General features: G+C 37.4%; 1 protein-coding gene and 1 pseudogene across 1 annotated transcript; both read right to left on the reverse strand.

Moving 5' to 3' along the window:
* Positions 1-15,091: 15,091 nt before the first annotated feature.
* Positions 15,092-35,149, reverse strand: LOC127163127 (transmembrane protein 235). The gene is made up of 4 exons (XM_051106187.1): positions 34,704-35,149; positions 33,830-33,907; positions 27,934-28,071; positions 15,092-15,852 (listed from the first exon to the last, which is right to left on the reverse strand). Exons 1-4 carry the CDS (start codon positions 34,873-34,875, stop codon positions 15,515-15,517), a joined length of 726 nt encoding a protein of 241 aa, XP_050962144.1. The 5' UTR covers positions 34,876-35,149; the 3' UTR covers positions 15,092-15,514.
* A 2,638-nt stretch (positions 35,150-37,787) lies between these two features.
* On the reverse strand, positions 37,788-60,405 carry LOC127162949 (NACHT, LRR and PYD domains-containing protein 3-like; annotated as a pseudogene).
* Between the last annotated feature and the right edge of the window lie 9,047 nt (positions 60,406-69,452).

Below are 69,452 nucleotides of genomic sequence, written 5' to 3' on the forward strand. Positions count from 1 at the left end.
AGGAGTCATTTACGAGCCACTACATTCTGCTGGATAAAAATACATGTTGTGCATCATTTCATGTAGCCATATTTTTTCATTTGCGAGGTTCAGATGATAAATATGATGACAGGCATTCAAGGTCGAAGATGAAAAGCTACATATATAATGTGCCTTATATTAGGAGCATTCAGTTTTGTGTAAAACGGAAATGGAAAACACAGTCAGTCCAAGCAGCTACGCAGATGATAGTGAAGAACAACACAGCAGGAATAATAGATCACTTTGATTCTGTAAACCATGCTATGTGTGAATGATGAAATGAGAATCCATCAGTGGGTGGTTATATATTTTGTGATTAAAGCGACAGGAAAAATCCACCCACCTGAGTTCTGGCCGTAAGAAAAAGCTTTCAGATTTTGTAGATTCTCAGATGCGTGGGGGGGGGAGCTAAATTGCACCAATCAGTCAAAGCCAACAGGAAAAAGAGCGATGTGTTTACCCCAAGCTATGCAGCAAGTGAGAGAAGAAATATTATGTACCATAAAAGTTTAATGCGTTTGGTCCAGGTTTAATCTATAGCAGTGGTCCTATCGAGCTCCTCCGTCATTCACTCTCAACCAGCCAGAATCCAGTGAAAGCATGCATTACTGTATTTCACCTGGAGCTATTTTGTTTTTACAGAGACAAGACAAAGCTCACTTATTGCTAATCATCAAAATGTGGTAATTACAAAACTGTTAAGCATGATCAGCAGATTCATACTCGTTTTCACACAAATTACAGCTCTTAAACCTTTTGTGTAGAACTCTAAACACAAATCTATTAATAACACCTCGTATAGAAAGCACTGACAATAATTTATTATGGAAACACAAATGAACACGCATGAATAACAAACATTAATTAACAGAATTACTGGGCCTGTTTACACCTGGCCACTTAATGTGATCGGGTAGCTATCCAATCGTGAAGAGACCAGGTGTAAGTCCTCCGAAACGCTGCCGGGACGCATTTAAATTCGGTCGCTCAAACCACTTGAGGAGGTGGACTGGGATTCCAGATGAAACTGGACAAATGTAAATCCATCTGGTTGTTGAAACCAGATATGCAATCTGGTTATCTTACTCCTCCCAAAATATTAAAACAATAAAGCCGTGAGAGCGTTTTATAGGCTATATGTCATGTTATAGTCAGATATGACAGTGCTAATGCAACGCGCATCGCCGCGGATAAGTAGCTGAGTATCTCTTCAGCAAGCCGACACGCAAACTGCCACAAATGAAACTTAAAGTAAGTTGCAGACGCTAAACACACAATCATCTACATTAAAAGTAATGAGACTAACCTATATTCCCAGTGCTAATGCTGCGTTCTCTCCTGTTGCGGTCCTTGATCTTGAAATTAGCTGATAATGAATAAAAGCTCATATCTGTTGCTTTTGACGTAAACTCTGTTAAATTTGCATATAGCGCGGGAATTGAAGAACGGATTTATATCCATTTTTCGAGGACACTTGTGGCCAAGTGTAAATGGAAACGTTTTAATAAATCAGACAGATATCCGATCAGAGAAAACGCATAAAGTGACCAGGTGTAAACAGGCATTCACACACCAATAGTAACTGTAAGATGCATAGCGTCACGCTAAAGTTTATTTAAAGTACATTCAAACTAGACTAGACCAGTCCAATGCAAAGAGGCATTACAAGTGTGTCTTGAGATGCACAAACAAACATAGGAGTCTCCATAGACTCCCTTCAATCTAAACCGCTGAGGACACTGTGGTTAAATTTCATTTTCAAAGGAAATGTCCTGGTAAAATGGGTAAAGTCCCCTTATGTTTAGGGATCAGCTCCAGACAAAGTATCACACATTTGTTTTCCAAATTGCCTTTCTGAAAGATCTTCTTGGCACTCTGTGAGGCTAATGTTGCTAAAGCTACCATTGTCATGTTTTTAGTGATGCTGCCTTCACATGCTACCAGAATGATGATAAATAGGACTGTGGTAGTTAAAAACTGCATATGCTTGAGTTTGTCTTGTTTTGTTTTTGCCCGCTCTTGAAGCTTCCTCTTTTGAACAGGGGACTGGGAGCACCAGCTTATTTGCACTTAAAGGGACAAACACAAAAACGGCATGTTTGGCTCATACCCTAAAAGTGGCAATTTTAAAGGTCCCATATTGTCAAAATTGAAATTTCCTGTCTTTTTTCATGATAACTGAGGTCTAGAGGATATGTAACTACACTCAAAAAAATATTTCAGCCCTTAACTTAATTCAGTTACGTACAAAATTTCCATGCATTTAGATTACGTAGTTTTAACTTAAACAAATCAATTAAACTTAATGTGATTCAAATGCATCAGTCTTACGTAAATGAAACAGGTAAAGTTGATGTAATAGTTCCCAGTGTCAATGTTTCATTTGACCTCACCATCATGGCGAACAGGGTTTACTTTAGTTGGGCTCTTGACCCTTGACTTTCTTAGTATAGTTTTTTTTTTTGTTCTTTGGTTGCTGTAATTGTGTTCGTAGAGCACATTTGTATAGCGCAAAAAAAAAGGGGTCCTTAGTAAGTGTTCTTGGTTAATTATTATTGATGTTGTAATCATTGTCAAGAGGCCTGATTTGCTGATATTGTTCAGTGGTTTACCTCTTAGTTTCATTATATTTACAGTAGTTGTATGAACTGTTACTATTATTACTTTAAGATCTGCAGTATTACTTAGACACACACAGACATCAAGAATCAGCATATGAATCTCAACAATGGTGACATTCAACAGCTGCATGCTGGGAGTCATGGGTGAGATTTGTACTCTGCTGCTACCCAGCATGCAGCTGTTGAATGTCACCATTGTTGAGATTCAAATGCTGATTCTTGATGTCTGTGTGTGTCAAACTGATGCTGTAGATTTCAAGATTTAGTGTATAAAATAAACATCCATAATAGTTCATACACCTGTTGTAAACATTATGAAAATAATAGACTAACCACTGCATGAGATCAGTGCATCATGCCACTGGATGATAATGATTTAACAAACAATAAAAATTAACCAAAAACACCTAATCAGACTTCTTTTTGTTTTTTTTATTTTGTTGTAATAAATGTGCTTCATACACATAATTACAACAGCCAAAAAAATTAACATAAAAAAATCAAAAGTAAAGCCTGTTCGCCATGATGGTGAGGTCAATTGAAACTTTAAAAAAAAAAAAAAAAAATAAAACATCTAAACCTCTGTTTAGATGTTCTGAAATAATATTTATAGATATATGACAGAAATCAAGTCAATCTGTAATGTTGTTTGTGGAGTTGTTTAATCAGAGATTTAATGTCCTCATTTATTTAAGTTAATTTTCTCTTTGGCTGTGTCTGATTCTTGTGTTTCTCTTTCCTTCTGTGATTCTGCTTGTAAACAACAGGTGTTCATCATCATTGGTCAATCATGACATAATGATCTCCTTAACTCCAACACTGTGTCAATGCTACTTGAACACTCTGTAGTGTGGAAACACATGAACACTGAGCAGGATTTGTTTAACACTGGGTACTATTACATCAACTTTACCTGTTTCATTTACGTAAGACTGATGCATTTGAATCACATTAAGTTTAATTGATTTGTTTAAATTAAAACTACGTAATCTAAATGCATGGAAATTTTGTACGTAATTGAATTAAGTTAAGGGCTGAAATATTTTTTTGAGTGTACCATATAAGTTTAAAAACAGTCAGTCCACAGCAAAACAGCCTTTACAGCATCGTTTCTGGCTTTTGTTTACACAGTGCTCGTTACAGGACTGATCCCGACCGGCAATGTTTGCTAGGTTCCAAACCCAGGATCGTTCCCGGAATTAACCCCGGGACACGTGTTTGTGTTCACACAAAAGGCACTCTGGCAATTTTCCGGAATTAAAGCTTAGTTTGAAATGAGCTTTACTGCATCAGTAGGAAAGCAATAGTTACGTAGCTTACTGCATTCGGTGTTTAAAAAAAAACCTTCCTGTAGTAAGCGCGTTTGAGGAGGTGGTTGATTGTCACCTGTCGTCACCGATTCGGCTCAGACATGTGAGGCCGGACAACATTTCCCTCAGCACTGACCATCATTACTGATGTTTCTATTGACATTACTTGTGAGTAACAGCAGGCTACGGCATATATGACCCTAGTTACCAGTGGTTGCCCTGGCCGTGCGTCACTAAAAACAACAGGCCAATCAGAAGAGAGGCTCATGAATGTTAATTAGACAGACCAAAGTCGAGCTGTTCTTAGCAGAGCTCCTCAGAAAGGAGCTGTAAAATTATATTAAGATGGTTTTTGGTACTTATACTGCACATATATACTCTTAAGGACATCAAGACCTAAAATAAAACTCCAGAAAGGTGTAAAATATGTGACCTTTAACAAGCTATAAAACATGATCTGTCTGGTATTTTGAGTTAAAACTTAACCTACACATTCTGGGGACATCAGAGACTTATTTTACATCTTGTGAAAAGGGGCATAATAGGTCACCGTAAAAAAAAACGGAAATAAGGAAGCATTATTTTAAATTTCACGAGTTCACCCTTACATCTAATCTGGTTGAGTAAACAGTAAGCATATTTTGGCGTGCTGTCCTGGGGGAGGCTGGAATATGGCCCAAACCCAGAGAACTCCCCCCATCCCAAGTATACGATGAGGATAGATTAAGAGTGAGCAGTTGGGGTGGAGGGGGATGCCAAAAAACAGTCGAATGTCGGAGGTAAGTCAGCTGTGTGCATATATATGGCTAGTTTGGATGATTAGCTAGACGAGTTGCACCTGTGCCGAATTAGTTGATTATCTGATCGCTCTCCTCCCGAACTGTGTTATCAAACATCATATTGAGAAGCACACAAAAGTCCTGCCTTGCAAATAAAAGAGTCAATCACCAATCAGCAAAGTCATCTTTTTCAGTCTTCAGCTGTTGCTGTTTCAGTTCTTCAGTTCTTACTGTTTGATGGCAGCGAGTTGCTGTAAGAAGTGCTGAGTGAACTGACTTGCCATAAATGGAGCCTTAAACTCATTCCACTGCAGTTCTGGACATTAATGATCTGTCAAATCAAGTGGTTTGTTGAGAAGAGGTACTGCTTCTTTTCTAAGCAATCAAAAAATCCATAGGCTTCTCCTACAATGACCATCATATCAAGAACCATTAGTAGCACAGAACCTGATTATGCTCTCTCTCTCAGCATTCTGGGAATTTGCACGTGCGAGAGTGGTGGGGGTGAAGACTGAATAGTGGAAATTCACCTGTCCTTGTTTTCTCTTTATGCTTTTCTTATTTCATCTTGATTCTGCATGGTTTGGTAAGTGTCTGTTTTTGTTAACTGTTGTTGTTAAAGCAACTTTTTACACGGAGGGATGGCGTCTCAGGTCGAGGCTCTGTCCTTGCGCAATGGATTCAGGTGTGTACCTGCTGATGGGGTAATGGTAGAGGATGTGCTTGTTGCGACGGGAGAGGCGGTAGGCCATGAAAATATTTCTTCTGCCTCTCGTATGAATAAGGCTGTTGTGGTCTTTTTGAAAGTGCAGGATCTCGTTAATCAAATAATTGAAAGGGGTCTTATTGTAAATGACAGTTTAGTGCAAGTTACTCCACTCTACACAGCTTCTTTTAAAATTACGATTTCAAATGTACCGCCATTCATAACCAATGAGGCATTGGAGCGTGAGTTTGTTTTGTTTTGTTTTTTTCAGAAAAATTGCTAGTCCAGATCTCTCTGGGGTGTAAACACCCAGCCCAAAAACATGTGATGTCTTTTAAGAGACAAGTAAACACGATTCTCCGGAGCGAATGCTGGATATATCCTTTCGTGTTAAACATGAAGGGAAGACATACATGGTTTACAACCGGTAGCATGAAGTGTTTTGAATGCGGTGATGTTGGGCATAAACGGCATGCTTGTCCACATAAAGAATGGGAAAATGAAGGCAGTGTTTCGAGAGTCGAGACTGGTGATACTCCTGCTTCCGTGCCTACCCAAGGAGTTCGGATTAGTAACGAAGCAAAAGCATCAACAATGATAGTTTCTGATTTCAGAAATATTGCGGTTAATGATATGAATAGAGATATTGCTGGCTCAGTGAATGTTGAAAGCACTGATATCTATGGTTTGCACTCTCTACCAGGTACTAGTGGTATTTAGTCTAGAAATTATAGTGCAGCTTGTGGGGTGGAGAAGAGCAGCTGATGGAGTTGAAATGTAACAAAGAATGTAATGAGGGTGGCATGGATGAAACAGTATTGGATGAGACTGCATGTACACATGACTTTGATTTATGTTCACAGGGAGATTCTCTGTGTAGTGGTGAGGTGAACCACAAGATGATTTCTCATTGTATACTTTAGAAGAGATCAATGCTTTTCTGGATGATACTTTCGGAAAGCAAGTTAATGTTATAGATTTTTTTTCCCAGATATTGAGGAGTTTGAGAAGTCTGTTTCAGTACATCAGAAGAATGTGGGTTTTGAGATCTTGAATGAAAAGAAAAGGTTTCGTTTGAAGAAACATGTAACGGCAATTACAAAGTATAGAAAAGTGGAAAAAAAGAGAATCTTAAAGGCTTTGACTTAGCTGACCAATCTCATTCATCACGTGGTGTCTCTTTTTGTAATGCTGCTTCTATCAGAAGCAGAAATAAGGTAATAAGAAATAAGGTAGTTAATGAGATGTGGAAAGCAAAAAAGTTATATTTTGAACAAATGATTGCAGAATCGGGAGGAAATAGCTCATCTCTCTGGAAATGTATTCATAAATTGTCCAAATCAGAAGGTAGGCAAATAAATTCACAATTAGAGTTGAATATAAATGGAAAACTTAGTACTGATAACACTGAGATTGCTAATGAATTTATGAATTTAATGAATCTGTCTATTAGAGAGAGTAAATTCCCATCATATTGGAAAACCTTTATTATAAATCCAATCTTTAAGGCAGGATCAACCACTGAGGTTCAGAACTATAGACCAATTGCTATACTCCCTGTAATATCAAAAATTCTAGAAAAGCTGGTAGCAGAACAACTTATCGGCTATCTAGAGAAAAATGATTTACTTCATTCTAATCAGTTTTAGACCCAAGTATTCAACAGAAATGGCAAATTGTTACTTCGCAGAATTTATTAAGGTAGCTTTCGATAGTAATGTGGTAGGTGCAGTATTTCTGGACCTTAAAAAGGCATTTGAGACTGTAAATCTTAAAATACTTGTACATAAAATGAATATGTTCAACTTCTCCCACCAGGCAATTAACTGGTTTAGATCATTTTTGGAAGCCCGAGATCAGTGTGTTAATATAAATAACGAAAGATCATCTTTACAAAATATTGAGATGGGTCTTCCTCAAGGATCAGTTTTAGGTCCTCTGTTGTTCTCCTTATATGTTAATGACTTACCAAATTGTTGTAAGGAAACTAAATGTCAGTTATATGCAGATGACACAGTTATTTATGTATCAGCACAGTCTCCACACTTAGCAGCAGATATATTAACAAATGAAATGACTGGTGTTTCACAGTGGTTGCAAAAGATTTGTTTGACTTTGAATACTTCAAAAACTGTTTCAATGTGTTTCTCAATCAGAAGAAAAGAAATGAGTGGTTTTACAATTAGGATCGACCAAAAGGTAATAGAAACAGTTAGTGATTTAAAATTTTTAGGTGTTATTCTAGATTCTCAATTAAAATTTGATGTGCATGTAAAGAGGCTTTGTAAAACCATCAGAACAAACCTGAATTGTTTTTTTATGATTAGACCATATTTAGCACTTAAAGCACCTAAGTTATATATGCACGCAATGGTCTTCTCACATATGTCTTATTGCGTGACTGTCTGGAGTCAGGTCTCTTATCTGACTATCAAACCTGTTAGATCCCTATATAAACAAACCTTAAAAATTTTAGATAAGAAATGAATCAGATGGCATCATTGTAACATTTTACAAAAATACAGTTTGCTTAGTTTTGACAATTTTATGAATCTGTCTCTTATTAAAATGGTTTTTAAATGTGTCAGTAAGCTTGCTCCAGATGTTATATGCCAATTAATAGTAAAACAGAGTAGTAGAGGGATCTATACAAGAGGTGCAACTACACAGAACTGTATAGTGCCTAAAAGAAAAACTAAATTTGCTCAGTCCACGTTTTCAGTTAAAGGGACACTGCTCTGGAACAGTTTGCCACTTGAACTGAAAATGCAAACAGAGTTGAACATTTTTCTGAAAAATATCAAAAAATGGTTCAAACAAAAACAGGTTTGTGAACATTGATGGCATTACACAGTCTTAGATTTCTGTTATGTTTATTGAATTTGTACTTTTTTTTTTTTTTTAATTGTATTTTAAAAGCCTAACCAGGGACTGGGGCTACAAATTAGCCATTGGCTAGAAGCCTGTATGTAGAGCATCTTTATTCTGCATTGTCTCTGTTAAATAAACAACTAAATAAATAAATCTGTTTTTCTCCTTTCCCTCTTACAATTGCATATGGAAGATTTAAGAGTAGGTTCTCTTAAAATAAATGGGGGGAGGGATATGCACAAACGTGCATTAGTATATCTGAAATAACAGAGCAGAAAAAAAAAATACATGTAATTTATCTTCAAGAAACACAGCGATGTAGGTAATGAAGTTGAGTGGGGACTATGGTGGAAAGGGCAGTATAAATTAAGTTGTAAAACAAATTTGAGTGCAGGAGAGGTAATTCTTTTTTCACCTGATTTAAGGGTTACTGTTTCAAGTACAGAAGAACCAATAAATGGCCATCTCCTGGTAGTTAAAGCTGACACTGATGGGGAAATTTATTATTTAATCAATGTGTATGCACCAAATGTAGGGTTTGAAAAATTTAATGTTTTTTGGTGTGTTAAGTAATGTGTTTAAAAAATGCTTTAATGATGGGAGTGTCATAGTTGGAGGGGACTGGAACTGTACAGACAATTTTACAGTCGATCAAAATACTGAAGAACCACATATTCAGTCATCATCTTGTTTATCAAGGTTAAAAAGAGCAGCTGATCTTTTGGATATATGGAGAGTTAAATACCCTGATGTGAGGCAATATACATAGGTTAAGGTGAATAATAATAATAGAGTTATTGCTGCTCGTTTGGACAGAATTTATGTATCTAAACAGTTCAGTAGTCAAATTACTGATTGTTGTATCATTTCAATATGTTTTACAGATCATAATTTGGTGATGGTTATAATAAGTAATTTTCAGAGTTCAAACAAGTCTTTTTGGCATTTTAATATTAGACTGTTTCAAGATAAAGAATTTTGTAGGTACTTTGAAATATTTGGGCAACTGTGGAAAATGAAAAAAGGCAGTTTTGAAAACTTAAGACAGTGGTGGGATATAGAAAAAGTCAATATAAAAATGTTTTGCCTGCAGTATACTGCCAAATCTACTAAAGTCTTAAGAGAAATGATTGAGTTGGTTGAGAATAGATAGAAGCAGAATTAATTAATAGATCTGATCCTATGTTGAGTAGTAAGCTACAGAGGGAAAAATGCAGTTGGGTTCTTATTTAAATGAGAAAAGTAAAAGGGGCCTTAGTAAAGTCTCGTTTAATTTCTGTTGCAGATATGGACGCTCCAAGTGCATTTTTTTTTTTTTTTTTTTTTTTTTTTTTTTAATTTGGAGCGTGAAGTGGTAAATCTGGCACTGCAAAATTAGTAACTTGGAAAACAAGAAAAAATAAACTTCCAGGGCAAGATGCAATAAGTGTGGTTCCTATGTTTTTGGGACTTGTGGCAGCTAGACTAAAAGTAGAGTTTGCTTACTATAAGTTGGTGGACTGTTTAGCAAAGTTTGTAGATATTTGGGGTGTTAATGAGGTTTTGTGTACTTTATGTGAGAACAATGAAATGGTGTTGACTTTTTAAATATGTACAGGTGCTGGTCATATAATTAGAATATCTTCAAAAAGTTGATTTATTTCACTAATTCCATTCAAGAAGTGAAACTTGTATAATGTATACATTCATTCCACACAGACTGATATATTTCAAGTGTTTATTTATTTTAATTTTGATGATTATAACTGACAACTAATGAAAACCCCAAATTCAGTATCTCATAAAATTAGAATAATCACACTGTAAAATCCAACAGTTTACCTTACTTAGGTATAATTAGTTATCTTTACTTAGTTGCTATACTTACTAGGTTTTATTAAGTTACAGCTACGTTCAAGCGAGTAAAACAGTTTACTTACTACTTTGAGTGACGCTTACTTAAAATATTAAAGTAGCCACAAAGGAACCAATGACATTAATAAACCAGTGAGAGGCAGCAGTGCACTAATATGTTGCTAATTTGCAAAATAACAACAAAAGAAGAAGAAAATTGTTAATCTGCAGTTATTAGTTTTTCACTAGTTACCTTCACTCATTTCCCAAAGTCATCTTGAATGTTGTTTCAATACAACTATATTTTTGAGAGAACATCACATAAGCTGACTTCATAAATTGATGTTGATTTTCGTAAAATGTTGTTTGTGTGTCTTATTTTATTTATTTATTTATTTATTTATTTATTTATTTTTACTTACCATTATAGTGATTAATGTTCCGTTTGGTTGGGCACTTGGAACTTTGCTTTTCTTCCTCTTGATGCAGCAATGCAACATTAAGTCATAATTTTTGATTTCAAGGGAAGAAAAGTAATAAGTAGGTTGCTTTTAGAAGATAGCCTTGTAATTCTGGTATTTCAATTAGCTAAATCTTTCAATTCTTTAGCTAATGTATTTTTTATATTTATTATTGATCTTTTACAATTTTGTTGTTCTTCATAAACACCTTGAGAAACTTTATTGGGTTGAGACAGTCCTTTAATATTTATGGTAATGTGCTCAAGTCACAGACAGACTTCAACATTCAGCATGTGAATCACAACAATGGTAAAAATTCAGTTTTATTTATTTTTGTTACTTGTGACAGTAACCATTATATTATTTTATTTTCTCTTTTTTGTTGTGTTACTACTGACACAAGTCAGCAAATAAAATTAGCAACTAAAAAAAACAACAGTAAAACACCAACTGCATAATTTATTCATGCCGCTATGCACTCTGGGAGTCAGTGAGTAGCTATACTAAGTCAAGTGTAAGCCTAAAGTAAATGATTAAGTACCCCCTACAGTTCTTTTTTAGTTACTAGAGCTCTCGTGTAAGTAAACTATACTAACTAAGCATTTGTCACTACAACATACTATTCCTATTTCACTTGACTTAGTTTTTTTAAGGCAATCGGTTTGCATGCTTTTTTTAAGTAAGCCCAACTAATTACATTTTACAGTGCAGCTAATTAACTCAAAACACCTGCAAAGGCCTTTAAATGGTCTCTCAGTCTAGTTCTGTAGGCTACACAATCATGGGGAAGACTGCTGATTTGACAGTTGTCCAAAAGACGACCACTGACACCTTGCACAAGGAGGGCAAGACACAAAAGGTCATTGCAAAAGAGGCTGGCTGTTCACAGAGCTCTGTGCCCAAGCACATTAACAGAGAGGCGAAGGGAAGGAAAAGATGTGGTAGAAAAAAGTGTACAAGCAATAGGGATAACCGCACCCTGGAGAGAATTGTGAAACAAAACCCATTCAAAAATGTGGGGGAGATTCACAAAGAGTGGACTGGAGTCAGTGCTTCAAGAACCACTACGCACAGACGTATGCAAGACATGGGTTTCAGCTGTCGCATTCCTTGTGTCAAGCCACTCTTGAACAACAGACGGCGTCAGAAGCGTCTCGCCTGGGCTACACTCTCAGAAAAAAAGGTACAGCGCTGTCACTGGGGCAGTACCCTAAGGTACAAAAGTGAAAAGGTACCAATATGTACTTTCAAAGTACTAAGATGGACCTTTAAGGTACTAATATATACCATTAGGGGTAGGTAAGCAGAGGTGGGTAGTCCAGGGGTCAGAAAGTAAAAGTCCTGCCATATGTCTGTTCCACCCATGAACTCAGTCAGCTGATTTCACCAGAGGTGGAACCAAGTCCTTCCTTTCAAGTCACAAGGGAGTCTAAAGTCAGATCCCAAGTCCTCAAAAAATTGAAGTTAATAAGATAATTAAGTGACTAATTAAATGATGATTGTGCATTAGTGATAAACACCTGCTGTTATTGAGAATTACAGAGGATCAGATGTTGATGTTTTATTTGTTAAAATGATGCTACCATCATGGAGATCAGTGTTTGCTTTAGTTGGACTCTAGACCCTAGACTAATTATGTTAGATTTCTCTATGTCACAATGTATGTAGTGTTACATTGAAAATAGTGAGATCAAAAGAGTATGTGATCTGAAAGTTATCAGGCAGTGACCTGATTATATGGAAAATAGCTTTATTTGTGTTTAAGTTTAGGATTTGAAAAAACAGTTCTGTGAAGCTTGGCATGGAATTATAGTTTAGCTGTGATAATTCAAAATTAATGAGAGTTCTTTTATACGTGGGACATGTAAATATTTTAGCTTTTGTGTTGTTTAGACACACGCAGACATCAAGAACCAGCATATGAGTCTCAACAATGGTGACAATCAACTAAATTCTTCATGCTGCAATGCATGCTGGGTAACACCATAGTAAAAACTCACATCATGCACTACAGCATGAAGAATTATTGTCACCACTGTTGAGGATCGTATGATAAGTGTTCAGGTCTAAAAGCCTGAGCTGCTGCAAATCTCCCCCCTATATTTCAGCTTTACAGTGGCATTTCCTAATTTGGCTTTTTATCCAGTTGTTTAATAATTTGTGTCAATCTACAAACCAAAGAATAGCCATTACATGATGTTCACTCAAATGATTTAAAAGCAAAACATGTTATCTAATATGTTATCTCTGCTACCATAAGCTTTTAATTCAATAATGTACAAACACTTGCTGTGAAACAATATTGCAATTGCTTAGAAGCAATTTACGTTGAATTACTAAAAGGGTCAAGAGCCCAACTAAAGCAAACACTGATCTCCATTATGGTAGCATCATTTTAACCAATAACACATCAACATCTGATCCTCTGTAATTCTCAGTAACAGCAGGTGTTCATCACTAATGCACAGTCATCATTTAATTAGTCACTTAATTATCAATTACCTTTAACTCTTTGAGGACTTGGGATTTGACTTGAGACTCGCTTGTGACTTGAACAGAAGGACTTGGTTCCACCTCTGGTGAAATCATTTCATCAGTTCATGGGTGGAACAAATATATGGCAGGACTTTTACTTTCTGACCCCTGGACTACCCACCTCTGCTCACCTACCTCTTAAAGGTCCATTTTAGTACTTTGAAAGTACATATTGGTACCTTTCCACTTTTTTACCTTAGGGTACTGCCCCAGTGACAGAGCCGTACCTTTTTTTCTAACAGTGTAAAGACAAAAAGGACTGGACTGCTGCTGAGTGGTCCAAAGTTATGTGAAAGTAAATTTTGCATTTCCTTTGGAAATCAGGGTCCCAGAGTCTGGAGGAAGAGAGGAGAGGCACAGAATCCACGTTGCTTGAGGTCCAGTGTAAAGTTTCCACAGTCAGTGATGGTTTGGGGTGCCATGTCATCTGCTGATGTTGGTCCACTGTGTTTTCTGAGGTCCAAGGTCAACGCAACTGTGTACCAGGACGTTTTAGAGCACTTCATGCTTCCTGCTGCTGACCAACTTTATGGAAATGCGGATTTCATTTTCCAACAGGACTTGGCACCTGCACACAGTGCCAAAGCTACCGGTACCTGGTTTAAGGACCATGGTATCCCTGTTCTTAATTCGCCAGCAAACTCGCCTGACCTTAACCCCATAGAAAATCTATGGGGTATTGTGAAGAGGAAGACGCGATTATGCCAGACCCAACAATGCAGAAGAGCTGAAGGCCACTATCAGAGCAACCTGGGCTCTCATAACACCTGAGCAGTGCCACAGACTGATCGACTCCATGCCACGCTGCATTGCTGCAGTAATTCAGGCAAAAGGAGCCCCAACTAAGTATTGAGTGCAGTACATGCTCATACTTTTCATGTTCATACTTTTCAGTTGGCCAAGATTTCTAAAAATCCTTTCTTTGTATTGGTCTTAAGTAATATTCTAATTTTCTGAGATACTGAATTTAGGGTTTTCATTAGTTGTCAGTTATAATCATCAAAATTAAAAGAAATAAACACTTGAAATATATCAGTCTGTGTGGAATGTATACATTATACAAGTTTCACTTCTTGAATGGAATTAGTGAAATAAATAAACTTTTTGAAGATATTCTAATTATATGACCAGCACCTGTATGTAAAAAAAAAAGTGTTTCTGAATGAAGTGTGAATAATTGTGTAAATCAAGAAGAAATTAAGAGGAAATTGTTACAGTAAAGATGTATTTAAAATTCAAAATTCTCTCTCTCTCTCTCTGTTTCCTTCTTTGCATACTTACTTGATTACTTTTACTCTTTTTCTTGAGTGTTCATTCAAAGAATTCATTTTATAATGTAGGTGATTAAGGGAAACTTTAAAACTGTGCTCAAGCACATTACTCACTCCATTTATCACCAGACCATTTATTCTCTTTTAACACTGTCTTTATTGCAGCCATTTTGGCCTCTAAAGCAGCAATCAGAGATTTATAGCCATCCAGTCACCATCGCTGTATAGGCTATGCAATTTGACGTTATAACATACTTTGATGTTTTCCTGCAAGTAATATGGCATATTACAGTCTGGACTAACATGCAGTCTTCAGAGAAGACTTTCCTTTCAGAAACCGGAATGAAAATGAATACAATGCCCAAGAAAACAGACCACTCTGTTCCTATGACTCATTTCTTAAATTGGTATCCTAAATTGATTGGTTAATTAGTGACAAATTGATTTGAAACGAGCTCACATGGAGCGTCTTGAACCTTTAATGAAATGTGAGCTCTAGGGAGATAAATGTAATTAACACAAATGAAAACATAATTATAATTAGCTTCATTTAAAATTGGTATATGCTTTGCAAAATCTCTTTTTGAATGCCAGAATTTGCACAGACAGTACAGTATCTAAACACATAATATTATGTTAAAGAATTCAATGAGATATACAACATGAAGGAAAAATTGCTAGGCATCAGTAATGTTTATTATGGTTCAAAATGGCAGTAGATGGTAAATAAAATGACTGACTGTGAGTTGACAGTTTTACAGCAGAACAGTTTTCTAATAAGCATGAATTAAAACACACACAACAGCAATTGAATATTAAATCTCAGTATGAAAAAGTTTTATGTGTAAATTAAGTATATAAGCAGATTGCTGTACTAAAATTTGTATAAAATGTTGAAATGGATTGATTTATCATGTAATATACAGTAAATTGCATGACACATGACACTGGTGAGCTCAGGAAAATGTGTTTCTAGAAGCCTTGAGGAAAACATGTGATTGCACTGACACACTTGAGTGAGACAGACACATTTTTCAGTCCTCGAATGAGCACTCTCACTCAATAATTGATGCAGCTGTTTCATTTGCCACCCGGCACTCTCCATTTTAACTTTGACGCAGCACAAACTCATTTCCTGATAAGGCTGTAGATGAAATGATCACATCATCATCATGCAGTCTCAGAAGCTGTGGTGAACTCTGGCTCATGGAGAGCATTGCAGCAGGCTCGTGGTGGCACTGACGGTGGATGAGACGGGCCGCTAGCATGAACAGGATCCCCGTCAGCAGCTCCAGGCAGAAGGACAGACAGGCCATGACCAGAGACCAGCCGAAGGACATGTGGACGTGAGACAGTGACTCAATATCCACCATGTGCTGCAGCTCTTCCAAAGCTTGCTGAGAGTAACTGATATAGATGCTCACGCCAGACAACGTCAATAGACCTGTGGACAAAGAGGCATCATTACACTCCATTCACTCACTAAACAACCAAACAGCTAACTTATCAGTACTATATAAAATGTTTAAAAAGCTTAAGTCAACCTCTTGAAACAAGCCTAAACCAACATAACGTTGTTAACTAGTCTTAAAGGGATAGTTCACCCAAAAACGAAAATTCTGTCATCATTTACTCACCCTCAAGGTGTTCCAAACCTGTGTGTGTAGTATATTGCAGTGTGCAACACAGCTCTAAGTGAATGGAAACATCCTGCAAAGTTTTAAATCTGAAAGTGCACCGTGTATAAAGCTATTGTCTCTCAAAAGAAAGAGTCGACTCTGAATCATTTAAACGAGTCATTTTTAAAATGAATCCCAAGCAAACATTAGCATATTGCCGACCCCACTTGTTGCGTGCGCAGACCCGGGAAAACTTGAACCCCCTCCCTCCTTCAAACACTGTAGCAGATTCCAGTGGATAGCATAATGTCGAGAAGATGCTGTGCTCTGCATTGTGAGGGTAAATCCGTTAGGGTACAGTTAGGGTATGCCGAAAAACTCCCATTTAATTTTCTTCTCCAACTTCAAAATCATCCTACATTGCTGCAGAAGTGAACGTGCAAGGAAGGTCAAACACCCTTTACAAAAAAGGTAAAACAGCGATGTAGGCCGATTTTGATGTTGGAGGAAAAAATTAGATGGTAGTTTCTCGACATACCCTAACTGACTTGAACCCGGAGTGCACAGAGGACGCATACACATGGCAGAGCTAGACAAGACGTGAATTTGTGGTTAAAAAGTGTATAAATTTATAAGTATTGTTTTAAAGAAAATTTGCTGGAAAACCCTGGTGAAAAAAACAGCATATGCTGGTAGGTATGTTTTGATGCTGGAATGCTGGTTAGGTAGGTTTTGATTCTGGTTTAAGATGGTCCTTTGCTGGTTTATGCTGGTCCTTAGCTGGTTTATGCTGGTCCTTTGCTGGTTCATGACCAGCAAAAACCAGCAAAGGACCAGCTTAAACCAGCAAAGGACCAGCTTAAACCAGAATCAAAACCTACCTAACCAGCATTCCAGCATCAAAACATACCTACCAGCATATGCTGTTTTTTTCACCAGGGAAGACCCTTATTCCTCAGCTGGGATTGTTTAGAGCCCTTTGAAGCTACATTGAAACCTGAAGCTGCATTTTTTTTTTAACCTTCAATCCATTGAGCACCGCTGAAGTCCATTATATGGAGAAAAATCCTGGAATGTTCTCCTCAAAACAAAAACGTAATTTCTTTGCGGCTGAAGAAAGAAAGACATGAACATCTTGGATGACATGGGGGTGAGTAAATTATCAGGAAAGTTTTAGGTAACACTTTATTTTGATAGTCCACTTTTATACATTCTAGTAATTATAAGTAACTTTGCAACTACATGTCAACTAATTCTCATGAATTTGCAACTACATGTCTACTAACTCTCAGAGCAGACTGTTAGGTTAGGTTTAGGGTTAGTAGAATAAGTTGACATATACTTGCAAAGTTTAGAAGAGTGTTAGAAGATATTAAGCTGACAGTCTACTAATACTCTAATGACTAGTTGACATAGAGTTACTTACTGTTAGTAGAATGTCTAAAGTGGACTATCAAAATAAAGTGTTACCAAGTTTTATTCTGAAAGTGGAGTAATCCTTTAAAAATTGTTGCTCGCACATAACCTGTAGCATGAAAAATACCTGTTTAGTTGTGTGTTGGGTTGTGTTCACTCCTTGTTGTTGATTATTACTTATGAGTTATGAAAAAGAATAGATAGAGCCCTGCACAGGCCTCAAACATAGGCCCTAGCCTGGCCTGGCCCTTGTCCGGCAGCTTATCAGAAATCTTGGCCCAGGTATGACCCAAGCATGTCTTTTGTGCACTATTGGGCGTATATCCAATCATTTGTGTGGAGAGTGGAGGTTAAAGTGTGCTTTGCAGCACCTGGAGGTGCTTATTACTGGAAACAATTTAAAATATGCTGTCATTTCTGCTCATAAAGGTAAGAGCAAAACATCATTCAGAACTTTAAAGGGTCTACTTTTATTTGTGTGCACTCACAATATCAATAAAATGTTATAAAATAAAGAAAACAAACATGATGCACTTTGTGCCATTTTGGTCTTGAACAGGAGCGCTATACAAAAATGAACCGAGACTCAGCAAATACATGCATCACAGACATGATAAATAAATAAATAAATAATATTTAAAGATCTTAATAAATAAAGATGCGTTTCTTTCTAAAGGTGTGTCCAATGAGGATATGGCAAGTCAGGATATGCAACTCCATTCAACACTGACAGAGTTTATTAAGAAATAATTCAAATATCGCTTACTCAATCCTCCGAAAACTGTCATGGTAATTATTTTTAAGCTTTAGCCTATTGCATGTGTTTAAAGGCTGATCTTTTCCAGCTGCACTGAAGGCGCTTGCTGCTGCTGCTGACAGGACACTAAACACCGTCTGAGCTGCTCTTGACAGTTGCGTTAGCCTGGTCTCATGTTGTTTCCACCAGAGCAGCAATTTTTTTTCCATCATCATAATTGATGGATGACTAAAATCTAAAAATAAGGAGAACAGGCCCAATGCCCAGTCCAGTTAGGGGTGTAAAAAAGTAGGGGCATTGGGCTAACGCATATTCCATGGCTGTTTGGGTGTTTCATGTAACGGTGATGGACGTTCTGTTTCTGACATGCCCTGCAAGCAGCAGACCAATCACAACAGACTGGGTCATCGGACCAATCACCACAGATTAGCGTTACACAAAGGAGGCGTTTGGAAAAATTAATCATTGGGCAAATCGTTTATGAGTCTAGAGCAAATAAGGTAAAAATAAATGCATATTATAAGACAATGAAAGAGTTTTGTTTGACCTTTCATGCATGTTAACCTGTTGTTGGGGACTCCCAAAACCAAAACCTTTCGTAATCCATAATAGGGACACGTTAAGGTTTGGAACAACTTAGGGGTAAATAAATGATGACAGAATCTTCATTTTTGGGTGAACTATCCCTTAAACCTGGTTTACTAGCTTGACAAAGCTGTTTTTTAGCCAGTTCTGCAGGGAAGCCAGCTAGTCTTAGAGTCTGATCAAATGACAAGCGCTCAAAACCCTGCTAAACCCATTGTTAAAAACCTGCCTAACCAGCCTGGATAAGACCAGGGACTTAATTTTTAAAACTTGTGTATGCACAGATTTGATTTAAAGTGTGTGTATACTAAAATCCAGATTAAAGTTACATTTTTAAAAACAGTCTTGAACGTGGAAGAGTGCTGAGTACTGCAGGTATTTGGAAATCCAAGCAATTCTTGCCACTCGCCACAAAGAATTTGGATGTCGACTAGTGATTTTTTTATAAGATAATGACATTAAATAGGGGGCATTTAGAAGGCAGAAATCTGAAACCATTCAGCTGTGCACTATTTCAAAATCATTTGAAATTATTCAGATTTCACATTTGAAGAAAGACACTCTTTTTTGCGCACAATTTACATTCATTTTGTACCAGTCACATGTTAGCACATTTAAAAAAATATCTTTTATCAAATGTAAGATGGTTTCTATGTAACCTTTTATAAATGAGGTCTGTATTATATTCCTGCACTCTCAGAAACAAAGGTAAAAAAAACTCTCTCTGGAGCGGCACTTTTTCAAAGATACACTTTTGTTCCTTTTAGATACTAATATGCACACTTTAGGTACTAACATGTTCTGAGAGTCTGTGATATTTCTCATTTGTAAATCCCACTATGCACTGTGTATTTTTTTTTTAATTTTTAGAAGTCCACTTCCAGAACAAGTCCACTTCCAGAACAACAATTTACAAATAATTTACTCCATCCAAGATGTTCATGTCTTTCTGTCTTTAGTCGTGAAAAAATTATGGTTTTTGAGGAAAGCATTTCAGGATTTTTCTCCATAATGGACTTCATTGGTGCCCCGATTTTGAACTTCCAAAATGTAGTTTAAATGCAGCTTCAAAGGGCTCTAAACGATCCCAGTCGAGAAAGAAGGGTCTTATCTAGCTAAACGATTTTTTTCTTTTTAAGCACAAAAGCTTGTGTAGCACAGGCTCTTGGATGCACGTTTACGTAGGTACTATTGAAACGCGCTGAAAGGTCACGCGGAACGTAGGTGGAACCACGGACCCAGTGTTTGCAAAGCGAACGCGCAAAGACTAAGAAAGTGCAAGTAAGTTTGTAAACGCTGTTTACAAACAAAAAGGTACAATGATGTCCTCCTCTCAAATTGTAGGAGTAAATAAGATGAGCTTTTCGCTATGCTCAGTACAAAGACAATGAACTTACATGTGATTCGTAGTAGTGATGGGAAGTTCGGATCATTTTACCGACTCGGACCTTTGAGTCTCGTTCAGCAAAATTAACGAATCTTTTTTCGAGTCATTTTGTTCATTTTAGGAAAATATAATTAAAATGTTACTTGTTACTTCCCTAACACATCTACTGCTTACACAAACGTTGATCACAGTACAACCAAGATAAAACTATAATGCTACAAGAAACAGAAAAGATTAATTCATTGTTTACCTGGTACTTTAGTCTACGATTAGCTCACCACACCTCTTATCTGACAAGTTTTCGGGTTTGAGTCAGACCTTCATCACGTGACAGCCTCTTAAGATGAACAAATGACTTGAAAAACCCAAAAACTCGAAACAGGTGAACTAATTCCAGTACACAGTCTAATAGGATGTTGTGCATGCACAACTAAACGAATCACTCCGCGAGACGACTCGTTCTTCCTGAGTCACATTAAAGATTTGTTCAAAATGAAAGAATTGTTCAAGAACGACCCATCACTAATTCAGCATTGTGGACCCGTATCCCAGAGCCTGTGCTACATGAGCTTTAGTGCGTAAAAAGTATACTAATTTTTATTAAAAAAAAAAAAAAAGACCCTTCTTCCTCGGCTGGGATCGTTTAGAGCCTTTTGAAGCTGCATTTAAACTACATTTTGGAAGTTCAAATTCGGGGCACCAATGAAGTTCATTACATGCAGAAAAATCCTGAAATGTTTCCCTCAAAAACCATAATTTCTTTACGACTGAAGACAGAAAGACAGGAACATCTTGGATGACAAGGGGGTGAGTACATTATTTATAGATTGTTGTTCTTTAAGTGGACTTCTCTTTTAAGATAACACCTTACTGCACACCAGGCATGTTTTGGCATTCTCAAGTTCACACCGTGGCATTCTCAAGTTCAGGTGTTTGACAAAACAGAGCAAATGGACAGAAAAATTGCAGTCTATATTATAGTTTTTTCTCTATATGAAGCATAGACGTCATTCTAGCCACAAAAAGACAAAAGTACTGCTGAAAAATGCATAATCTTCCAGCCTGGGTGAAGCCATTATGTACATTAACAACAATTTGGGACAAATATGATGTAATTTAATGGAGAACTATGTGAGTGGTGCTCTGTGGCAAGGCAGGAGTTTGAACAGCCTCCATGTGAAAGCTGTAATGGCTTGATTTATCATGTTCTATACAGTGAATACATAATAGCACAATTCTAACTAGGATAAGCAAATGAGTCTTTTCTTTAGAATGAAACTCAGCACTGAATATGACAGTCACACAGGTTAATGGTGGGAGTATTAATAGGAAAGCTCATAATCACCATGGTAGTAAGAGAAGATCTGTGCTTTCCTTAAGACCTGCTGGAAGGAACCGTCATTATTGCTGTAATTAACCCACTTACATGAAGCTCAGAGGAGCCCTGACCTTTCACGATCATTCATGATACATGACAGGAAGAACAGAGGACAGGTTTTCCTGCTGCTCTGCAATTCAGCATCAGTCATTTCTTAAACAATGCATTGCTTTTTCAAGGCGGTAAATAAAAAATGCACTGACACAGCTGATGTGGGGTTTGCTTCTGTGCTTGTCAGAGAAAGTGTCACTAAACAGACATGACAGATGGGTATAGAAAGAAAAACACAGAGCACATTTAGCATTTTGTTTAACGTTTTATCATTTTTGAATTTGGTTCTCTGATTCGGTATATAATATCATAGTAGAAATGATACTCGTAACTTATATACCGAATCAGAGAACATTCAAGAGGAAAAGATATTAACAAAGAAGTTAGTAAATAATCTAAAAATGTAAAATCATAGAATTCCTGTTTTGACTGACCTTAACTGTAACTGAAAAATGAAATGGATTTTGATGGCTGCGAGCACATCCACTCTGTGTCTATGAATCCATGCTGTTGCAGCACATGCTGAATGAGACGTGGCATTGTCTCTGTCTAATAATCATGGACTTCTTGGGAAAAGATGTCAGTTTGATAGCAGCCTGTCTTTGTACAATCCCAATATATGTCTCACCCTCAATGGTACCTTCACACTTAAACAAGTCACCCATGCCGTGGGCGCTGATGTACGCCTTATCATGACAGCTGAGCCTTTTGCACCTGTCACTGATAAAAGTCTGGATGGTCCCTTTAGTCTCTGGCATGAAGAACTCGATGTCTGTTTTTTTTTCCAAAAACCAACTGAACCATCTGACAACCGCACAAAATTCCACCTTTTTTCGGACCATTTAGCAGCATCTTGGTATTGGATTGATGTATGGTTGTATCCATGCATAAGAGAGATTCAGGCTGCGTTTTTTTGATGCAGAGACAGATTGTGTTAAGTGACAATGGTTTTTCAAAGTACTTCTGAGCCCATGTGCCTGTATTTAACACAATAGCAAGCTGGCTTTTAATGCACTGCCATTTGCACATTCAACAGAGGTTCCCTAACTCTCCCTACGCTGTAAAAAGTGATACACTATATTTACTCAATAAAACTGTGTAAACAGATTACAAGCAATATTATTAATTAAATGTAACACATAAGAATTAGTTAGAATTATTGTTTGGCTGCTGTAACTGAGTTATAACAGCTAGACAAGCCAAAGATCATTTGACCTGAATCTGTGTGTTATCTTATTGATTACAACATTGGATTAAGTTTGGAATTGTCAGCATAATCAAAGATTTTTAAATGCTCTTTCAATTAAAATACAAAAAGTTAAAAAGCTTATGTAAAGCACACATACATCAAGAATCAGCGTGAGAACCTCAACAATGGTGACCATCAAAAAGCATGTTGCAGTGCTTTCTGGGTGCCACCAATTAAAACTCATCCATGGCTCCCATCATGCATTGCAGCATGAATTATGATCTGAATTGTCTAATCACCGTTGTTGAGATTCATATGCTGATTCTTGATGTCACTGTGTGCCTGAATAGATACTTTTTGCCTACTACATTTTTTATTTAAAAAGTCTTAAGAAACTCCTCAGTTTATATTGAATATTCCCTTCTGTAATCAATCTAAATCAAATTCAGTGATTAGGCACTAAATTAGTTAAAGGCAAACGTTGATTATGTTGAAACATAACCAACACCACCCAACCAAAGATCTTTTGGCTTGTCTGGCTGTTATAACTAGGTTATAGCAGCCAAACAATATTTAACGCTAAAAAGTCAAGTGTCCAGAGCCCAACTAAAGCAAACCTAAAAAATTATTTTTATCTTCAGTGATTCTCTTTGTTTTAGGGACCTGAAAACACAATATCATCTCCATGTAAACAACAGTAAATGTGAATTTGTGAAAAAGATAATGTCATTTGCATGTGTATTATGTTTCTCTCCCCTTTTTTCTGTTTTTTCCCCCTCCTCCCTCTCTCCACTCTCCATTCCTCTTCCTCCTTCATCCTCTCCTCCTCCTTTCCTCCTCCTAATTCCTCCTATTTTCCTTTTCCTTCTCCCCTCCCTTTTTGTTTTTCCTCATACTTCTTTTTCCAGTCCTTCAACCATCCCTACACAACCCACTGTCAACGCGTGGTGGAAATGGCACCTCTCACGGCAGGTGTATCTCCCCAGTACTTGTGTGGATGAGGACCATCAGAAGGATTGGCCAGCCCAGGGCAGCCCTATCCTCCCCCAGTAATATTTACTATTTAATATTTACTACCCCCGTTAACCTTCAAGACAATGGAGAGAAGAAGGGAGGAAAAAGAGAAAGAAAAAGAAACGATAAGAGAGGAGGAATAATAACAGTGCATCATTAATTCTATACATTAATGCTGTATCTACGTAAATTTACATAACCATACATAAATAATTCATATATACACACACATAAGTATACATATATACATATATATATATATACATATATATATACATATACCTTCATACATACATTACATATAAAGTCTCCATTTATTATCTATGATATGATCCATACTGTATATTTGATATATAACTTTCTTTCTTTACATATAGATATAAATACATGCATGCATAATTATAAAGTTACCATGATAGTCATATCATATGATAGACCTCCTTTTTCGGTTTCCACTGCTGTAAATCAAACCGTTAGTTAAAAAATTGAGAAGATATGAAAAACATACTTTTGCGAAATAATCTTAGGTTTTTCGTCTGATCGGAACCAAGCCAGTGCAGTAAGAGTCTCTGGAGAGTAAATATCAATAATTATCAATAAAAAAGTTTTGACTCACTGTTGTAAAGGGATGCCAAAACTTTTGAAAGGGACAGGGACACCTTTACTAAATGCGACAGGTGATTCTAAACAAGCATGCAAAGTTTTAGGTAGACTGTACCACAGCTGCCACTATAACAGTCATAAACGTTAAAAAGCATAATTTTTCTATGGTAAATGACCTGGATTTGCCAAAAAAATTTATTTTTTTTTTTTTTAGCTTTAATTGCTGATTTAGGTCATTACAGACTTGATAAATAATATGTGATGCCTTTTTCATATGTGTTTACATGCCTTAAAGTGCTTGAACCCACTGTATGCCCGTATATGTTTTATAATATCTGCAAAAGCAGATAAAAAAAAAAAAAGAAGATTTGAAATACGCTACACATGCACATTTAATATTATTAACCACACACATCTTTTTCACTGCCTGATGCAAGAAGAGACTTTTTAAAATCAAAAAGATGATTCAGCTCTCAGAAGCACAGAAAGCCTGAAGGTCATGAACTGCTCTTCAAAAAAAGGCTGCAACACTCACGGTTTTACACTGACTAAGTGTATCAGGAGAGCTGGACTGAGTGAAAGATACACAACATCTAATGATGCACTCCTGGCTTGAATGAATTTATCGATGGAAGAATCCTAAACGTTGGCGAGGGCTTTAAGATGTGTTTGATTAGATGCTACTGCTGCAGAATAATTTATCAGTGTCATGAAAGGAGATGCATAGCTGCAATTTACGTTTGTGGAGTTGTGTGAGTTGGAGAACAGCAAATGTTTGAGAGGCAAGAGCAGACTGAATCACTATCAGCAGTTTCTTCTGCCATGTCTTCATATTCCAGAGGGATGCTGCCTATGTACATGTTTTTGAAAAGTGCGATGTTTACAGACAGGATCACTTATGTAATGGCTTCAATCTTTCCAATGTTTAACTTCAATCCATCAGTCATATGCAATGTTAAATCCTTACGAACAAAACATTCACTATCAACATTCACATACAGCAACAATTTACCTCAGCAATATTAAAATCTACTAGATAAGCAAAAGCAAACTAAACTGTGCTAGCATATAAAGTTCACATTTAGAGACTATACAGCATTCTGTGTTTATCTCACGATCCCATCCAACAGGACTGAAAACAGAACACAAATAAAAAGATGGTCTTTGCTGACCTCAGTGTTTCAACCTCTACAGATCCCAGTGATTTTCTCTGCTCCATCACTCCCTTAATTCAGCTGCACTTCAGTTTTCTGTTGTGCTCAGACTGAAACACAAGCACCTACAGTGCTGCAAAAAAGCACAAACTACACTCCATCATCAGCATCACATCCTATCGAAACAAACACAGCCAATAACACTATCACAATAATATTGAAAACAGAATGAACACAGATATTCTGCTGAAAAAAAGCCTGTATGTCATTCCCACTTATATTTTGATGTGTATTTCAGAATATTCTATATTTTTGAAATATTGTAGCACACACCCAGTCCCAATCTCATGAATTCAGTTATTGTGATGAGAAGAAATAATGACATAAAGTGAAACGAGGGTGTGAATTAATTACAGTACGTGTCATTCAAGACAGAATCAAATGGTGATGTTCTTATTATAGTTTCACACCTTTACAGACACAGGAGCAAAGTCTGTTAATTACAGATATGCAAGTAAATAAATCAAAACATAATTTTTGATTAGTAATATGCATTGCTAAGTACTTCATTTCATAAAGACGATTTTGTTTTTTTGTTTTTTTTTTTTTTTTTTTTTTTTTTTTTTTTTGCACCCTTAGATTCCAGATTTTCAATTAATTGTATCTCAGTCAAATATTGTCCTATCATAACAAACCCTGCATCAATGGAAAGCTTATTCAGCTTCCAATGTTGTATTAATCTCAATTTCAAAAAATGTACCCTTATGACTGGTTTTGTGGTTCAGGGTCACAAATGTTTTTCTCTGGTTTGGCACCCAGTTATTGCAACATCCAAGATCCAAGATAACAGCTCTGAGTTTTCTCCTATAATGCCTGATGAGTTTGGAGAACATTTGACTACAGATCAGAGACCATTCCTTCATCCAGAATCTCTCTAGATTCTTCAGATTCCCAGCTCCATACCACTCATTTTCTATAGGGTTCAGGTTAGAGAACTGGGATGGCCATGGCAGAAGCTTCATTTTATGCTCAGTGACACATTTTTGTGTTGATTTCAATGTTTGTTTTGGATCATCGTCCTGATGGAAGCTCCAACCACGACCCATTATAAGATTTCTAACAGAGGCAGTCAGGTTTACATTTTTTATCTGTTGGTATTTGATAGATTCCATGATGCCATGCATCTGAACAAGATATCCAAGACCTCCAGCAGAATTAAAGATCCAGCAGTATATTTATTTAATTGTGGGCATGGGGTACTTTTTATCCCTGTTTGCACCAAACCTGGTAGGTTTGCTGCCAAAAAGCTTTTCTTTTAAGTTTCCTTATGAGCACAGAATTCAGTCCCGTTTGAAGTTGTATCTGACAACAGAATATGATGGAGTTTGTTTCTAGATGAGCTTGGAGGATTGTATGTGGTGATGCAGGGGCTGTTTCATATTTTTTAGGCTTTGAAAATGAGAAAAATGTATATTTTAGTCAGAACAATTTTGCTCCTGTTTGATTTCTGCCTTCTTTCATTTAAGTCTGTGAAGTTTCATGGAGACTCAGTTGTTGTCAGGATGCGCCTATGCATCTGTTTGTTGAACTGAGTTTCTAACATTCGCAGATAAGGTCAAAACTATAAGAAATAAGTTCTGTGCTGAGGAAAACATGTCTAAATTCAAATAAACACGTAACAACTTTGCAGGTTTATGATTTAGATCGAAACACTCAGTATTTTTCATGTTCAAAACTTGGATTGTGCACTTTTCTGTGTCTGTTATTTTCCATATCCATTCACAACATCAAAGTATATGAATACAAACTGTCTTGTTCCATAATAGCAGGTAAACTTTGAGTTTCAAATTATGTTCTGCACACTTGCAGTGGCTAAAACAACACTGCTTTTGTTCAGTGCACATATATGCCAAACCAAAACCTCCAAAATATTTGGTATGAATACACTTACCATTACAACGCTATTTATTTGTGCCTGGAACATAATTTAGGTCAGGATAAAAACATAAATTCTCTAAACACATTAAACACATCAAATAAATCTGTTCGATATTTTTGCTATTCATTAATGCCGGCTTTGTGGATATGTATTATTGAGCTAAAAACCTCCAGATCTATAAAAAAAAACCTTCACTGTGTGTGACCAGTTCACCTAACAGCTGCACTCAGCTGGAACGACTGACATTTTCTGTTTTCTTTCATTCCTATTGTGTTTTTTATCCACGTGTGGCATTGACTGAGCCATTGAATGCATCTCTCACTGACCTATACACAATAACATAAACTCCAGCCATATCACTGCTGAGACCTCATTTCATTTCAGCTGATGTGGGATGGCCAGTGAATGCTGTATAGCTGTTAATGGCACTCACTGCAGATGAGGAAGTATGTAGCGATGCAGGTGAGGAGAGTGAAGTTCTGAGCCAAAGACGCCACCAGACCGAAGATCCCACCAAAGACCAGCAGCACCAGACTGAGAGGCAGCAGGACCACTATGACCCTGTGCAAATCTGCAGAGACACATACAGGCCTTTAGTAAGCTGCTGACACACATTCAATTTATAAACATCTGGAGCAGAGGGGACAATTTGTCCTTTCAATTTCAGTGAGTTTAAACTAGTGACCACTAGGGTTATGTATTGTCTATAGCTGCATTTACATTACCCTTTTAAATTGCACAAATTGGATTTGTGAATTGAAAATGCGGCTAATGGAAACACATCAATTTCACAAAAACTACCATATATTGCAAAAAAGGCAACTCAGGCAACTCAAAAAAGAAATATTTTGCAAAAACTGCAATGGAAATGTTTTTTTTCCCCACATTTACAGTTCACATGGTGTATGTAAAAAAATCATACGATCACTCTTCAATGCACTCCAAGAAACACTTCATACATTGCCGCGCTCAAGTATAAGGGGCTTTCATTGCCATTAATGATTAGACAAATTACACTGGCCACAGCAGCTGATCACTGCCACTCTAGTCAATTCTTGTGTTTATAGCTGTGCCGTGCACATTTGTGATGCGATCTAGGAAAACCCAACAAATGGTGAAATTTTACCTTTTTTAGGTTTTGATGCCATATGAAATCTGAGTTCAAGCCCTTTCCAAAACTGTTTTATTTTGCCCATAGCTTGAACGTAACCAAAGTTACAGCTATCTTAAGTTTGCTTATAGCGACGATTTTTAGGAATGGAATTTTGAGAAAAAAATATGTTTAAAGTGAGACGGCTTTCACTTTCACTTTACGGGTTTAACGAGAGCTGTCTGTCATGTTAGGAGCGCTATTCTACATCATTACAAAAACAGACTAGCTTGTTTATTATGTGCATAGTCTACGAACTTTTGAACACCCCTTTCATGTTTAGATAGCATGAATAATGCAGCCTACCTTGTAGTAAAAGCGAGCGTAGCACAACTGTTCGCACACTGTGGATTCAACAGACTGTCATCGGACTCCTTCTCTTTAGTAACTTTATCATCCAATCCTTCATCTCTGGATGTGAAATATCGTACTGTAGCTGCAGTACTTCAGACTGCATTGTTGCACTCCACCATCTCAGGATATTGAAAAACAAATAAATAAAAAACTTTGCGTGCCGTAGTTTACACAGGACTGGTGGAGAATGTGAATTGATACACCTTTATTAATGGTTCATGAATCCCCAGACTACTTTTTCTGAGATTTGAGCAGAGGTGTTTGTGTTTCACATCATATATGACAATGTTAGCATCCATTAATTTTAATTGTTGAAGAAAACTGGTTAATTTTGAGCTTTTTTGCTCTATTTTCATCTTCCGTGTTTAAAATCTACATTGTGCTGACATCACAATTTGTGATGTGGCAATGGACTATAGTACATCGATGACGCGTCGGTGTCTCAGAATTATTCATGAGGCTGCACGTTCTTATCCTATGAGAAGACTCATGATAGCGTGTGTTGATTTGCTATGACAGATGCTTCAGACTGTGTGAGATTGCGTACAATGAGAGAAACGTTAATGGATTTTGTTTGCTTTGTAAGTAGAGTTTGGCACAAACGCAATTCATTCATAAGGTGAGTGTAACAGCATTTTTTACATCTCCTTAACGCAACCTATCAAAAGGATTATAAATACCACAAAATAAGCCTTAAAAGTTAAGTTCATATATATGTTTTCGATGCAGAGTGCAAATGCCTGTGCATTTATTTGTGTTGTTAACTCAATGGGAGCAAAATGAAACTGTCTGAACCCGAAGTTCACTCTCTCCCCTCTTCCCCCTCCGCTCTGCAGCGCACCACGCCCACTTTTGTGGCATTTTTCAAAACAGCACTGGTTTCAGCACTGGTTAGTTCTCACCATAGTTTTGAAAAATTATAGTGAGAACTAACCAGTGCTGAAACAGGGGTGTTTCATGACCCTTTAAATATGTTAGGTGGTTTATTTTGATAGGTTAACTGTTTTTGTGGTGTAAAGGAAAAGAACTTCCGCAGCGCATTCTTAAAGGGGTCATCGGATGCCCATTTTCCACAAGTTGATATGATTCTTCAGGGTCTTAATGAAAAGTCATAATATAATATACTTTGGTTAAAAATTCTCAATGGTAGTGTAAAACAACACCCTTTTTACCTTGCCAAAATAAGCTCTGCAAAAATCATCTCATTCTGGTCGAGGCTGCTTTAAATGCAAATGAGCTCTCCTTGCCCCGCCCCTCTCTTCTCTCTGTGGATTGATGAGCCTGTTTACTTTAGCCGCGTTTAGCTGCTAAACTTGCTAACTAGCACATTATCAGGAAAGGTGATCACAAAGATTCATTAAAAAAACCCTTATACACACTTCTGCTGTAAGTGAAGCTGGATCATGAATGATTCGCGCAAACATAGACAAACAAACTTAATCTACTGCATCTACTTCAGCGGCTCAGATGTTGGGAGTAAATGACGACCACTACATTCATTATTACATCCAGCAACACAACATCTCAGTCGGAGATATTCTTGTCTAACTTACATCCCTGCTCCGGCATCGAAACAAAGAGGACGGACTGTTGCAGCTGATCTGAGGTAAAACGCTCATCCGAGGTAAAACGCTCATGTCAATCAACTATTGTGGGAGCTGCCTCTGTGGGTGTGACGCCACAATGACAGGCATCTGAGAATGGCTTGATTTAAAAAAGGGAATATTATTTTTACAGATTAATTAAAAACCACTGCATTAATTTTTATCATTATAGGGTAGATTTGTACATACACTGCCAACACACATTAATGTTGTAACAACTTGTAAAAGTGAACTTTGCATCCAATGATCCCTTTAACATAAGAGATAGACACAGTCATTTCTGCTTGCTGCAATAAATCGCTATTTTTCTGCACTAAACAAGATATTTTCAGAGATGACAGACAAGATGTCATAGAATAATAATTTAATGAAAACCTAATTTTGACCAAAAACTGACATTCGACCTAGTGTCCCAGCGCGTTATCGGACGGGTTTTCCCAGATTGCATCACATTTCTAAAGTGACTGTCCACGCTACTTCTGTAAAGATAGACACATACACCTCCTTCGAATTAAATATTGCCAAAATCCCACCGACATCCATTGCCATGAATTATTACAAGAGAAAAAATATCATTGGTTAATAGAAACACTGTCATTTCACATACTTTTTTTTAATCAACATTTATGAAACATAGAATAATTGTTGTTTTAGCAATGTGAAAGTTGACATTATTGAGAATGTAACTCAAACACCCCCACAAAATAATAAATAAATAAATAAATAAATGTAATATTTTCAAATATGGCAGCCTAGTAGAAAAAGTTCCATAAATAAATTATTTGTGCCTGAATGAATCTTTTTAAAAAAATTAATTAATCAATCATAAAGAATGAATCAGCTGCTTGAACAAAATGGTTAAATGAATAATTCAAAGACTAACCCATTAAGACTAAATGACTTTCTGCCATCTACTATTGGTTTTAGATTCATATTTAAAGTATAAGAAACATATTGCAATATCAATATCTAAGGATAGAAGAGCTCTCAGAGGCTCTACAGGACATATGTTACGGTAGGCTCCAGGACCGGATCCTGAAATTAAAGGCATAATAATAGGTGATAGAGAACACTGTTTATCTCTGTTTACAGACGATATTGTTGTTTTTCTTAGTAATCTAGAACTTTCAATTCAAGCACTTAACACTTTATTAACAGTATTTGGAGAGTTCTCAGGGTATAAAGTTAACAATAATAAAAGTGCCTTGCTATTAACGTGGATGAAATGAGAAACTATACAAACAATAGGCAATTTTTCAGTTCTCAAGAACGGTTTACATACTTAGGAAGATAGTCACAAATATAAAAGAGATTATTTCAATTAATTATGACTCATTAATAAAAAAAAGTCATGGACTCGCTCGAGAGATGGAATGCAATGCCAATCTCAATGATTTGACGTATAAATATTATAAAGATGTCAATTCTACCTAAATTCTTGTATCTCTTTCAGTCAATTCCTCTTACTCTTCCAGCTCCATTCTTTGTAACACTCAAGAAAATGTTCATAAGGTTTTTATGGAATAACAAGCGTCCTCGGTTACATCTGTCCCTACTGTATTTACCATATGACCGGGGAGGGCTTAAAGTACCAAATATAAAACTCTATTATTGGGCAGCTCAATTATGTTCCGCCATGTATTACTTCATAGAAACAGACCCTCCTGCATGGATAGATGTAGAAAAAAAATTAAACAACAATTCCATTACAGATGTATCTTAATTCTTCCCCAGTTAAAATACTAAAAAAATCTACACATAATCCTTTCCTTAGAAATTCTATTTGTGTATGGTATGAAGCTCATGACTTTTTAGGTGAAACAATTAAACTTTCAAGTCTGTCACCAATTTGGGGTAATACAATGTTTGTGCCTGGGAGAAATGATAGGGCATTTAAAAATTGGATGTACAAGGGAGCAAAACAAGTAAAAGATATAAGGATGGTATAATGATGTCTTTCCAACAATTGATGAGAGAATATAATATTCCTCAGAAACACTTCTTCAAATATCTACAGATAAGAGTGTTATACACTATGAAATGAAAACTTATTTAAGAAGAACATACTTTGAACTTTCTTTTGAATCCTCTAAAAGTGTATTCTAAAAAAAAAAAAAAAAATAGATTGCCTTTATCCCTTAAATGTTTCAATGTCCTATTTAACTGCATGGAAAAATGACCTTCAGGAAGATATTTCTTTAGATGAATGGATGGATTCTTGTTTGTTTGTGCAAGCATATAGTGTCAATACTAGATGCAGATTGCTGCAATATAAATGGCTAATGCGGACATATATTACCCCGGTTAAATGACATAAGTTTAATCCAAATATTCCTGAAGAGTTGTTTAAAATGTAAACAAGATATTGGAACCCTTTACCATTGTATGTGGGAGTGTATTGAGATTCAAACATTTTGGAAGAATATTCTGGTTATGATTGGTAAATTGACTGAAGATTTTCCTTGTGATCCCAAACTCTGTTTATTTCATATATATCCAGTAAATTTTGTGGTGAACAATAATAAATGCAAACTAATTGACTTTAGTTTCCTTCAGGCCAAACAGCTATTGTTTTAAAATGGAAGGAGATACAAGGTCCTTCCTCTATCCTTTGGATTAAAGAAATGACTAACAACCTCATCATGGAAAAGTTTTTTTTGTTTTTTTTTATTAAATGTATTGTTCTGTGTTTAAAACAAATGCAAATAAATATATTATGGGGGAAAAAAAAAATGAGTAAAAATAAACTTGAATTGAATAAAAAAAATCCAATGATAAAGGTAAAAATGTTAGAAATCAATATGACATGGAAAAATACTTATCACTGCTGTGAAGTAACCACTGCACAGAATATGAAAAGCTTTTGGAGTCATTAGTCCACAACAGGTCTAAAGCAGCAAAGTTACCAGCACAAAAACGCACTTAGCGAAGCAGCCTCTAATTTACACTATTGACAAAATCCCAGAAAATAACCAAAAGAGTTATCATCTTTTTAGTCAATATTGCACACCCCTACCATGACTATTAATCAAAGACCATCAGCTTTGATAATTGCGCAATCTCTCTTACAATAAAGGTGGCCAATGATGGATCAGGATGGGTGTCGTGCTGAGAATTCAGCTCTTAAAGAGACCGAGAATACACTAACCATACATAACAAGCCTATTTCCAGTGTCATTCTCTGATTGTGGCTAATGTGTAGACAGCTTTCAGAGACTCACTTAAAAGGTGCTTCTCCTGCTCGGTGTGGTCGGAGGTGTCCGTGTAGAATGAGATGTCATGATAACTGCCATTCTGTCCTGTGGGTCACATTGAAGCACCAGTCAAGCAAAAGCAGAAAACATATTATGTTTCACACAGCTGCCTGCGAATCAATTTTCTTGGTCATCTCAACATATTACAGCCTACAAATTTCACAGCATACAACACAGAGCATTTAAAGGTTTCTTTTCTTATAAAAGCAGCATTTGCGTAAGAGGGAAGAAATCATCTTTACTCCAATTAGAATTAAATGGAAAACAGTTCTTTTATGTGACTGATTTAGTAACTGTCATCACAGTGTGTCTAACATTAAACATTTACAGTTGTGTGATGAACTGCTTCTCTCTTTAATTGTCTCTAATGCCATGAAACAGCGGCAGAATTGGACGAGACATTAATTATGTACATAATGGAGACTCAGCCAGTGATGAGGACTGTATCTGTGAATATTTCTGAAATTACTTTCTTTCCAACCAGTCGAACCATTAAAGACCAAGATTAAAAATACTTTATCCATCTAATGAGGCACATTACATGTTAAAAAGAACAACAGGAAGAAACGTAACACCTACTATTACATCAATTAATTAATATGTTAATGAACAAATGACACATTAAATTCACGTACTTAACCAAATCATAAATGTAGCCTATATTCACATGAAAACTGTAATGTTAACACGGCTGTGTAGCGATTAATTTAGCAAATACTCCGGATCGTCTTAAATGAAATACAAAGAAAGATCACTGTCAGAATATACAAAATATGTGCAACAGGTGCAGAATAAAATCGGACATAAACGAAGCTCAAGTTGTTTGTGTTCACCGTCTTACCTTCATAAATCCTCCAGAGTCCGGAGTGAGAGCTGCTGTATTCCAGGCTGGAGTTCTTCCCTTCATCCACATCTATAATGTACCAGTATTCAGTGCCGATGGACACGGCGAGCAGGATGAAGCTGAGCAGCCCGCACAGACCCGCAGAGATCACAACTGTCCCAAAGTTCATCTTCACCAGCGCTAAAATCTCTCTTTTGATTCATTGAATTTGAGCGCCGGTTGCTCTCATTCAGGCCCTTTAAAGCCCAGTGCGTTTAGACACATTAAAACACATGATTCCAGCTTTATTTCTGCAGATGTATCCAAGCTGAAGGAAGAAGCGGCTCTCAGCAACAGCTGGATGAAGAAACTGCAAGATATTCCTCGCATCTCTCCTGCACAGCTGTATGTGGAGTGAGAGCAGAAGCTCTGAACACTCAATCTACTCTCTCACCTCACTCTCGCTCTCTGTGCTGCATTTGATCACCAGCGACGAGGTGCTTTTTCCCTTTCTTTGTAAATAGATTACTGTATATATAAATATATATTTTGTTAACATGGCCTGCAGCTGTTTTATTGCAAGACAGAACATTACTCAATTCAACAGGCGAGTAACAGAACAATTCTTAAAGTGGCAGATATTTTTGTTTTGCTTTAAGCATAAACTTAATTTTGAACCAAATGAAACTGTAATTTACTCAATAAATATACACTACCGTCAAAAGTTTGGGGTCAGTACATTTTCATTGTTTCTTTTTTTTTTTTTTTTAAGAAATTAATACTTTTATTCACCAAGGGTGTATTAAGTTAATAATTAAAAGTTTATTAAAAGTTAATAATAAATAATTTACATTGTTATAAAATATTTATATTTTGAATAAACACTGTACTTTTTAAACTTGTTATTCATGAAAGAATCCTGAAAAAAAAAAAAAAAATCACAGGTTCCAAAAAATATTTGGCAGCACAACTGTTGATATTATCCAACACTGATCATTCTAATAATAAATCCGCATATTAGAATGATTTCTATCAAATAAAAAAAAAAAAAAATCAAGTGAAAGTTTTAAAAGAAATGTTTTATGCTGACAAAAGCTGCATTTATTTGATCAGTAAAATTATTAATATTGGAAAATATTTTTATAATTTAAAATATCTGTTTATAAATATATTTTTAAAAAACGCTTTTTTAAAATCCAAAACTGATTTTTCAGCATCATTACTCAGTGTTACATGATTCTCTAGAAATCATTGTAATATGCTGATTTGTGGCTCAAGTAACATTTATTTTTATTAACCACCAGTGTACATTTAAGATACAATCACACTCACAAACACGTGATCAAGTGATCATGAACAGTAGCTCAGATTATATTGGATGGATGTTTAGTGAGTTAATTCAGATGAATTAACATTCAGACTATGATGTAAGTATAAGGTGTGGTGTACAGGAGTCGACTGTGAGACTGATAAAGTGCAGTGCTGATGAATCTCTGAATGTGGGAGATCAGCAGTATGAGAGATTGGTTCATGAAGGACCTGATGTTGTTTATAACAGCGAGAAGCTGGAGTCAGACATTAAGATACACCACAGTTTTGCCCAAAACAAAATAATGTTCAACAAAAATATCTCAGAAGTAGGCTAGTCTTACAAAAGCCTGGCTTTCTCAACAAGGTGTAAAGACACTCATGTAAAGAAGCAATAATAGTGCAGTAATAATGAGCAATAATAATATTGAGCAATAATGAAGACTGACAGCCACAAGATTGTTCTCTTCTGGTCATTTGGTCCTAATTTGTGTGATTTAATTTTGTTTAATAACAGACACAAACCACAAGATGGAGCGTCTGATCGTCCTTTTTTCAATCAATAGATGCTGTCTCAATGTTGCAAGATGTGATTCAGCAGTAAAGCAGCTCTACAGAAGACGATCCATCTTAACGCAGTTCAAGTTGTGTAGTTATCCGTAGTGTCGGTGCCATCAAATCAATGATATTATAGAAAGTTAACTATCTTTCAGATCTCAACTAAATGAGCCAAATACAGAGATACTGTACAGAGCTGGGTGATGAAAGACAAATCTGATCAACACATGATTTCTGTGCTCCTGCATTCAACCTGAATTCATCCTGCTTCGTCCCTCTCAGACTTCAAACACACATACTTACACACACATCTGGATTCATCCTCCAGACATTGGAAACACACATTTGTGTTTAATGTAGGGCTGGTAAGCGATTAAAATGTTTAATCAAATTAATTACATGATGTGGCAATTAACTAATCGCAAATTATTCGCACATCAAATTTGGAAATTTTACTACCAAATGATAATTTAAAGTCTGCAAACTGATCAATTAAGGTTGCTGCACTTTTAAATGAACGGATGGAAAAGATATCTAGATGGCTCCAGCAAAATAATCTTACATTAAATGTTAAGAAAACAGTATTTATGTGTTTTTCTAATAGAAAGAAATCAGAAAAAAAATAAAATTAACGAAGAAATAGAGGAAGTAAACAAAGTTTTTTAGGAGTAGTTCTAGACTCACAACTCCAATTTGACAAATATATAAATAGGCTGTCAAAAATAGTTAAGATGAACTTAAACTGTTTTAAACTTATTAGGAAATATATTACAACTGAGACAGCTCATCTGTTCCTGCATGCAATGATTTTGCCCCGTATTTCATATTGTCTTACAGTGTGGTCACAAACTAATGATTCTTTAATTAGAAAAATTTAAATGCTGTATAATCGGGCTCTAAAAATCTTGGATAAAAAGCCAAATCATTGGCATCATTGTCATCATTGTCACATCTTAAAGAAACTGAATATGCTTAATTTTATGAATTTTAAAAACTTTGGTACAGAGACAAGATGCTACAGGGCGAAACAACAGGCGTACAGAGGTTGGAAACTGTAGGGTTGGATTTTCAGTAAAAGGGTCACAACTTTGGAATATGTTGCCAAATGAGTTTAAAATGATACATGATATAAAGTCTTTCACATTGACGGTTAAACGTTGGCTCACAATAAATCAGACCTGTATGCATAATTGAAATTTTAATTTGGTTTTTTATTAGTTGTTAAATAAGTTTGGAAGAGTTCATAAAATGTGTGTTTTATAATCTGTCTGTAATGTATGTGGATATATAAGGATTTGATATATTATTTTTATGTATAGATTATTTTGGTTATGTATGTATTGACATACATATATATTTTTTTTTAGAAAAGCCTTTCTAGGGACATGAGATGCAAATTAGCTTCTGCTATAATCTCTATGTGCAGTGCATTTTTTCCAGTCTTTGATTGGAATCATGTTTATTGTATCATCCCTATTCAAATAAACACAAAATTAAAAATAAAATAACAAAGCCCATAAAAATTGTACAAATGTTGTATAGTATCATAAAATCTCCTCAAAATTCTAAAGAATAAACAAAAAAAATTACTGAACAAAAATATATTATGTTAAATTTCCTGGTTTAAAAAAAGAAGAAGAAAAAAGTTACATTTCAAGTATCAAGTGTGACCCCAAAAAGGCACTCAGAATTTAATTTTAATGGAGGAAAAAAAAAATCTCAAAAAAATTGTGCAAATTTTGCATAGTATCATAAAATCTCCTCAGAATTCTAGAGAATAAACAAAAATTATTATTAAACAAAAACATATTACATTAAATTCCCTGGTTAAATCACATAAATTCATGAAAATACAGCTTGAGAAATAATGACACAGTAGTGTAAATTTTACATATGATTTTCCACAAACACTAGTATTTGTGTGTATTAGTGTGTGATTTGTGTTGGACTGAAAGAAACACAGAAAGTGTCTCTGACTGGAGAAACATCTTTATCCTGATGATCTGAAACAGGAAACTGTCTTGTGTGTCTGATATTGAACTTCCTGAAGCCTGTGATTAAAACACACACAAAAACAGCAACACTTTCACATCATTACACTCACACTGTGTCGACTAATGTCTGTGTGTATTTAATGTCACACAGAGACAATGAACAGTTGTAATTATGAAGTCTAAATCCAGCATGTAGTGGTTGAGTGAATGTGTGTGTGAATGTGTGTAAGTGTGTGAGTTTGTGTGTGTCAGAGATGCTGTAGAAGGACAGAGTGCCACCAGACACGTCCACATACACTCCTACTCTCTTGGACACTGAACCAGCAGATATATCAGTGGACTTATTATTGTGAAGGGCAATGAATCTGTGATCAGAGTACATCAGACTCCAGGAGTTCACATTATATCCAAACCAAGAGTTACAACTCCATCCTTTCCTCTTGATTCTTTTATATGACACTGATATTTCAACATTATCTCCACTCCATTCAGTCTCCCAGTAACAGCGTCCAGTCAAACTCTCAACACACAGAACCTGAGACACATCAAATCTGTCTGGATGATCAGGATATGACTGTTCCTCATCCACACACGTCACCTTTCTGTTCTCGTCAGACAGAATGAGGTATTTGCTTGCTGTGTTTGTATCCAGTGTGAGATCACAGGCATCTGAACACAAGAACACACATTACAAGAGACGCATTTACAACAACTAAACAACAAACAACAGAACTGTGTGTCTGTTTGTGGACTTACATTTTTGAGGTCCTGTTGTGATCATGAACTCTCCTCCATGATCCACACTAGAAAACACACATGTGATATTTCAATATATAAGTGTCCTCACAAGTGCAGCTAAACACACACATTAAACACACACAGATTTTAAGTGTGTAGTTCATGTAACAGCTGCATGAATGAATGTTTGTTGTGCAAATATGGAACTATATATAAATATATACATAAATAAATTTATATCTTAAACGCTCATAAAAATGGAATAAATATCAGTATAAAGTATAAAATAAAAATAAAGTATAAAATATATATATATATATATATATATATATATATTTTATTTATTTATTTTATGGGCTCTGAGCTTGTTCCTTCTTGGGTGATACTTGGTATTTGAAATGTAAGTTTTTTTTGTTGTTGTTGTTGTTTTTGTTTGTTTTTTTTTTAAAGAAGAACCAATGTAATATATTTTCATTCAATAATATTTTTTTAATAATGATGAATTTTGAAGGGGTTTTACGATACTTTGCAATATTTATACAGTTTTTATGAGTTGTTTTTGTTTTGTTTTTTTCCTGTTAAAATGAATTAAGTTCTGAGCTTCACTTTTGGGTCACACTTGGTACTTGAAATGTAAGTTTTGTTGTTGTTGTTTTTTATAGAGAAAATCAATATAATATATTTTTGTTCAAAAACATTTTTTGATTATTATAAAGCATTTTGAAGGGATTTTATGATACTTTGCAAGATTTTTTTTACAGTTTTTATAAGCTTTTTTTCCTATTAAAATTAATTAAGTTCTGAGCCTCTTCATTTTTGGGTCACGCTTAGTACTTGAAATGACAAACAAGTTGTCATTCACAGTAGACAAAGTCTTAGTGTCACTACACAATTAACATGTGACATTGATGTTTTTGTCATCCTTTCTCCCTACTAAATTAAAATAATGGCTGTATTTCCAGCTGCTATTTGTTGTGGGCTTCTTCATCTTCTGACAAAGTGAGCTGGCTGTGTTGGTGATCTCACGTGTACGTCAAATCATTAGCAATTGTAACAAAAAAGTAACTATTAACTCTTCTTTTGGATGGTAACTGAAATATGACTACTTACATTTTATTAGTAATTAGTTACACTACTAGTTAATAGGGAAAGAAAAAAATTTATATAAAGTATCACTACAGTGATACTACACTACTATTGCTTATGACTAACCATTTTCAAATAAATAAATCCAGAGGTATATGCATGTTTTTGAATAAGTTTTGAATTTTGAATAAGTTCATTTTTTGTTTGTAACTTATCTCAAAAATCGAAACTTACATTTACTCTAGGTTCATTACATGTAAAGTAAAACATTTCAAAAGGTTTTTGTTTTAATTTTGATGATTGGAGCTTACAGCTCATGAAAGTCAAAAATACAGTATCTCAAAATATTAGAATTTTCCTAAAATTAATCAAAAAACTGATTTGCAAAACAGAAACGTTCAAGTTCTTCAAAGTATGTTCATTTATGCACAAAATACTTAGTCGGCAGCAAAAATTACAGCAAATGATCAGTGAAGTGTTGGCATGGAAGTGATCAGCCTGTGGCACTGCTGAGGCACTATTGAGCCTTCAGATCATCTATATATTGTTGGATCAACTGTTTCTCATCTTTCTCTTGAAAATATCCCATAGATTCTCAATGGGGTTCTAGTCAGGCATGTTGGCTGGCCAATCAAGCACAGTTCATGATTATGATTGTCAAAATAAATAAATAATAATAATAATAATCTGCATCTTTCTGCACATACTGTGGTTTAAAAAATAAAAATAAATAAATAAAGAGCACTGTCAGTCATAATTATCACTGTTGGCCTTTTGATGTAAATTCTTATACATTTGAGAGCTTATAATCAAAATCATAGTAGAGAAAAAAAAAATCAAAATTATAATAGAGAAGCTGAGCTTCCATCTGGGACAAGATGAACAGTGATTTAAAGCCCAATGAACTTTGATTTTTCCCAGTGGAAACAGCGCTCATGATGCTCTCACAGACTCTCAGTAAAGAAGTGTCTGGATGAGACCCCAATAATGCATTTTGTTGAATGAACATGACTCTTTGCTCCATCGATTATATATTATAGTTATTATTATTCAACTTACTTGAGTTTGTCCAGATGTTTGAGTGCATCAGAGAGCAGCTTCACTCCTGATTCTCCTGGGTGATTGTAGCTCAGATCCAGCTCTCTCAGGTGTGAGGGGTTTGAACTCAGAACTGATGCCAGAGCAGCACAACCTTCTTCTGTCACCAAACAATGAGATAATCTACAACAACAATATGTGGACAACAAGGTTAAGTTTGAGGATGATTCTCATAAAACCATATTTTCTGCAAGAATTTTTCAAGTTTTCAAGTAGTCAGTACCAAACAGGACCAACGAAGATGGTAACCAACCACTATACCAGTTGCCTTAAAGGGGTCATCGGATGCAAAGCTTACTTTTTAATGGGCTTTTTACACATTTTTATAGATAGGACAGTTGAGAGAGACAGAAAAGCACTAGGAGGAGGGAGGGGAGCAGAGTCGGCAAAGGACCTCAAGACTGGAATCGAACTTGGGTCACCGTGAGCGCAGGTGCGCTCTTTGTCTATGCACTAACCATGAGGCTATTGGCACCGATGCAAAACTCACTTTTACATGTTGTTTGAACATAAATGTGTCTTGATAGTGCATGTACACAACCACTCTGTTATGATAAAAAAAAAATCCACCCAGTGGTATTTTTGTAATCTTTGTAAGATATATACCCTTTTTCAAATCAAGCCATTCTCAGCTTCTTGTCGGTGTGACTCCTGACATCTGAGCAGAAGACTCAGATGATTAACATTACTTTTGTTTTAGAAGGAAATGAGCCTGGCCATCTAGATAAATGCATCCATGTTCGCGCAAATCATTCGTGATGCACCTTCACCTACAGCAGAAGTGAGTATAAGGGTTTTTATGCATCTTTGCAAATCGCCTTTCTTAATAATGTGCTAGTTAGCAAGTTCTGAGGCTAAACACGGCTAAATGCAGCTAAAGAAAAAAAAAACAAGCTCGTCACAATAATCCCCACAGAAGAGAGGGATGTGGTGGCGTCCATATAAAGGAACATGCAATAGAATGGCTCTGAACAGGGCTGATTTTGACAAGGTAAAAAGAGTGTTTTTACACTACCACTGAGAAATTTTAACCAAGCTATGTTATAGACTTCTCATTAAGACCCTAAAGAATCATATCAGCTTGTGGAAAATGGGCATCCAATGACCCTTTAACCTGACTATATATAAATATACATGAATCTATTCATAATTATTAAACAGAGCAAAACACAAATTAGAAAAGAATTCACAAATAAAAACATTCTGAATATGACCAAATAACACTTTTTCTGTCAGAGTGAGTGTTGATGCCCATATGTATATAAACACCACTGACCACTGCAAACTCTTATAAAAACAGGCCTCTTCCATCAGTGTCCATTTTAAAACACTTGCCAGACATGCAACCACACTAAAATGTGCTTGTGCAAAAGATATCAGAGAGCGCACATTCATGGTTTGTTTATTTGCACACTAATAATACTGGACTCACATGTGTCTATTAATGTACAACTCCTGTATGTCACTCGTGAAATCGGCCAAAAAGGAGTGGTACTCCACATAATGTTACTTTATGCTGATTGGACTATATATCCATAAGCAGAATGAACAGTCTAGTTACAGCTAGCTTAACAAGGTAGTTGAATGTAATAGAAAAAAAATCCCTCACTTTCACACTCTGGTGGTGCATCCCTAATGAAGAAACTTCCCCTGGTTATTATTAGTTAAAGGAGAAGTCCACTTACAGAACAAAAATTTACAGATAATGTACTCACCCCCTTGTCATCCAAGATGTTCATGTCTTTCTTTCTTCAGTCGTAAAGAAATTACGTTTTTTTGAGGAAAATATTTCGGCATTTTTCTCCATACAGTGGACTTCTATGGTGCCCAGAGTTTGAACTTCCAAAATGCAGTTTAAATGCGGCTTCAAACAATCCCAAATGTGGCTATAAACGATTCCAGCTGAGGAAGAAGGGTCTTATCTAGTGAAACGATCGGTTATTTTCATAAAAATAATGCAATTTATATACTTTTTTAATGTCAAACGCTCGTCCTGTCTTGCTCTGCCTGAACTTGTTTTTTTCTGGTTCATGACAGTTAAGGTATGTTGAAAAACTCCCATCTTATGTTTTCCCTCAACCTTTTTTTTTTTTTTTTTTACCTTTTTAGTTAAGGGTGCTTGATCTTCTTTACGTGTTCACTTTGCAAACACTGGGTCGGTACTTCTGCAATGATGTAGGATGATTTTGAAATGATTTTGAGGGAGTTGAAGTTGAGGGAGAAAATATGATTGGAGTTTTTCAACATACCCTAACTGTCTTCAACCAGAATACACAGAGTTCAGGGAGAGTAAGACAAGACAAGCGCTTGAGATTAAAAAGCATATAAATTGTATTTTTTTAAATGAAAATAACAGATCATTTCGCTAGATAAGACCCTTGTTCCTCAGCTGGGATCATTTACAGATGCATTTGGGATCATTTGAAACCACATTTAAACAGCATTTTGGAAGTTATACTCGAGGCACCATATCAGTCCATTATATGGAGAAAAAATCCTGAAATGTTTTTCCTCAAAAAACAATTTCTTTATGACTGAAGAAAGAAAGACATGAACATCTTGGATGACAAGGGAGTGAATACATTATCTGTTAATTTTTGTTCTGGAAGTGGACTTCTTTAACTAATTATTTAACATAAACTGACAACTAAAAATATTTATTAATCATAATTAATTTCTAAGTTAATGTTTAATAACTAATTAAAATCTAAAGTTGTAAAGGTTAAGTATTTTGTTGTTATAAGAAAAGACAGTTATACCTTTTAAAGTATAACAACACTTTTTTTGCAACTTATGGTAATATTGTGATGGATCAGCAGTTATTGCAACAAGAAAATATGATACTGCCGTACCTGCCTACTGGAGGCTAATGCGACTAAGATATAATGTGCAGTTTTCATGTTACACTGCGACTGATGTTTATTTGTGTTAACGTGACTGCTCATTTGGAGTCAACTCTCAGCGTAGCAAATCGATCAACAAGCACAGTATCATACAAGTGTTGTTTTTGTCTTGAATGGGACACATACTGTTATGGAGCGAACGAGTTGTAAAGTGGACAGATCCAAATGCAAGCCTTTATTGTACCGAGACAGAGACATGGTCATATACAGGCAGGGTCGAACACCGGCAAACAGGTATACAGAGGGCAAGACACAAAAGTAATCCACGAACAGGCGAGGCTCGATCAACGGCGAACGTAATCAAGGGGGATAGGCAAAAGGGTAATCCAATAAACATGCAAGAGTTCCAGGACAGGCAGTGAAACAAACAAGACCAGATAACAAGGCTAGGATCAAGACACGAATGACAAGACAAAAGAAACAAAGCTTAACTTGACTTAGAAACTTGGAAGTGGCTCCGTAAAGTAGCTTACACTAGACGAGTGCTAAATGCTGTACAATACTCAGCCCTGAAGAGTGGGAAGGGCCTTGTATTTATACTGGTTGTGGTTGGCTGCAGCTGTGTGCGTGATGAGTGAGGTGGAGCATGGGAAATGTAGTCCCGGGTGTAGTGCAAAAGTCTTAGTAATGTGAGTGTCAATAGAATGGCATGGCCACCTCTGGTGGCGAGTGGACTGAAGATCATGGAGCAGGTTTGTGACACATACACCCATACTGATGAGAATCAATCAGATTTTGGCTAAATCATGCAGCCCTACAACCAAGCAAAGCAGCTTTATAGTTTTGTTATAGCAAATATAATCTGTTCAACTACAATTTGATTTTTTTTTCTGTATACAGACTTGCTTGCTCTTTTCCTCTAGTAGTGAAACTGTCACGCAATAATCAACATCACTACAGTGCACATGCTACCCACTACTGGCTCTGGCTCTTGTTCACACAGACACATATGAATCCCAAAAATGTTACTTGGTTCTTTTTCTAAGGATTTACTGTACCTTTCCAGCACTCTGGCTGTAGTTTGTTTTCCCACAGAAATTTCTTTGAATTTGAAAGAATCAAAGCCCAGTGTGAACAATCAGGGACCTCATCAGGCACCACGCTTAGCATTTATATTTTGTAGTATATTTTGCATTTAGGTCCTTAAATAATTTAGGGCATAAACAAACATGCAAATAACAGCCTTTTATTAGTAAGGGTGGAACTGTACATAACAACTGTGTGCTTGTATGCTGTTATTTTAAACAGACCCATAAGTACCTCAGTATGTTGAGTTGACAGCTTGGACTCTTCAATCCAGGACATAGCAGCTTCACTCCTGAATCATATAGATCATTGTTACTCAGATCCAGCTTTCTCAGGGAGTTTGCTGATTGAAGAGCTGAAGCCACAATTTTACAGTGCTGATCAGTGAAATTACAGTCTGCCAATCTGAAAAAAGAGAGGACTCTGGTTATAACATATGGACTGGCAAAGACTCAGCTTCTCTGTCTTCCCTGCCACTCCGACTCTACAGCATAATTTCACCATTCAGCTTGGTTTATCAACAATTACCCCATCAAGTTCAGTAAGAATTTTTCGCATAATTTTTCTTGACCAGAACACAATGCAAAAACCACTTGATAATGCAGATTTGCATTGCACAACATCAGAAAGATCAATCCCTTTATAAAGGAGCATGCTGTACAACTTCCTGTCGAGGCCCTTGTTATTTCTAGGCTGGACTTCTGCAATGCTCTTCTGGCTAGGCTTACATTATGTGCAATCAAACCTTTACAAATTATTCAGAATGCAGCAACACAACTGTTCTTCAACAAGCACATAAGGGCCCACGTCACACTTCTCTTCATCTCCCTTTAATGTGCCGTAAGCACCTAGTTCCAGGAGTTTTTTAACTTCAACTCTTCATCTAATTAGTAGAGAATTCAAAGCCTGAGTTGGGTGTCTGAAAAACACCTTAAACCAGAGATGAAACCACAAAGCTGGTGTGGAGGTATATATAATTACTAGGGCTGTCAATTTAATGTCATAAATTTATTAATTAGTTATGAAAAAAACAACGCAGTTAAAATATTTTTAACACAGTTAAAGACCTGTACAAAATCTTATATTTCAAACAGCTGACTGTTGACAAATATGTTGCAGGGCAACAATTCCATAAATGCAGTTATGCCCTAAAATGCCCCTGTATGTGTTTTGTTTCATATTCATATATATGACATATCACACAATATTACACTGGCAGCAAGAGCAATATGGCATGAGTCCTGATCTATCACAAGCTTAAATGTGATTTTATACAACAGTTCAGTAAATAAGAAGTTGATATAGTGTTTTATTTTACATGCTCATTAAATGCAATAATGAACGAAATAACATTATTTAACCATCAAGGTGTAAAAGCACAATCAAATAATGTACTTTTGTGATTGTGAATAAGTGCAATGTCCCGATAATAAATGTATGTTGTTGTTGCTGTATAATTACTATTAAGAAAGTGCTGTCTTTTAAGAGTAACACTAATCCAGTGCACTGATACAGCATGTTCTGCCAGCTATGTCTGCTATAGGGACACTTACCGAGACGGGCATTTTGACAATTTTTGTGTCAATATGTCCCTTCAAACACAATACTTCAGAGAGAGCCTAATATTTCCATGCATTATGAGCAGAGGTGTGGGGTTGCACGCTTCAGACAAATCTTGTCACTTGAGTCTTCTGGCTCTAAATGTTTAAACTGGCAAGGCTTAAATGAGCGTAGTTTAAACACAGATAGCAACGTGTGCTGTTTAGGTCTCACCTGCACATGTACGCTATCAGCAAGATGATGGAATAAATGACTGCTCATATTCCAGCATACAGCATTCACATTAAACAGGAGTGAATGGTTTGTCCACGTTTGCAGTTATTCATAACAAACCATATTACAAATGTGTTGTCAGGTTAAGTTGCTACGCTGAACCACGGTCCTAGTGTGTGCCGAACCGTGTGTGGAGAACTATACAGTTCAAATTTTTAAAGAGAATCGTTCCACCCCTAATGTTGTGTTGTAGAGTATATTGAGACAAAGGCATGCTGTAGCACGATACCATGGTATTTTTTCAAAAGCAGATTGTGGAGACATTTTAATTGTCCACGATCAAAAATCATCATGTCGCACACCCCTACTGGGGACTAGGGATGCAACAATACAGTTAGTCCACGGTTCAATATGTACCTCGGTTTTTGGTTCGATTCGGTTCTGATAGCTTGCCACATCGGAGTGTTTTTTTGCATCTAATTAACAACAAAATACTTCTGTAAACTTCTGTACACTGGAAAAAGTGTGGATTATTATATGTCTGCTTAATATTCTTTTAAGAGAGGTATTATTTTTCAGATTTTTTCAGAGGGCGCCCTCGAGCAGAAAATAGACATATGCATCAAAGAAGTAGCACTGATTACATTCCGTTTCCGTTTCCGTTTCTCTAATATGGATAAAGGCATCGCTATTGCTGTAACTGAATAAAAACAAGATATAACATTAAACGTGTTGAATGATGAAATGTAAGGACAATAAACACTCGCCTGCAATAATATATGGTTTATCTGTGTTCTTCATGCCATCTCAGGTATTTTCATAATGATATTTGTAAGCCATAATCGACATACAGTGTAGAATATATTGTCTGCCTCATTCTATGATAAGACGCCACATCAGATCACAAAAGTAAGTTATTTCAAACACTCGACTGATGCTGTGAAGTAAAAATAAGTTATAATGTTCTCTTTTGTTGGACAACAGGTTTAGAAAGGCTTATCATTGCATTTCATTAGAAGGGGAGATGCTCTGTGTGTGTTGCTTTTTCAAATAAAAGCGGGGAAGCGTTTCCTCATTTCAGCACGTGAAATTGCGGGCACACACAGCAAATTCCGAGAGAAATAAAACAAGTAAATTATTTAAATGCAAAACCCGAAAAACCGCAATTAACAAGCATGTATTGAACCGTGGATGTTGTACCGAACGGTTCGATATTATATTTAGTATTGTGACATCCCTGCTGGGGACACCTAATTTTTGGCAAGCGATTTAATTGCACAGACACTATTGGAAGAGAACTGAACTAAGCTGGATGATGACATCACTGAACCAACAATTCAGTGAAAACATGACTGAAAAACTGACTGTTTACTGTTGTCCTCTTTTTAGAGCTGTTGTCCTCTTTTTTGACATATATTTTTATGTTTAACACCGTAAAGCTGCTTTGACAATGTGTATTGTATAAATCGCTACATAAAATAAAGATTAAAAAATTATAAATCAGAAATGTTTATAATGTGGGGCTTAGCAAAGGGTTAGTTTGTCATCAAAAATGTTTATGAAAATAATCGTACTTCTCATATCAGAAGAAGACAGATGTATTTACAGAAGTCTGTGAGCTATGAAGAAAAATAATAAAGGTACTAAAGCAGGGGTGTCAAACTCCGGTCCTGGAGGGCCACAGCCCTGCAGAGTTTAGTTGCAACCCTAATTAAACACACCTGATCCAATCAAACAAGTCCTTCAGGAACTGAGTTTGACACCCCTGTACTAAAGGTAATAAAGGTAAAGCCTGTGGTTTCCCCAAATACAACACACACACAAAAAAAACATCATAGGTACTCCATGTTCAATCATTATATATGAAATAGGCACTGCATGAATACATTTGCTAAAAATACCTATACGATTTATTTAAAAAATATTGTTTATATATTTGGAGATCATATATTTATTAATTAACATACTGAATTAATCAATGGAAAGACAAACCTCAGTATGTTGAGTTGACAGTTTGGACTCTTCAGGCCAAAGCTTCACTCCTGAATCTCGCAGATCATTGTGACTCAGGTCCAGCTCTCTTAGGGGGGAGTCTGAAGATTGCAGAGCAGAAGCCACAATTTCACAGTGCTGATCAGTGAGATTACAGCATACAAATCTGAAAAAAAGAAAGGACTTTGGATATAAGACATGCTGGTGTGTCGGTTTCCTTAACTTCCTTAACCAGAAAAGATCATGGTGATTGATTATTTAAAATAAAGACATGACTTCATATTTTATGAACATTATTTGTAATATGCTTCAACATATTTGTTTCTTGTTGTGCATGTCTTGTTAGCTACACATTGTGTTTTAGTATTATTATTATTATTATTATAATCATTATAGCAGTTCTTTAGTTACTAGAAACGTCCAGGCAGTTGTGTTGTGACAGGCTGGAGCTAAACTCAGTAGGACACTAGAACTCCAGGAACAGAACTACATAGCCCTGGTTTAGGTAGTACTGACTGGACTATGAGGGACTTCTGAGGAAGTGACAGTTATTTTCAGTTAATCTGACACTTCGTAACTATCTTTTATGAGAAAAGGCATGTAATTAAGCGTGCTGACAATTGTGTCATTAAGGAAGAATGGCTATGGTGCTAGATTATTTTGTGTCTTGGCATGATAGGTGTCCTTCTTGAATTGAATGTTTTAAAAATCAAGTATATGAAAACTGACTTTAATAAGTTCACATTCCCAAGCATATGTTAATGGACAGGGAATTTTGTGGACAGTTCTAATTAATCTGTGAACTATTATTAATTTTTGATCATTTTTAATTTTAATATTACTGGTATATTACAGGAATCGACCCTCACATAAAATAATCAAATCTGTAGGCATGTATGTTTTATCTTCACCAATGATTTTCTAGCATGAAATGTAATGCTTAAAAATGCTTAAGTTGTAATGTAAAAAAAAATATTTGGATAAAAGCACCTACTAAATTCATCTGCTATAATCTAATATGTAAATATTAATGTAAACAATTGTATACAATGGAACTACAGTAAGGAAAAATTTTTGATCCCCTGCCTATTTTGTATGTTTTCCCACTGACAAAGAAATCGTCAGTCTATATTAATATATATTATACTATTTTAATAGGAGGTTTATTTTAACAGTAAGAGACAGAATACCAACAACAACAAAAAAAAAAAAATCCAGAAAAGCGCATTTCAGAAAAGTTATAAATTGATTTGCATTTAAATGAGCTAAATAAGTACAGTATTTGATCCCCTATCAGTCAGAAAGATTTCTGGCTCCCAGGTGTCTTTTATATAGGTAACGAGCTGAAATAAGGAGCACTCTCTTAAAGGGAGTGCTCCTAATCTCAGCTTGTTACCTGTATAAAAAACACCTGTCCACAGAAGAAAACAATCAGTCAGATTCCAAACTCTCCACCATGGCCAAGACCAAAGAGTTGTCCAAGGATGTCAGGGACAAGATTGTAGACCTATACAAGACCATCGTAAAGCAGCTTGGTAAGAAGTTGGTGCGATTATTCACAAAAGGAAGAAACACAAAATAACTGTCAATCTCTCTCGGTCTGGGGCTCCATGCAATATCTCACCTCGTGGAGTTTCAAGGATCATGAGAACAGTGAGGAATAAGCCCAAAATCTTGTCAATGGTCTCAAGGCAGCTGGGACCATAGTCACCAAGAAAACAATTGGTAACACACTATGCCATGAAGAACTGAAATCCTGCAGTGCCCACAAGGTCCCCCTGCTCAAGAAAGCACATGTACATGCCCGTCTGAAGTTTGCCAGTGAACATCTGAATGATTCAGAGGAGAACTGGGTGAAAGTGTTGTGGTCAGATGACACCAAAATCGAGTCCTTTGGCATCAACTCATTCTCTGTGTTTGGAGGAAGAGGAATGCTGCCTATGACCCCAAGAACATCAACCCCACCATTAAACATGGAGGTGGAAACATTTTGTTTTGGGGGTGTTTGTCTGCTAAGAGGACAGGACAACTGCACCACATCAAAGGGAGGATGGACAGGGCCATGTACCATAAAATCTTGGGTGAGAACCTCTTTCCCTCATTGAAAATGGCTCTTGTATGTGTATTTCAGCATGACAATGACCCAAAACACACGGCCAAGGCAATGAACCTTAACTCCATAGAAAAATGTGGAGGGAGCTATTTGGTTTCAAACCTTAATGACATGGAGAGGATCTGCAAAGAGGAGTGGGACAAAATCCCTCCTGAGATGTGTGCAAACTTGGTGGCCAACTACAAGAAATGTCTGACCTCTGTGATTGCCAAAAAGGGTTTTGCCACCAAGTACTAAGTCATGTTTTGCGAAGGAGTCAAATACTTATTTCACCCATTAAAATGCAAATAAACTTTTCTTTTGTTCATACAAAAAATGCAAATACTGAAAAACAGATTCAGTGTTGACTCCTGACAATTTACTCACAGTGCTTATTTAAACAGGGCTACGTTTTCCGAAAGCATCATGAGAAATTACTGCCATCTATGCTGTCAGCTTAGTCTTTTGAGAAATTCAGCTCAGAGGAATGCTCACCATATAACAGAGAATCTGGAGTAATTTCACAATATAGAAATGGAAATTAAGTTATAATTAAGTTGAACGTTAAAAGTTTAGGTTGATCATGTTTTGTTCTGTAATTTGTTTTAATATATGTGTCAGCAAAAAAAAAATAAAAAATGTACTGTCAGCTACAGTTTAACTACGTTAAACACGTTCACACTGTTTTTGGGATTGACAACCATATTTACTTACAGGTGTGAGTCTTGAAATGTCACGTTCATACAGCAGCTTACATTCGCTTTTCGAATACTGTCTGTATGAACGTGCAACGGGAGTCAAGCCCGTATTCCTTAATAGTAACCATAGCAAGAGAGACCAAAGCAATTTCAAAGATGACGACATACGTAAAACTGAAAGTATTACCAATTTCCGGCATGACAAGAGTCCAATCGTGCCACGAGTTCATCCATCAAAGTCATCATGAACCGACAGCAGCTTTTAAATTTGGGTGGAGCATTGGAGCCATGCACAGAACACAAAACTGATGGGAGGGAGAGGCTCCAGTGGAGACTAGATATAAAACTTTCAGATGACACGCAGCTCATTTCTCCATCACTGTAAGTTACCGAAACCACAATTTGTTGCCAATTAACTTAAAGTTAGTGAAGGCAGGATGGGCAGGATGGGCAGAATCGCACTGATAGACACACACCAGAAGTGCTCTCTCTCGCACAGGCTCCACTTCTTCTGTTCTCAGACAGCACGCGATCAGTTTTTAGTGCTCAAATGCAGACACAGTAGTCCAAATGTCTATCATGTTGACTATCTCACTTATATTATGTAAGTTGTGGCTTAAGTGAAGATAAACAGTTGGGTAAAAACTGAATGTGTCAGTATTACATGCATGCCTTCCATCTTAAAGGGAGAGCATTCCTAATTAAATACCTATCTGTCATTAATCTTAACCAACAAAAGATGTTAAATAAATGTATAGCCTACATGTTACGCAATTAACATGTTAATTACTGTATCTGAAAAACGAGAATTTGTATCTCCAGTGTATAATAATTATATAATAATAAGTACAAATATAATAATAAGTAGTCCTTTTTCCAAACTGTTAAAGTTATAGTTCACCCCAAAATGAAAACTGTCATAATTTATTCAAGTCTTCCCAAATTCAATCCTTGATTCAAATTTATCATAAGCTTTGATTTGGTTTAAATAATTGATGATTATTTTTGTTTGAAGACTAAAATAGCTACCAAAATAAATGTTGGTAACTGCAGTTTAACTTAGAATAATGTAAAAATTCAATGACTTTTCGTCGACTAAAACTAGACTAAAACTATGAAAGACTTAAATGACTAAAATGTGACTAAGACTATTAAGCATTTTACTCCCAAGATAAACACTAAGACTAATTCAAAAATGTCAAAATTAACACTGGTTGTGAGTCCTGAAAATTTACAGATGTGAGTTCAATTGTAGAATACGGTTGTCACACCTGTAAATAACCGTACTGTGTGTGAATGTAACTGTATTAAGTACTCAAAAGCAGAATTGACAACCGTAATCTGCTGCTGTGTGAACGTGGCCTATTTGTAGTACGACAGACATAACTACAAATTTACCATGATATTTTTAATACAAACATGGTAATAATAATGGTAAAACTGACAACACTGTGACAGCTCAAAATGTATAACACCACAGTTTTCATAGCCTCAAAAGTACAACTTTGTACCTTCTCTGCCTTCTCTAAGTACGACAAGTATGCACCCTTTAAGGGTGGATAAGGGTATGAAAAATAACCTTGGTGTTACATATGTTAAACTGTATAACCATGCATTTTGGTGACGTTAATGTTAATGTATTTATATATTATGCATTTATTCATAGTCTTCTTTATGAGACTATTTTGGATCATTTTTCATCCAGCTGATCAGATAAGAAACTGGAAAAAAAAAAAATCTAAAATCTAAATCAAATAAAATCACTTCAAATGTAAATATGTTCATTTTCACACTCACAGAGCTTTTCTGCAGTTTCTCACAGCAGGTACCAGTCTCCTTCGACCCTCTTTTGATTTGATAATGTATTTTTCAAGGTCTAACTCTTCCAGCACCTCCTCTGACATCAGAATCATGTTTGCCAAAGTTGAGCATTGTGCAAGAGAAAGACTTTTATTTTTTGCTTTAGATTTTAAAAGCGCCTGCACTTTTTTTAACGACAGAGTTATCCTTCATCTCAATCAAGCAGTGTGACAGATTCATCCATCTTTCAGAACTGACATTGGTTTTTTGACCTTGTTTGAGGTTTTGAATTATTTTCTTGATGTTCTCTGGGTTGTTCTCTGTGTGTATCAGTACATCTTTTAAGAGTCTCTGATTGGACTCCAGTGAGATGCCATGAAGGAATCGAAGGAAAAGATCCAGGTGTCCATTTTCACTCTTCAAGGCTTTAGTCATTGCTTCCTTTAGAAACAAATCCAGAGTAACATTCTCACACTGAGCTCTAGACTTTCCTGTCAGGAACATTTTCAGAACCTCACTGTTCTTGTGTAAATAGCAGAAAAACACATACAGTGCTGCAAAAAACTCCTGAAAGCTCAGATGTACAAAGCTGTAAACCTTCCTCTGATAAATCACTGATTCCTCTCTAAAGATCTCAGTGCAAATCCCAGAATACACTGAGGCATCAGTGACGTCTATGCCGTTCTCTCTCAGGTCCTCCTCATAGAACATCACATTGCCCTTCATCAGCTGATTGAAAGCCAGTTCAGCAAGTTTCACAATCACTTGTCTGTTGGACTGCAGGAGTTTCTCTGGATGTCTCTCTTCATATTTCTGCTTCCTCATATTGGTTTGAATGAGCAGGAAGTAGATGTACATTTCAGTCAGAGTTTGAGGGATTTCTGCACTGAGGTCTTGTTTCAAGATGTTTTGAAGCACAGTAGCTGAGATCCAGCAGAAGACGGGTATGTGGCACATAATACGGAGGCTTTTTGCTTTTCTAATGTGTGAGATGATTCTGCTGGCTTGATGCTCATCACTGATTCTCTTCTTGAAATATTCCTCCTTCTGAGGGTCAGTGAATCCCTGAATTTCTGTCACACGGTTGATGTATTTAGAGGGGATCTGATTGGCTGCTGCTGGTCTGGTGGTGATCCAGATGAGAGCAGAGGAAAGCAAATCTCCTTTCATAAGGTTTGACATCAACACACCCACTGATGAAATCTCAGTCACATCAGAAATTTTCTGACTGTCTGAAAGCATCAGTGTAATTCTGCTTTCATCCAGACCATCAAATATGAACACAACTTTACATTCATCATACATTTTTGAATCCAGACCTTGAAGTTCAGGATGAAAGTCAAGCAGAAGTCTGTGAAGACTGTACTGATGATCTTTAATCAAGTTCAGCTCTCGAAATGTAAGCATAAACATGAAATCTACATCCTGATTGGCTTTTCCTTCGACCCAGTCTAGAATGAACTTCTGCACAGAGGCGGTTTTTCCAATTCCAGCGATGCCTTTAGTAAGAACAGTCTTTATTTTGTCTGTCTTCTCTCTTCTCATCTCTTCAAATCCTGGATCAAGTAAAGGATTAAAGATGTCATTGCAGTTTATTGGAGTGTCTTGGAGTGTCCTGTAACTCTCCATCTGTAGCATCTCATGTTCTTCATTCACTCCTTCACTCCCTCCCTCTATGATGTACAGCTGTGTGTAAATCCTGTTCAGGAGGGTTTGATTCTCTTGTAGTTTGACTCCCTCAAATACGCTTTCATACTTGTTCTTCATCCTGGTTCTGTGCTGGTCTTTGACTCTCTGCAGATCATCATGCACTGGTTGGTCTGAACTGAGCTGCAGGTCTGCTTCTGTATCATGTTGACTGATGTGGTTCTGACTGTAGGAGGATGTGAAGATCATTGAGGACACAACTTTATTACCACTAAAAAAATTATAAAAGAACAGAGATACAAACAAACAAGAAAAGACATCAGATTATTTTAGAATTCAATAACAGTAACATTGACATGGACAAAAAGCAGTGTTCACATGAAATTATTTTGAATTTAAGCAGTAACAGATGACAGATGATATGGAGTGCTATAGAAGCAATCACAGATTCAATTAGTTTTTGCATTTCTTAGTTTAACATTAAAATCCCCAAAACCAGAGCTGAGATTATTGTGGTCTTTGTTTTTTAGAGCATTAGTAAAGGTATGTATGTATGTATGTATTATTGCTTATGCAGAGGCTACTTAGTGAAACATATTACACAAAATGTGAAGAAATTGATTCAGAGAACCTACTAGAGGTAAAGAACCTACTACCTGTCATTTTGAAATGGACATGAATGTACATGAATTGCTTATCAGAGCTGCTTATTCAATCAATCTTATAAGTTATTAAAATACTAAAATATTAGATATTCTGCAGTATTAATAGCCAGTCGTCACTGCAAAAAAACAAAAAAAAAAAAAAATGGGGAACTGCTGATTTAGGATCAAGTTTATTTCAAATCTAAATTTTCATATTCATCATTTCAGTGAATTAATTTAAAGCATTACAAGAGACACAACCACACCCACAATATATCTCTGTTTGTTGACAGTGATAATGTAAATAAGTTTTTTTTTTTTTTTTGACTGAAAAGTAGACAACTGTGATGTCGTCTTAACTAAGTAATAGGACTGCTGATGATCAAATGATCAAATGATCAAATATTACAGTATAAATAATTACAGTGCTAGAACTAGACGTTTTTCTTCATCCACATTGTCCCAGCCAGTCATCATACTAACTAGGCTGCAAACCACTAATTTAAAAAAGTTTATTTATTCCAAACCATTCTAATTTCTATTTTGGGAATGATTTATCATTTATGTATCACTACCTTCATTTAGCAAAGGTCTCTTTCTTTAAGGATTTCTTGCTTTACATCATTTTTATTTCTGTGTTGTACTTATAAAAAAAAAAAAAAGGAGATTATGATTTCATTTGATATTTTCTGGCTAAAGAACATTTACAGTCTTGTATATTCTGTCTTCCTCTGTTAAATGTCTGGTACATCATGATCATATACTCACACAGGGTCAAAGCGCACTGCTCCAGCACTGAACACGGGTGAATTCATATCGGATGTGTTGCTTTTCATGGACACACATTTGGATACTGGAGATGCTGCTCTCTTTCTTTTCCTGCTGATGATACTGAGAAAAACACAAAAATATTTCTTTCTACTGATCTGTCTGCTCCATTAAATTGGTAAATACTGGTTTAAAAAGTAGTATTTGTGTTGCACACTGTACAGTTTAAAAGAAAAGACATTTTATTAACAGTATTACTATAATAAAATACATAGTTAAGTCACGCATACAGTACATGCATAGTTCCCCAAAGGGAACCAGACGCTGTGTCCTCTAGCCCTTTTTGGGTTTATAGCACAATTAACTGCTGTATGTTAAACTCTGACATTGAATCATGAATGCTCAATGCTCTGTGTAAATGCATTGTTCTGTTCCACCGATGTGCTGTCGGCAGATCAACTTTGGAGGAAATATATATTGCCTATGTTTTATCTAATGGCATATTTGCAGGGGCTGTTTAAGAATATGATAGACATGTGACTGTGCCAAAGGAACAGTCAGCAGGTTAATCAGCAGCTACCCAGATGAAAGGTACCCTCACTAGATTTATTACTCACCTACAGCAATAGTTGTACAATAGCTGCTTATGAATTGACCTTAGATACTCTCTTCAAGAAAAAAACACCATGTTTCGATGTTGCTAGAATTATTTGTACTATTGACCAATCAGAACCTGTAGAAATAACGTCAACAGGCATCCATATGACTATAAGTAGTTATAGTGCTTCTATAATCTAAGTTAGTTTCAGGGCTGGATCCTCCAACTTATTTTCTATGGCCTTTGGAACCGAGTCAGTAAACTCTGTCAACTGATTAAACTTCAGATTTGACTCCTGGTCTTCATTGAGCTTATTCGTCTCTCAATGGGGTTTCACTGTGATTCCTCTCCAGACCCATAAACGCTTGAATTCAGAACTCAGATTTGAGTATCTCACCAATAATGAAACCAGACAGAGCCACTCAAACGAGAAATTTTAAAGACAGACTATGTTGCTCCAAATTCATGTGTTCATTATTATATGTTATTAGGTGTTTAAACTGAACTGCAAAACTTAAATGCTACTACTGTGGTGTGCATACTCAGAATGATGACATACTTTCTTCTGCTGAGCACCAAAGAAGATGTTTTGAAGAATGTTGGTAACCACACACTTTCAGGTTCCCTTTGACTTCCTTTATATTCCATATAATTATTCTTATTCAGCAAGTCCTATATTTTATTTTCATATTATTCTTTTGAACATTCTTCAAAATATCTTCTTTTGTGTCCCTAGAAGAAAGACAGTCATACAGGTTTGATGAGTGTAAATGACAGAATTTTGGAGTTTGGTTGACGCCTAGTGGCCATTTTGGGCAATGCATCTGCAATGTGCTATAAACCTAGTGCACATCGCTTGTTTGTGCTATCAAGCTCAAACTTAAAGCACAGCTGTTTTATCAATGAATAAATTAATTTAGTGCAGTACACTAATGCACTGATATACTTCAAGAGCAATCAAAGATAGGTCTGACATAATTTCAAACTAAATGTGGTCAAACTTAAGTTTGTTTTGGTGGTTCGAAACAGCTCTCAGAGAAATCTTTCTTGTAAAGCTTTTCATCTGCTTTTAAACACCTTCAAACTGTCTTTGAAATATACAGATGATAAGGAGATAATAAGGAGAACCTGGCTTCACCTACATCATGAGAATAAATCAATATACTAAAGTGTTTTGTTGGAAATGTAAAAATACAAAAAAAAATAATAATAATAAATAAATAAATAAATAAATAAAAAATGTGTAAGGGTTAGGCAGGAGTGCCAACATCTGTGTGTGTGCCCCAATTTGTGTCCAGTTTAGGCTGTTTGTTATTAAATAATATTGTTGTATGATTGATTGAGTTTCCGTTTTTAGGGGCGGTACGGTTCGTCTTGGGCACCAACAGAGTATGGGCCCTGAACTACATGATACTCACACAGAGTAAGAGTTCACAGCAGCTCCATCACTGTGAACTGGGGGAATATGCATGGATCTGTTACTCTTCATAGACTCACAGCTGAATCCTGGAGATGCTGCTGTCTGGGTGTCAACAGAAGTCTCATCCTCTCTATCCTCATAACCACTCATTTTACAGGCAGGTTTCTCCTTTTCTTTCCCCTCATACACATTCATTTTACATGTAGGTTTCTCTTTCTCTTCCTCCTTGATGATAAACTTGATTTTGGGCCTGTATGTGGCAAAAAAAAAAAAAAAAGAACACAGTACACAACAAAATTTGACACTTAGTTTTACATTCTATTTTATTAGTTTTATTTGTTCCACTTAAATTCAACATTAATATTTCTTCTTCATTTACTGGAGACTTCTTTTCTTAAAGAGTTACTGTCTTGCAACGGTCATTTTAAACTCTAATCTAACAAACCTGAACCAGATAATCCAAGTCTTCAAAGTTACTTGAAGGTCTGTTGAAGCAGGAAGACAGACCTCCAGAAGCAGGGTTGAAGATCCCTGCTCTAATTAATAGGGGTGTAGGTACTGCATACGAAATGTCGCCCAAATTTTTAATATGCTATGGATTTTTTTACGTGTTTATCCTGTGATGAAGGGTAGACCTGCTGTACTTTCCCAGTCAATTACTGCATAACTAAACATTCACTGGATATGAAACAAAACATTCAAACTGTTTAAGTCAATCTGGAGCGATGTAAACCAGACAATATTTTAAAAATTAAAAAAAAAAAAAAAAATGGCTGCGAAGTTTTCAAGCTTTTATGTGTTACAGTTATATATCAAGAGAATAATCTTTGATGTGATTTGAGTTCGACTTAAAGTCTATTCAGTCGCAAATGCTCCTTAGTAAAAATATTACAGATGAACCGTTTTGACGAACTTACCTTAACATACAAAGTCATTTTCCGATTCTGAATTCTCTAAAGGTGGCGTTAGCTGTGTCCCAAAGTGGAGTGCGCGGACTCCGAAGTGCGTATTTGAAGTGCGAATGCGTCACTGCGGCGCGACAAAGGCTGTCCCAAACTGAAGTGTGTGGACTCCGAACTGTGAATTTGAAGGGCGACGTAAGCTTTCCCAATTCAGGATGCACCCTCTGAAGTGCGCATTCCAAGGCCGAATGCGTTACCGCGGCGCGACGAAGGCTGCCGTAATTCGAAAGCGACTTTAAATGCGGTGTCCGATTCCCAAGAAAATAGGTTCGTTTGAGATGCACCTCGCCTCGCCTGAAATGTAGGCGAGAGTAGGCGGCTGCAGTGAGGGGAGGAGTGAAACAAGCGCAGTCAAGACGGACAGATCTGACCTCTCAAAGCAGAACAGAGATCAAACGAGATCAAAGACGGATATTGCGTTATCACACTCACGTGCTGTGTTGCTGATAAACATGATATAATGATGAACAAGACACTCAAAGTGCTTGCTATTTAATTCCATGCGAAAGGCGTATTTATCATCCATTTTTACTTTAATACAAACGTGTATTTTAGATTTTTATAGAAATATGACAACGATCACATATCTCACGCAGAGATCGCACTGGCATAGTGTTTGGGAATATTCATACATAATTTAAACACATAACGACATGATATTAGATTAAAAAATGTAAAAAGTTTCTAAATATGTTCACCATCAAGACAATAAACTATTATAAAATCGCACCTTGGTAACACATTAGCATTTGAACTGCTATACATACATGTATGTGTGTGTGCATGGTTTTGTATTTTTTTCACATGTATCATTACATTATTCAAGTCGGTTCAAACGCAATGAATGCATTTAAAATTGTAATCCGGCAAGGATGCAGCAAAACAATAAAATTTACCAGGCCACACTCTTGGCCAAGCCTGAGGTACATCCCCACCATCTCCTCCAGTAAAACATTAAAATATAAAAACAAATATGACCAATGCTGGCTCCATAATTTGAAGTGTTGGGCAGTAGCGTCGCTACAAGTAGTGACGCTACTAGCTTAACTACATTTCTCAGTAGCGTGGTGGTAGCGTCGCTGTTTTCTGAATCAAATAGCTTTTCAGTAGCTAAGCTCTTATAGCTAAGCTCTTATTTTGATCAAGTAGCGCGGTAGCGTCAACAAAAGCTAAAAGCTATATATTTTTCTATACTTTAAGCTCAAATCGGAAATATAACTGCTACGGATCACTGATCCTGGGTCAGTAAGCGACGTCACCGCCACTAAACCTCGTGACGCCATTGGCTCATTAAACTGTCAGTCAAACCGTATTAATCCTCCCGCCTCTCTCGTGAATGAAGTGCGGTGCTCAGTTTGAAGCATCTCAGCGTGTTTGCAGACTTGAGGTAAATAAAGAAGTGTTGATTGAAAAAGTACATGTTTTCTGTATTTATAATACAGCACTGTATTTATAAAGGCTAATGTTTTTTTTTTTTTTGCATTCGAGGAGATGAGAAAAGTGTGTCTTAGTCTAGCATTTGTTGTCGAGACAACCAAATTGCTTATGTGAAGCGCTGAATCTTTATATTTTAGCTAAATGTCAGAAAAAAACTGAGCGCCCACGTAGCAACAGAAAACTGTATAATCTGCAATGCAAACCCGTGAATGCAATGCACGTACTGCCTCTATTGTAGCGGTATTGAGAAAAAAAACTTAGTACTTGAACTAGTGGTGGGCGCCTTGATTTTAGTCTTTGAAGCAGGCTAGTGCTCTGGGAAGATCTCAAACTCAGAAGAACGAGATAGGGAGTGGGTGGGTGTGGGTTGTCAAATTCATGGCGAAAGGCAAAATGTTCCGGTTCGTTCTTAGCAAAAAACAAACAAACAAACAAACAAACAAACAAACAAAAAAAACGATCAGGTTCCATAGCGAAATAAGAATTAAACAGTGTTCTAGTCTAAACGAATTATAATAATCTTTGCTAATATTCTTGACACTTCAAACTGCTTTGGACTTTGCAATATCGAATTATGCCTTTACTATGACCAAAATGCCGGAATATGCTATTCAGCTGTTTGATCGCGCACTATCACTGCAGCCTGTTCATTTGAAAAATAAAACACAGTCACCCAAAAGTTACACTAGTCAATTTAAATAGTGTGTGTTACGTGCAGTTCAGCGTGAACACCGGTCCCGTGGCACATTTTTGCTCATCATGATATTTTCCGTCGACGTGCATGAAGTACAAAGCTTACCCAATGCATAATATTTTCGCTTCAAATACATTGCAGATATGGAAACATTTGTATTTGTGGCAAGAGAGGTAATCTACATAAGCCCAACTTTACTTTCAGTTTCGCTTTAAATTTGTTTTGGATTGTTTAGGCAAATTTATTTATTTATTTATTTTTTTTTTTTCTCATCCTTGTTCGGTTCTGAATACGGTTAAAGTTAAAGGATTTGTTGTCTTGTATTCATGAAATCAATTACTATCTTTAAAAATGGCAGTAAATTAAAGTGCTGTTTTTGTGCGGTCTGTCATATTTCAGTAGCTATATACAGCAAAACTACAGCACTTCCATTAGGCTATTTTTTTACGAAGCTGTCAACACTGTAAACTCTGATGGCATGCAATCAGTTGACAAACACCCATTCATATATAGACTATGTTATTCAATTAAATGTATAAATTATTTTATTTAAAAATTTCGTGTTTTTCGTGTTTTATTCATTCAACATTCTGAAACAGGTGCCATTGGTGCCAAAAATGTTTTTCAAGAAAGAATTCAACCCCCCCTAACCCCCCAAAATATGAGATAAACCCAGCCCTGTACATTATACTGATTTTTGTTGCCAAATTGGTTTGGAAGAGTGGTTGAATAAACAATTAAACTGGACTTTTATGCCTGTATGACTGACAATTTAATTGATCACTGAGAGAGCATTGACTTGGTATGATGTTGGTTCAATAGAAAAATGAAAATGTAAAAAATAGCTTAGATGTAGTAAACTACTTTTGCCATGTTGCTGTAGCTTAGCTTGCTACGTTACCCAAGGCTGTAGCTTTAGTGTAGTTAAGCTTCATTTAATGAAGAGTAACTGTTAGCTTAGCTCACTACATTTTCCAAGTAGCTTGCCCAACACTGTCGACTAATGTCTGTGTGTGTTTAATGTCACACAGGGACACTGAACAGTTGTAATCATTAAGTCTAAATCCAGCGTGTAGTGTTTGAGTGAATGTGTGTGTGAATGTGTGTAAGTGTGTGAGTTTGTGTGTGTCAGAGACGCTGTGGAAGGACAGAGTGCCGCCAGACACGTCCACATACACTCCTACTCTCTTACTGGACACTGAACCAGCAGATATATCAGTGGACTTATTATTGTGAAGGGCAATGAATCTGTGATCAGAGCACATCAGACTCCAGGAGTTCACATTATATCCAAACCAAGAATTACAACTCCTTCCTTTCCTCTTGATTTCTTTATATGACACTGATATTCCAGTATAATCTCCACTCCATTCAGTCTCCCAGTAACAGCGTCCAGTCAAACTCTCAACACACAGAACCTGAGACACATCAAATCTGTCTGGATGATCAGGATATGACTGTTGTTCGTACACACACGTCACCTTTCTGTTCTCGTCAGACAGAATGAGGTATTCGTTTGCTGTATTTGTATCCAGCGTGAGATCACAGGCATCTGAACACAAGAACACACATTACAAGACACACATTTACAACAACTAAACAACAAACAACAAAACTGTGTGTCTGTTTGTGGACTTACATCTTTGAGGTCCTGTTGTGATCCTGAACTCTCCTCCATGATCCACACTAGAAAACACACATGTAATATTTCACTGTATAAGTGTCCTCACAAGTTCAGCTAAACACACACATTAAACACACAGTTCCCTATCTGTCGTACACTCCGAGTTGTGTCTAGTAGTGTACGACACTAGGGGTCGCTCTTGGGAGCCTAAACACCTCTGACAGTTTTGAGAAAGGCCAATGAAATTGGGTGTGCAGATTTGCATAGCTGGCCACGCCCCGGACATCCGGGAATAAATGGGGCAGCATGTGTATCTGCTCACTCGTTCTGTTTTTCAGAGCAGAATGCAGCGTCTCTGCATGAGAAGCGGCAACATTCACCTCTCTCGTCGTTGGATCTACGACACAGACAGCGGTCTCTCCCTCTCTAACACAGCTTGTGTTGTGAGAGTTCCCCTGGGTGTGTCAGCGGCGATCTTCAAGAGAAGATTCTCCTCTAATTGAGCAAATTTTCTCTAAAAGAGCTGCACGGTACGGTTTGCGTATTTCATTATGCCTTTCTGTCCGTGTCCTTCTGGTTGCGGATTCTACCTTTCCCCTAATGATCGGCACGAGCGCTGTGTTCAATGCTTGGGGCGTGAGCATGCTGACGCAGCGTTCGCTGAGGGTACTTGTCAAAATTGCGAGGACTTGCCCTTGGCCACGCTTCGCTCGAGAGCCGCGTTCTTTTCGAAGAAGCCACGGCTCACCTCAACTGCTTCCCGCTCCGGTCCTTCTACTTCTGGGTACGAGGCCGTTGCGATGTGCACTGAGGAAGAGCGACAGGCGCTGAGCGATGTTTCACCAGGCACGTACTTGCAAACCGCTCACCCTGTGTGTCCACCGATTGAGTCTCCGGACGATTTTGAAAGCTCGTCTCAGTATGGGCTGGATCTTTTGTTCGGGGCTCCTGCTGAGGAAAAGGCAGTCTCTGTTGCATCGGAGGGAGAGCCGTCAGAGGCTGACGTCACAGCTGAATTCGCCGCTCCGGCAGTTGAATCTCAGTCCGTGGCTGACGCCGAAATGGCCGCCGCACTACAGCGGGCAGCCAAGGAGATTGGGGTTGTGTGGGTTCCCCCGCCCAGCCCCGAGCCTTCTAGGCTGGATGACTGGTTCCTGGGAAGTGGGCGTGACTCAAGGCCACGCTCCTCCCTGGTCCCGTTTTTCCCGGAAGTGCATGAGGAGTTGACAAAATCGTGGAAAGCCCCTCTGTCGGCTCGTTCGTGATACGCCAACTCCCCGTCCCTCACCACCCTCGATGGCGGTCCGGCGAGGGGGTATACGGAGGTTCCCCAGGTGGAGAAAGCGTTTGCGATGCACTTGTGCCCGCAAAACACCGCCTCCTGGAGGGGCCGCCCAAGACTCCCGTCCAGGGCTTGTAAGTTTTTGTCTGCACTTGTAGTGAAGGCTTGCGCGGCCTCTGGGCAAGCTGCGTCCACCCTGCACGCCATGGCAATTCTGCAGGTCTACCAGGCTAAGGTTCTCAAAGATCTGCACGAGGGTGTTCCCAACTCAGAGTTACTGCACGAACTGCGCTCAGCGACCGACTATGCTCTACAAGCTATGAAGGTCACGGCGCAAGCTCTGGGAAGGGCGATGTCCACTATGGTGGTCCAGGAGCGCCACCTGTGGCTAAACCTGGCCAAAATGCGAGACGCTGAGAAGGTACACTTTCTTGAAGCTCCCATTTCCCAGGCTGGTCTCTTTGGCGACATCGTGGAGGCGTTTGCCCAGCAGTTCTCTGCGGTGAAGCAGTAGACAGAGGCCATTAAGCACATCCTGCCTCGGTGTGCAGCAAGCGCCAGCCCAGCTCCGCCGAAGCAGCAACCTCCGCCTGCTCCGCGCCGAGGAAGGCCCCCTACGAGAACGGCTCAGGCCCCGCAACCTGCCGGTCCTGCAGCTAGACCCGCCCAAGCGGTCCAGTACTCGTAAGAAGGTGGCACCGCCAGCTCGTCCTCAGGCTACTAAGAACCCTTGTCAGGCTTCGAAGCATTCCTGAGACGAGCAGCCCAGGGAAGAGGGATCGTTTGACCTGTCCGGGTCCACACTCGACGAGGGAAAGAGTGCTGGATTCGGCTTCAACCCGGCAGACGGCCACCACATGGTCAATAAAAGAGCAATTTCCTTCTTCTCTGGGGGTTATGCACAGCACCTCCGGCCCTCTATACGACGGTCAGATGCTGTGTCCTCCATTCAGGACATGCGGTCACACACCTACTTTGTTCCCTCATGTTCTGACACAACGAGCTCATTCAGACGATCTCCCTTCTCAGGCGGATCCTCTGTTTGGCTCTTTTGCCTTCGAAGGTCGGGCTTATCAGTACAAGGTTCTCCCCTTCGGCCTCTCCCTGTCACCCGGCGTCTTTACGAAGGTAGCGGAGGCTGCCCTTGCCCCCCTCAGGGAAATGGGCATACGCATTCTCAATTATCTTGATGACTGGCTAATCCTAGCTCACTCGTGGGATTTGGTTTGCATTCACAGGGACATGGTTCTCAACCATCTGGCTCAGTTGGGACTTCGGGTCAATTGGGAAAAGAGCAAACTCTCCCCGGCACAGAGGATCTCTTTTCTCGGTGTAGAACTGGACTCGGTCAGTATGTCTGCATGTCTCTCCCCAGAGTGTGCACAGTCAGTACTGAGGTGTGTGGCAACACTCAGATGCGGGTCTATGGTCCCCCTGAAACAGGTTCAGATGCTCCTGGGGCACATGGCATCCTCAGCCGCGGTCACACCGCTGGGTTTGATGCACATGAGACCGCTGCAACACTGGCTTCATACCCGAGTCCCGAGATAGGCGTGGCACCAGAGCGCGTTTCAGGTGAGCATCACACCATCGTGTCGCGAGACACTCAGCCCTTGGACAGACATTATGTTCCTACAGTCCGGAGTACCCTCGGAACAAGTGTCCAGACGCATCGTTATCACCACAGATGCGTCCAAGACAGGCTGGGGTGCCACCTGCAATGGGCAGGCAGCTTCCGGGGTCTGGACAGGCCCCCGACTGCATTGGCACATCAATTGCCTAGAGTTGTTGGCAGTGCTTCTAGCTCTGAGGAGCTTCCGGCCTATGATTCAGGGCAAGCACGTGTTGGTCCGGTCAGACAACACGGCGACTGTGGCCTACATCAACCACCAGGGTGGTGTACGCTCCTTTCGCATGTCACAACTAGCCCGCCATCTCCTGCTATGGAGCCAACACAGACTCAGGTGCCTGCATGCCACTCACATTCCGGGCGAAGCCAATCGTATGGCTGATTCTCTGTCATGACAGGTTTCGCTCGGAGGCGAGTGGAGGCTCCGCCCCCAGTCGGTCCAACTGATTTGGGATTGATTCGGCCAGGCACAAGTAGATTTCTTTGCCTCACCGGAATCCACCCACTGCCAGCTGTGGTACGGTCTAACCGAGGCCCCCCTCGGTATAGATGCACTGGCACACAGTTGGCCGAGGGACCGGCTCAAGTATGCGTTTCCCCCAGTGAGCCTCATCACACAGACACTGTGCAAAGCAGGGAGGACAAGGAACAGATTCTCTTGGTGGCCCCCTTCTGGCCCAAGAGAACCTGGATCTCAGACCTGGTGCTCCTCGCATCAGCCCCTTCCCTGGGGCATTCCTCTGAGAAAGGATCTCCTTTCCCGGGGGAAGGGCACAATCTGGCACCCGTGCCCAGATCTTTGGAACCTCCACCTATGGTCCCTGGACGCGACCAAGAGGATTTCAGAGATCTTTCACCATCAGTGGTAAACACCCTCTTACAGGCAAGAGCTCCCTCTACCAGGCGGCTGTATGGTCTAAAGTGGCGCATATTTGTGAACTGGTGTTCTTCTCGAGGGAGGGACCCACGGAGATGTGGCATCGAGTCAGTGTTATCCTTCCTCCAAGAGGGCCTGGACAGGCACCTATCTGCTTCAACACTCAAGGTTCATGTGGCAGCTATATCAGCTAATCATGACTTGGTGGGTGGCAGATCGGTGGGGAAACGCGATTTGATAATCAGGTTTCTTAGAGGAGCCCGGAGACTGAACCCTCCTCAGCCGCATCTTATCCCCTCTTGGGATCTTGCTGTGGTTCTCCAGGGCCTACAGCAAGATCCGTTTGAGCCCCTTCAGTAAGTCGAACTTGACACCCTTTCATTTAAAACAGCTCTCCTGACTGCGCTCACTTCTATCAAGAGAGTGGGAGACCTCGAAGCCCTCTCCGTTGACAGTTCTTGCCTAGAATTCGGACCGGCAGATTCTCACGTTGTCCTGAGACCCTGACCTGGATACGTGCCCAAGGTCCCCACCACTCCCTTCAGAGATCAGGTGGTGACCTTGCAAGCTATTTCTCCTCAGGAAGATGACCCCAACCTGACCCCTTTATGCCCAGTCCGTGCCCTGCACATTTACATGGAACAAACTCAGCCCTTCAGACGTTCAGATCAGCTCTTTGTCTGCTATGGAGGACAGCAGAAGGGGAAAGCTGTCTCCAAACAGAGGATCTCCCACTGGCTTGTGAACGCGATCCGTACAGCCTACCAAGCCAGAGGCCTTCCCTGCCCACTGGGAGTGAGAGCCCACTCGACCAGGGGTGTCGCTGCCTCGGCAGCTCTTGCAAACAGGGCCTTATTAACAGACATCTGTAGAGCTGCAGGTTGGGCTACACCTAACACATTTGCCAAATTTTACAATTTGCGCATGGAACCAGTGTCAGCTAGAGTCTTGAATACTAATTCTTGACTCAGCACACTGGTCGGTGTAGAGCTTGCCTAAGCGCTTCCCCTAATGGTGATTTACGCTTCTGAGTTTCAGTAGGTTTCCTGACGTGAACCCTGGACACCATCTCCATCACTGGCACTTCTGGACGTGGCAGAGTTTTTGCGGAGGGACTCGCTACGAGTTTCCAACATAAAGTATGAACTTCCTTACTTTTCATGGTTGGATTGTGCCCCATATGTAGTGGCTCCTTATGTGGCCCCATGTGTGTATTTCCACCTATAACTCTTTGTGGTGCGGTGTTTTCCAAGGGTTACCATACGTAACTGAGACGATTTTAAGTGTGTGGTACATGTAACAGCTGCATGAATGAATGTTTGTTGTGCAAATAGGAACAGAGCGTTTACGATATAAAATATATTTATATCTTAATCGCTCATAAAATTGGTATAAATATTGCAAAGAATAAAAAAATAATATTTTTATGAGCTCCGAGCTTGTTCCTTTTTGGGTGATACTTGGTACTTGAAGTGTTTTTTTTTGTTTGTTTGTTTGTTTTTAAAGGAAAATCAATGTAATATATTTTTGTTTAATCATATGTTTTGAATATTACAAATAATTTTGAAGGGATTTTATGATACTTTGCAATATTTATACAGTTTTTATAAGCTATTTTTTTTTTTTCATTAAAATGAATTAAGTTCTGAGCCTCTTCTTTGAAATGTAATTGTTTTTTTTTTTTAAAGGAAAATCAATGTAATATATTTTTGTTTAATAATATTTTTTGATTATGATGAAGAGTTTTGAAAGAATTTTATGATACTTTGCAATTTTTAAATAGTTTGTATGTTATGTTAAATAGTTTGTGAGTTATTTTTTCTGTTAAAATTAATGACGTTCTGAGCCTCTTCATTTTTGGGTTATGCTCGGTACTTGAAATGTAAGTGATTTTTTGTTTGTATTATATATTTATATTATTATATTTTTGTTTAATAATATTTTTTGATTATGATGACAAATTTTGAAGGGATTTTATGATACTTTGCAATATTTATACAGTTTTTATGAGTTATTATTATTATTATTTTTTTTTTGTTAAAATGAATTAGGTTCTGAGCCTCTTCATTTTTGGGTCACACTTTGTACTTGAAATGTGTTTTATTTTCATTCATTCAT

The sequence above is a fragment of the Labeo rohita genome, chromosome 3 (genome assembly GCF_022985175.1).
Source record: "Labeo rohita strain BAU-BD-2019 chromosome 3, IGBB_LRoh.1.0, whole genome shotgun sequence".
In the NCBI taxonomy this organism is placed as follows: Eukaryota; Metazoa; Chordata; class Actinopteri; order Cypriniformes; family Cyprinidae; genus Labeo; species Labeo rohita.

Coding starts and splice junctions, on each gene's coding strand:
- LOC127163127 (XM_051106187.1), bottom strand. CDS start 34,875: ATGAACTTTGGGACAGTTGTGATCTCTGCGGGTCTGTGCGGGCTGCTC. Junction 33,908..34,703: donor ACTCTGGAGGATTTATGAAG/GTAAGACGGTGA, acceptor TGTGACCCACAG/GACAGAATGGCAGTTATCAT. Junction 28,072..33,829: donor GCAGGAGAAGCACCTTTTAA/GTGAGTCTCTGA, acceptor GTGTCTCTGCAG/ATTTGCACAGGGTCATAGTG.